This window comes from Biomphalaria glabrata, chromosome 5 (assembly GCF_947242115.1).
Source record: "Biomphalaria glabrata chromosome 5, xgBioGlab47.1, whole genome shotgun sequence".
NCBI lineage: Eukaryota > Metazoa > Mollusca > Gastropoda > Planorbidae > Biomphalaria > Biomphalaria glabrata.
The window spans coordinates 54,216,406-54,285,573 of record NC_074715.1 but is presented as its reverse complement, the minus strand read 5'-3'; the positions used below and the strand labels follow the sequence as shown (position 1 = coordinate 54,285,573).

Genomic DNA, 69,168 nt, shown 5'->3' with positions numbered 1-69,168 from the left:
GGGTCCGTGGGGATTTTCAAATACTCCCCCTCCCCCCCCCCCCCCCCCCCACATTTTTTTTTACAAAGCTTATATCAACTCTGTCTGTTTAGTCAAAAAGTTTTGTAGTTTTTTTTTTGAAAAAGTATTTTTTTATGTTTTCTTGTTCATATATTAATTTTTAAGAGATGGGAATTTCAAGTCACTGTCCACTGAAGGAAAACCTAGATCAAAGTCAGCGCTATTGTGTCTCTAGTGCAGTGTTTCCCAAACACTTAGCACGTTCTGAGTTTTTAGCGAAACTTTTCGTTTATTTGTTTTTTTACTTGGTGGCCTTAATATGGATTGTGTATGTGTGTGTTTATATTGTTACGATCTTCTCTATCAGGCCTTCTGCAAACACTGCCAACAACACAACACATCTAAAACAACTTGACTACAAGAGCTTCAATAAACAAAGTGGCGGTTTAATGACAAATTACAACAACAGCCAATAAACACAATTGGCTACACTAACTGAAATGCTTTTCTTCACAACAGAACTGCCTAACTAATCTCTACAAGTCTCTCTAGCTCGTACAGTTACATCTTCGAGGACTCTCAAGGTACTGCACAGTCTTTCTCTTGCTGTCCTGGACTCAACTGTCCTTTCTTTAAACTGACTTTACACACTGAGTCTCTCCCCCGTAAAGGCTATCTGTCACATGACCTCAGCACAGGTCATACATGCGTGCACTAGCAGTACTGTCCCCTTATTCAACAGCCCTTGACCTGTGTGATCATCAAACACACTGGAATTATTTTTTTTCAGGTTTATCATCCGTTGCTATGAATATTATGATTCATATAGGAATTTGTTGTTCTATGAAGTAGTCCTTCCAACATTAAATACTAATTAATATGCCTTATATATCATTGTAAAAGGTTTCGCAAAGAGCAGTTTCTTGAGTATTTATTGATTTTCACGAGCGGCACAAATATTGAATCTGCTGAACAAAACTCAAACCTTTGCTGCCTTGCGATCATTCTGGAAGTCGAGAGAAGTCAAAAGTATATAAGAAGTTGTAGGACACAGAGAAGGTTGACTTTACTTGCTGTTCTATCCATGAGCGAGAAACAGCAAACGTTTAGAAATAGATTCACTGGTTTCTGAATTATCTAATTAGAAGAACAAAATAAATAAATAAATAAATGTTAGATTGATCTAATATTAGTTGATAGACATGGAAATAAATCATCGCTAATTATCAATGTAAACTAGTTTTAATTAACTAGATTGCTTAGATTTTTTATTACACACAATATAGATGGCTGCTCGGTCATGTTCTATGCGCTCCACACTATCGTCTAGACCAGTGGTCTTCAACGGGGGCGCCCCTTGGGGGCGTTTTCGATATTTTGGGTGGCGCTGGGAGCCAAATGGACTACCCCCACCCCCGTCACGCGTGAGACCGTGACCTCCGTGACTCCATATCGAAGGTGCGAGGAGACATAATTCCAGTAGTGAAGTTTCAACTTGATCAGAAAATAGGTGCTGGAGTAATAACGTGTTCAGATTTTTTCCCAGACGGACAGAGTCAATTTAAGTTTTGTAAAAAGCCTCTCCACTAGTACAGTATGTCAGGAGACGGGGGTGTAAGATGTGAGTCTGTGTGGAAGTTGTTTATTATTGTGAGTGAGACATGAGAATTGTGTTGTTAACATTTTTTAATTCAGGGGAGACTATGTGTGTGTGTGTTGGGCCAGAAGTTCGAGTGCTAAGCTGGTCTTTGATAGGAGTGGGATTCTGTTTGTTTATAAAGAAGTGGTTCTCAAACTGTGGTCCGCATGCGACCGCGGGGAGGTCCGGAAAAAAAAAGAAAATAGTTTACAATTTAAAAAATTTCTTCGCTGATAGCCAGTTAATTCGATCGGGTAATTGGAATAATAATTGACTCGCCCATCTCTACTGTTTATTGTTTCTTAAAGACTGTTGGGGGCCAGAATTTTGTTTGGGCCTCACGATAAAACAAGGCGATGTGTTCTTTGGAGGAACTCCACAAGGCATGTTTCACTAGTTTCAACATCCAGAATAAGTGTTGCCTTATTATGTTGTGCCCTGTTCAAAGGTGAAAAATAATTCATTGACTGTGTCCTGATAGAATGTAACATGCATCCTTAATCCTGATGTTTGAGTGACAACTGTTATATTTTTGATTTATACTACTTTCTTTTTCTTTTCTGGATATAGTGGAATTTAAGAAAAGAAAAAGTATAGTACCCCTTTCAGACCTTGTGGTCTATAGGGCAGATGATATAAAGGTCATCTGTATCTGTGGCCTATGGTTAATGAGGGTGTCATGTGGCCAGCACAATGACCAATCACCTTCACTTTTCCCCAACTAATGTCAGGTACCCATTAGAGCTGGTTGGACTCAGAGGTGCCCAAAGATCCAGAAATTAGACCTTGCGACCTATAGGACAAATGATCAAAAGTCATCTGTTTCTGTGACTGACAGTTAATGAACGAGGATGTCATGTGGTCAGCACAACGACTGCCTTTACTTTACCCATCTACTTTAATGTTGTGTATTTATATTTCTTGTTGTGTGTTGTGAACTGATCTGTTCTAGTGTGTCAAAATGTCATGGTGTCCAGGTCAGCTTGTGTGTGTGTGTGTGTGTACTGTGTTATTGTGAACAGTTTTGTCATTCTTGTTCAATAAAACCTAGCATCAAGACATGTCTTCATGTAGTATTGTATTAGGTCACTACAATCACATAATTCAAAATAATGTTTCATTGAGATTCGAACCCGATACCCCTCGGTTCAGAAATCAAGCGCTTTACTACTTGGCCACATTAACCCTAACCCCAACTCCTTATATAAATATATCTAAATTGAAATCTACTTAGTAGGTCTATCTAAGAATAATTGTGATTAATTGAAGGTCTTATTTTAAAAAAAAGCAATAATTAAAAACCTTTATGCCCATTATGGCAATGAATTTGTCAAGGATTAATCATTTATTTAAAAAAAAACGAGAGTTAATCGCCCGCCCGGTAAGCATGCTACGAACCATCCCAAATATATGCCCATGAATGCTTATAGTTCAACGGCTACAATGGGCGATGCATATATTATCTTGTATATTACAGAAGTTAACTTTAAAAAAAAAAGAAGATAATTATATCCTACGCATCTCTTGTGTCAATCTAGTCATGCATGTTAATCAATGACTTAAACTCTGCCAAGTCGTTGGTTTTCTGGCTGATTCAGGTAACCCATTCTATTATTTAATGGCACAAGGAAAGAAGGAGCACTTGTACAAATTTGTTCTAGCGTACGGAATAAGAAATGTGCCTCTATCTTTGTGTCTTTCTGAGTATTTATATCAGGTTTTCTTTTTCTATGTGTAAGTTCCGGTTTAGTGTTTTATGTATTATAGATACTTTACGTTTTATTCTTCTGTCCTGAAGTGTCCCTAAGTTTAGTGATTTTACTAATGGTGTTACTCTAATCAAACTAGAAGGGACGCAATACCAACTCATTCTCAAGGATGACCATTCTTCGTAATCCGTTTTTGGTGGTCGGTGTTGATAGGTTGTCTGCTGTACAGGAGAAATTCAGAGGAATACTAGAGGTTGATCTCAGAAAGCTCCAGTACGATGATTCATTTAGTAACTGAAGCCAGATAAAAATGATACCCCAGAACGTGACAGCCAAACCCAATAGAGATTGGTTTGATGAGAACAAGGTGGAAATTTAAGAGCTGCTAAAGAAAGAGCACAACTGCTATCGTTCTGTTCTTGCAAACCCTAATGACAATGCAGCCATATCTCCTAATAAAGCTTCTTGTAACACAGCAGTTAAAGTTAAAGGCTAACATTATCGACAGATGACCAACTCCACTAGATGACTTCCTTCTGCATATTTTCAACACACTCGTCACTTCCCGCAAGTCCCCTAACTCTCCGATACCCAACACTTGACCGTGTGTCACGGTTGACCACACATAGTAACCGTGTCAAAACACTACTTCAGATGGTGCATTACTTTGCATTAGAAAACGTTTGAATATGAAGTAACGCCAAAAAATCACCTTTCTTAACCCTTATGCCCCCTTTGTAAGAAATCGTAACAAGACTCAATCCCCCAATCCCCCCGGTAGAGTAACAAGAAAATTTTAATTTTACAAAAGGCATATTTATTATCATTTTTCCAATCAAATTTTTCATCATTGTATGGATAGAAATGATGGAAAAAGAATCGACTTTTGGCACTTTGATGACGTATTCATTTTTTTTTACTGTACATTTACATCGGGAGTCCGACGGAAAACCCCGGAAGTATTTTTGTCATTAATGTTGTTTTGAAACAAGTGATATTGGCTTTCCACGACAGTCGAACGTATGAAAACTAGGACCGCGAAAGATAAGGGGCCTGTTATTTCATTTAAATATTTTTTTTTGTTTTGTTACATTACAAATCTTCAAACTCCTCCCTCCCTTGTAGCAAATCTTCAAACTCCTCCCTCCCTCCCTTGTAACAAATCTTCAAACTTCTCCTCCCTTCCATGTCACAATCTTCAAACTCCTCCTCCCTACCTTGTAACAAATCTTCAAACTCATCCACTCTCCCTTGTAACAAATCTTCAAACTCATCCACTCTCCCTTGTAACAAATCTTCAAACTCATCCACTCTCCCTTGTAACAAATCTTCAAACTCCTTCCTCTCTCCCTTGTAACAAATCTTCAAACTCCTCCCTCCCTCCCTTGTAATAAATCTTCAAACTCATCCACTCTCCCTTGTAACAAATCTTCAAACTCATCCTCTCTCCCTTGTAACAAATCTTCAAACTCCTCCCTCCCTCTCTCCCTCCCTTGTAACAAATCTTCAAACTCATCCACTCTCCCTTGTAACAAATCTTCAAACTTCTCCTCTCTCCCTTGTAACAAATCTTCAAACTCCTCCCTCCCTCCCTTGTAACAAATCTTCAAACACATCCACTCTCCCTTGTAACAAATCTTCAAACTTCTCTCTCCATTGTAACAAATTTTCAAACTCCTCACTCCCTCCCTCCCTTGTAACAAATCTTCAAACTCATCCACTCTCCCTTGTAACAAATCTTCAAACTCATCCACTCTCCCTTGTAACAAATCTTCAAACTCCTCCCTCCCTCTCTCCCTCCCTTGTAACAAATCTTCAAACTCCTCCCTCCCTCCCTTGTAACAAATCTTCAAACTCATCCACTCTCCCTTGTAACAAATCTTCAAACTCCTCCCTCCCTCCCTCCCTTGTAACAAATCTTCAAACTCCTTCCTCCCTCCCTTGTATAAAATCTTCAAACTCATCCACTCTCCCTTGTAACGAATCTTTAAACTCCTCCCTCTCTCCCTCCCTTGTAACAAATCTTCAAGCTTCTCCTCTCTCCCTTGTAACAAATCATCAAACTCATCCACTCTCCCTTGTAACAAATCTTCAAACTCCTCCCTCCCTCCCTTGTAACAAATCTTCAAACTCCTCCTCTCTCCCTTGTAACAAATCTTCAAACTCATCCACTCTCCCTTGTAACAAATCTTCAAACTCCTCCCTCTCTCCCTTGTAACAAATCTTCAAACTCCTCCCTCCCTCCCTTGTAACAAATCTTCAAACTTCTCCTCTCTCCCTTGTAACAAATCTTCAAACTCCTCCACTCTCCCTTGTAACAAATCTTCAAACTTCTCTCTCCATTGTAACAAATTTTCAAACTCCTCCCTCCCTCCCTCCCTTGTAACAAATCTTCAAACTCCTCCTCTCTCCCTTGTAACAAATCTTCAAACTCATCCACTCTCCCTTGTAACAAATCTTCAAACTCCTCCCTCCCTCCCTTGTAACAAATCTTCAAACTCATCCACTCTCCCTTGTAACGAATCTTCAAACTCCTCCCTCTCTCCCTCCCTTGTAACAAATCTTCAAACTCATCCACTCTCCCTTGTAACAAATCTTCAAACTTCTCTCTCCATTGTAACAAATTTTCAAACTCCTCCCTCCCTCCCTCCCTTGTAACAAATCTTCAAACTCCTCCTCTCTCCCTTGTAACAAATCTTCAAACTCATCCACTCTCCCTTGTAACAAATCTTCAAACTCCTCCCTCCCTCTCTCCCTCCCTTGTAACAAATCTTTAAACTCTTCCTCCCTCCCTTGTAACAAATCTTCAAACTCATCCACTCTCCCTTGTAACGAATCTTCAAACTCATCCACTCTCCCTTGTAACAAATCTTCAAACTCATCCACTCTCCCTTGTAACGAATCTTCAAACTCCTCCCTCCCTCCCTTGTAACAAATCTTCAAACTCCTCCTCCCTCCCTTGTAACAAATCTTCAAACTCCTCCCTCCCTCCCTTGTAACAAATCTTCAAACTCCTCCTCTCTCCCTTGTAACAAATCTTCAAACTCATCCACTCTCCATTGTAATAAATCTTCAAACTCATCCTCTCTCCCTTGTAACAAATCTTCAAACTCCTCCCTCCCTCCCTTGTAACAAATCTTCAAACTCCTCCCTCCCTCCCTTGTAACAAATCTTCAAACTCCTCCTCTCTCCCTTGTAACAAATCTTCAAACTCATCCACTCTCCATTGTAATAAATCTTCAAACTCATCCACTCTCCATTGTAATAAATCTTCAAACTCATCCCTCTCTCCCTTGTAACAAATCTTCAAACTCCTCCCTCCCTCCCTTGTAACAAATCTTCAAACTCCTCCCCCCCTTCCTTCTAACAAATCTTCAAACTCTTTATTCAGTATTTACTTTCACTTAGAATAACACACAAGACAAGCAGGCTAACGCATCCAGGTCCAGACTATATAATACTGTTGAGCAGTCAAGGTTTTTGAGAAGTTATATATAGTTCATGATCATTTACACTGTTCATTATAATATACCCGATGGAATTCATCAATTATAAAGTCATAGTCACAGATATAGGAGCATAAGCGAGTAGTCAAAACAACATCAGTTTTTGATGTTCATTAAAAAGAGCGAAGATCCAACATTTTTCTGAGTCAATGACTTGTTGGTGCGTTGACCCTAAATCAATGCGGTAAACTGGCCCACTTTTTAAGAGAGTTTGACTCTTACCGGCTGGACATCCTTGGGATCTGCGAGATGCGGTGGACATCAAGTGGACAAATAATCACTGACTACAAGGAACACACTGGTGGTGTAGGAATCATCTTGTCTACAAAAGCAGCTTCAGCGCTGATTGCTTGGAAGCCAGTCAGTGACCGCATCATTACAGCTTGACTCCAAACAAGCCAAATTAAAAACACTATCTTCCAAGTATATGCCTCTACAGAGGATGCAGAAGATACCATCAAAGATGATTTCTATAATAAACTTCAAACCACACTTGATGAAACACCCACTCATGACCTAATTCTACTGATGGGAGACTTTAACGCCAAAATCAATCCCAACTTAGAATACAGCAGTAGGCCTATTTAAAATCATTTTAATAGATGCAACGCCATGACTCTGTTTCGTAATGGTGGCAATATCCACAAAATATAAAGTAATAATTGTAAGTTCGGACCTAGGGAAGACATATGCACTCTGGATATTGCTATTTAGTGTATGATATTAATTAGTCAAATCATAATATTATTATAGTCATTTCATACTTGTGGTTGAGGGACACGTGCTGATAGATGGGAATCCCAGTTCGAATCCAATGGAGACTAGTAATTTAATAAGATTTTAAAAACTCGATCTAAGTTGTGTTGCCTTATTCTTTTTACAATAATGGTTATAATGGATATGTAGCCGAACATTAGAGTCAATAAGTGGATCAAGTTCAAATCCCGATGTAGCCCAAGTATTTAGTAAGTAAAAAGAAAGTTCTCTTTTCAGATCTTGCGGATCTGTTTAACGAGTGTATCATGTGGCCAGCACAACGACCAACCGCCTTTACTTTTCCCCAACTAATCTCAGGTACCCATTAGAGCTGGGTGGATCCCGAAATAAAAAATTGCCAGTCTACACCAAGATTCGATCCCGGACCACTGGTTCGGAAACCAAGCGCTTTACCGCTCAGCCACGCGTCTCCAGTCTATTTAAATACTTAAATAGTATTTTAAAAAACACTTATAATATGTTGTCATGATAACATTGACGTCAACAGCATTTCAGCTTCCCAGCACAAGACAAAGATTCATCTCTGTAACAGGTTCAGTTCAACTTCATATAACAACGTTCAGGGTAACACAATGATCTTTTAAGTGTGTGTTTTTCTGTCTTCTTTGTATAAGTGTACTTGAATGAAGTGCATGAAGTGCATGAAGTGTTCTTGTATAGAGTGTTCTTGTATATTCTTCGTAAGCAGTGTTCTTGTATGTTATTTGTAAGGAGTGTTCTTGTATGCTATTTGTAAGGAGTGTTGTTGTATGTTATTTGTAAGCAGTGTTCTTGTATGTTCTTTGTAAGGAGTGTTCTTGTATGTTATTTGTAAGGAGTGTTCTTGTATGTTCTTTGTAAGGAGTGTTCTTGTATGTTATTTGTAAGGAGTGTTGTTGTATGTGATTTGTAAGGAGTGTTGTTGTATGTTATTTGTAAGGAGTGTTCTTGTATGTTCTTTGTAAGGATTGTTCTTGTATGTTATTTGTAAGCAGTGTTGCTGTATGTTCTTTGTAAGGATTGTTCTTGTATGTTATTTGTAAGGAGTGTTCTTGTATATTATTTGTAAGGAGTGTTCTTGTATGTTCTTTGTAAGGAGTGTTCTTGTATGTTATTTGTAAGGAGTGTTCTTGTATGTTATTTGTAAGGAGTGTTCTTGTGCGTTCTTTGCATGAAATGTTGTTGTCTGTTCTTTGTATGGAGTATTCTTGTATGTTCTTTGTATAGAGTGCACTTGTATTTTCTTTGCATGGAATGTTCTTGTATGGTCTTTGTATAGAATGCAATAGTATGTTCTTTGTAAGGAGTGTTCTTGTATTTTCTTTGAAAGGAGAGTTCTTGTGTGTTCTTTTTATAGAGTGCACTTGTATGTTCTTTGCATGGAATGTTCTTGTATGCTCTTTGCAAGGAGAGTTCTTGTATATTCTTTGTATAGATTGTTTTTGTATGTTCTTTGTATGGAGTGTTCTAGTATGCTCTTTGTATGCAGTGTTCTTGTATGAAATTTTAAAAAAATGTTTATCATATCATTACACATTACAAAACAGAATCAATCCTAGTTTCCACCTTTATCTTAGACTTCATTTAAAAATTAATAATCTTAGATTAAATCTTAGACTTAATCATAGTTTTAAAGAGTTCGAACACGGGACTATCGAGGTGACAGTCGGGAGCGCACCACAAGGCAGCGATACTTGTAACACTGGACGTAGTCTTAGTTTTAATCATATACATATCAAAGTTTTAATCATAAGATTTAATCTTAATATTAGCCTTAAGCACAGCCTTATTCTTTATTTGCTGCTAAGAACTATAATAATTGAGCTCTGTTATGATGGGTAGATTAAATTTTCAATAATCTGAGGTATTAGTTGGATACCAAACCTCTACACGTATTTGATAGTAGAAATGGTCAATGTATAAAAACTTTGTTGTTTAGTCGATTATCTCTATAAAAACTTTTAAACAAACATTGTCCATAGCGAAATATTACTTGTATTCATTATCATCAGGTTGGCGTTTGCTGATGAGGTTGACGGAAGTATTGCTCGCGCCAGTGCTGCTTTTGGCAGACTTCAAGAACAAGTGTGGCAACGGAGTGGACTCAGCATATCCACAAAACTGACAGTCTACAGTGCTGTAGTTCTCCCCTCACTCCTATATGCATCATAGACCTGGACCCTATACTCCCGCCACACCAAAAAGCTAAACTCCTTCCACCTACGCTGTCTAAGGAGTACCCATAAGGTGCGTTTACTATAACAGGAAGCAATGCTTTTAAATTGAATTCATAACTCGGAGTTGGCAAATATACAAACCAAAAGACATAAACCTCATGAAATGTTCGTTTCGCTTTTCGAGCCAGGTTGGCTTTGTTGTATCTCTGAATCTCTGGGCCCCTGGCTCCACGATGGGTATGATGGAGACGATGAGGGCCATGACTCCACAGAAGATGAATGAATAGTTTCAGGACTGCATCTCTGATGGCTCCTGTGTGGGATAATACAAGAGAACATTATTAGGGGAGGAATAAAGGTGACATAAAATAATCAATTTATCATATTAATCATCATCATCTAACTCCATCTGAGTCAGGGCTTGAGAGGCTCAAATCCTCTCTTGCAAAAGCCCTGGACAGAAACCCTGCTGCTTTGCGTAGTGCATACATGTCACCGTAGGGGTCAAGAATTTTTGGTTTCCCAGACCTGTCGAGACGGAGATTATAACTTTGCATCTGTGCATACTAATCTTCAAGTGAGGATGTTATGCGTTGGGTTATTTTCTCATGTTAGTTAGTGATTTATTTGTTAGTAAACTTAACTTTAAAAATTTCAACATAATCATTACAAATTTGAGTGTTTATTAAATTATAATGTATTCCATATAAAATCATTCATTAACGACAGTGGCGTAGCTAGCAATGTGCGTGTGGTGCTGGCCGCATGGGGCATCAAAGTTATGAGGGGCATCAAGCTGAGCACAAACTTTGTCAGTAAAAACTACACATTTGTATAACACATTAAGAAACACAAACAAATGTTTGTATGTCTATGCTTTGTTTTTCTCCTCTTTTCTTTCTTCCATTACATGTAAGGTGTAGAACATGTTGAATCAAATTGATTACATTTGTTTAAAGCCCTGAAGGCAACGCACTTGTACACTTTCTTCTGTGGTACATGGTAAAAGGATACTACATTGTTCAATGCTCTGTATTTATATGAGGGACAAAGCTATTTTGGTACATTTTATACTAAATTGTTCAGTGCACTAGTTTTATCTAAATCTAGATTGCTTTAATATGTCTCTTGACTAAAGTTGACTGTTGTAGCTTACTTTCATTTCACTTTGATTCCGTTTAGTTTCAGTCATTTTGGAAAGAATTCACAGCTTTTTTTTTCATTGGACCATATTGTTAAAATCAACATATTGTTAAAATCAACATATTGTTAAAAAAATTATCATCAAATTTAAGCAATATCATGATGTGATATGAGTTTTTGTCGCTTTCCCAATCCTAGAATGAAAAAAAAAATTTGATAATACTATGGACAAAAAAAATTTCATGTGGATAGAAAGAGACTTCAACGGTTGTCGCAGTTTCTTCAGAAGCCTTCAACTCAAGAAACAAGGTTCCGTTCAGCTATAGAGTAAAAAAGAAAAGCATTCACTAGATGAACCTGTCTCGAATATCGCAATCTTGATTCGCATATTTCTGACAATTGTGGTACATGCTACATGCAAGAGAAATAGTTCTAAACTTTAGTTATGCAAGAATTACTTTCACTCGACTGATGACACATTTGGCAATTTTGTCAATTGAACAAAGTTGGTAAGAAAAAAATATTTTGATAATTTTCTCGATAAATTGCTAGTAAGAAAGCACTAAGATGTATCTTTTTGTAAAATTGATTTTATTCCGAATCAGCAATACTTGAACATTGACTACATATATATTTCTATTGGAGAAAAAAGGACGTTTTACTGTTTCGTTCCCTTTTTTTTTTTTGGAGGACAATATGAAGACCTGCCGCACCGGGCATCAAGTACCCTAGCTACGCCGCTGATTACTAATTGATGAACTCGTATGTCGTTTTGTTTTGATTGCTTCATGTATTGTTATCTACTATGAAGACCTGCCGCACCGGGCATCAAGTACCCTAGCTACGCCACTGATTACTAATTGATGAACTCGCATGTCGTTTTGTTTTGATTGCTTCATGTATTGTTATCTACTATGAAGACCTGCCGCACCGGGCATCAAGTACCCTAGCTACGCCACTGATTACTAATTGATGAACTCGTATGTCGTTTTGTTTTGATTGCTTCATGTATTGTTATCTACTATGAATAACTGTGCAAAAGTTAAATTTAATCCGAGAATGGGAAGTTGGAGAAATTTGTACCAGACAGACGGACGGAGGGAGTTAATATAAGCTTTGTAAAGAAAAAAAAACAGTACTAACTCTTACATTGCACTGGAAATCTGTCATGGAGTTACAACAGCGTATTGTATAATAAGGCAGTGCCGCCTCCACGTTTCAAAGATATACATTTTTACAACGAAATGAGATTATATTTACAAGTACTCAATCTCTTTATTTACAAACATAACATACTTTTAGAGATGTCTGTGACGATCACACTTGCCGGGGATTATATTATCAAACTTGACAATTCAATGAAATGAAGAAAGAAACATCTCTCTGTATTTTCTTAAAACTTCTTTAATAATACTTCTTCAACTTTCACATAAAATAACTTCTCAATTCAATAACAACTTGACTTGATACTTTATAATTAAAACTTTAAGATACATGAAACTTCACTTAGTATAACATTCAACTTCAACTAATGGACCCGCTAATATCACAAAACTTATAACCATTACTAATCGAGGACTAAGCGAGGACGCCGTCTAACTGACTTTCCCTTAATTTATACCTTTCTTAATCGTACAGAATTGCAGAATCATGGCAACTTCTCCCCCTAATTATTTTAGTAACCTTGACCTTCTAGCAGCTGACGTGTGCTATTTTTTTCCTTAACCTCTTTCTTTGATTGGATACCTAAAATTAACTTGTTTACGCTGGACACTTGCACTGGTTTGACCTCGAGCTTCTAAATACTGGTCGAAATAGGTCACAGACTCGACTTGTGACAATGTCAATACTACTAAGTTTATTTATATTGGAGCTTCAAGAGGGCAGGGGCCTCCATAATAAAGGCATATTCCTTGTTCCATATGCCAGGACAAATATGTAATAAGGCCCCTTCTTCCCTAGTGCTACTAGAGCATGCCAGCCAGGAAAAACTAATGACGATAAAATTTAAGTCATCTGTTAAGAGGCATGACTAGATGCATGACGCGTAGGACGTAATCATCTTCTTATTTGAAGTAACGTCTGTATTATATAAGATAAGATTTGAAATTAATTAATTAATTCATTACAAGAGAGAGAGAGAGAGAGAGAGAGAGAGCTTTAATCACAGCGTAGAACGGAAAGAAATTGAAGGTGTACAATCATTGTACTAGACTAAAACAACACGAGCTTCAATAAACACAATGATTTTATTCGTCCTTATTTATGCTCTCTACTCCAGCCACTTGTTCTCTATACTCTGACTTCCTTTTACACACAGTCCCTGACACACTGCTGTTCACTCAAGCATGTACACTCAAGGTCCACTGGTCATTTCATACACAGGCACACACACTGCACTACCATCCACGCAAAACACATACACTTACTATCACAATCATTACCAGATCCATATTTACGTAAAGGAAAGCTATAGCTAAGTTAGGGCCCTCAAGTAATAGTTTTCACTGGCATATACGATCTGTACTTATAAAAGGCAAAAAAAAAAAAAAAAAGGGGGGGGGGGGCTCTTAATTAAGTAAAAAAAAATAAAAAAATTAGGGCCTGTTCAAGAGTAGGCCTAAATACGGGACTAAGACTAAGACCGCTTTATTGAACCTTATGGAAATTTGTTGTGCTTACAAGGACACAGTTCTCATATAAAAACAACACAACAGAAACATACACATAAATACAACAGACAACATAAAGAGTTCATTCGGAGATTACACAACTATTATGCAGGTCACAGCACGTGACACACACACACAAACACTGGGCCGATCCTAACTATTGCAGAGCCCTATGCGAAACGGATTATGCGGGTCCCAGTCTGTGTAGGGATACGGATAATAAGTGACAATTAAGAGTTTGTATTAGAAAATAAATGTGTCATCGCATTTTATTCTTTCTTTATTACGTACAAAATCACGATCAGAGTTTTAAAAAAATATCACTTTTATTCTTTTTTTTTAATATCTGTATATGCCAGTGACTCTTATAGTAAAAAAAAAAAAAGTAAAGGAACTACCGCTTTAGGTTAAAATTAGTAGTATTTGTATTAAACGAAAGCTTACAATGCCTTTTTATATCGCGCGTAGAATTGGCGTTTTCCACAATAATGACACACCAAAACGACAATTTTGTCTTTTTCCTGAAGATTTTCATGAGTTTTCAGGAGATTTAGAGTTAGCGCTGGCTTATGAAAGTGTGGGGCCCACTGCGACCGCATAGGTGGCAGTGGCCTGAGGCTGGCCCTGTATACACACACAGGAAACAATCCCAATGTGATTGTAACTAAGGGTTACGGCATCGGCGTAGTTAGGGTCGTGGGTGGAGCTGGGAGGATTTGAATATTCCTAGCGGGCCCCCACTTGAGGGGTGCCTCCAAATGAGTGGGTTTTTTTTACATTAAAAAATTAAATATTACGCAAAATGCAGGGGCCCCCAAAGAAGTCAAGCCTACCCTGCCTTACAATTGTGCACTGGACAATAAGCAGAACAATAATGCGGTGAGTGAATACAAACTACCTATAATTAGCTATGTTATAGTTATAGAAAAAAGAAACAAATTGAGCTTTCAGAAAATTGAATAATTAGCAAGTATGTCACAATTTTGATTCCTGACCATCAGGACTATCCCTATAGACTAAAATGTTATTGTCAACCCTCTTCCCATTTCCATTTTCTCTTTCTCTACAACACATAAATATTTTCTTAACCAAACTCTTCCCCCCACACACCCCCACACACCCAGGGCCGGTGTGAGGCCATTGCAACCTATGCCTCAGCAGTGGGCCCTGCACTTTCTTAGGCCCCGCGCTAATTCTAGATCATAATCTTATATCTTATATATTACAGATGTTACTTTAAAAAGAAGATGATTACGTCCTACGCGTCATGCATTTACTCATGCATATTTAACCAATAATCATAATTTTCCCTTATTATTCTTATCCCTACACAGACTGGGCCCCGCTCAATCCGTTTCGCATAGGGCCCTGCCCCCCCCCCCCCCATTCCTTGAATACTATTCATGGTTTTATAAAATATACAGAAGAAGAAACAGAGTGGAATGACCAAGCAACTATTGTTACCTCAAATGCAAGGTCAGAGCTAGCCACCACTACAATTAACCTGGTTGAGAGCAGTTTCTTACAATGAAGTAATTTAAGTTGCTAGTACGCTGACTTTAGCTTAAAAACACTGATTAATGTTTTAAAACGAATATAACGTTTTGGGTAGAAAGTTAAGAACATTTTGAGGAAGCTTTGTAGATTCTACTTTTTAATCGGTTCTTACAAAAGAGTTGTTGTTTTTTTCACTTTGATATCATCCCCTAAATCTCATGTGGCCCTTTTTTGTCATCCGTCATGGGCTCAAGTGAAATAAACCCCGTTGAGCTAGTGTTGCTACGTCACAGGCTGTGTCCCCTGATGGTCGTGGTCTCGGGTTCATTGAACCCCTTTGTGCCACTGATACCATGCTCAAATAGCACTAGGAATGATTGAGCATTTGTATATATGTATATCTCAGCTTATGGAATAAGAAATGTACCTTTATATCTGTGTCTTTCTGAGTATTTATACAGGTTTTGTTTTCTATTTGTAGATTTATAGCTCGTATTTGGCAAATACAGACAAGGAAGAAAACCTCCCCTAATTAACGTTATCTAATTAACACCTAATTAACATTACCTAATTAACATTACCTTATAAACATCACCTAATTAACGCCACCTAAATAACATCACCTAAATTAATGTCATCTGATTTACATCAACTAAATAGGCGCTCTCGTTATAGAGTTTTAGTTAGGGGAGACGACTCCAGAACGTGAGACTGAAAGGTTGTGTAATTGTAGTGAATTAGATCATGTTAAGAAATATTCTTACTAAAGTCTACTCCATGTATTTGGTTTCATATTAACTTGATCTTGACTATATTAAAATTAAAGTTCTATCTAGTTTTGTTCACAAAATGAAGTTATTCAAGTTATTTGTAGTTTTACTTGTTTAGATACATTACGCCTATAGCGGTTTAGTTGTCTGCCAGCTGATTGGTGCGATAAGTCAACAACAGGCAACAACACACACTATCATCAAATCATGTATAATATGTACAGTACACACACGCACACACATACGCAGTACAATGATTGTTTTTTTTTAATCATACATGTCCATCTCAGATCTGTGGATGACGTCAAAGACAACCTAAAAGCAGTGGACATTGATACTGACCACTAGGAAGACTTAGTCCTAGACTGCACTTCTTGGAGAGAGATCTTGACCAAGAAAGCGATGTACAGGGAACATAAGAACATGGGCCTCAGCTCTGGAAGAAAAGCGTGCCAAACGAGAAATGGTTGGCTCCTCTACCACCAGAACGAATGTCACCTTAACCTGCGATATATGTGGACTGGAGACGAAAATATTAACACTATCCAGTGAACCACTAGTTGTGAACCAATAGTCTGTGAACCACTAGTCGTGAACCACTATCCAGTGAACCACTAGTCTGTGAACCACTAGTCTGTGAACCACTAGTCGTGAACCACTAGTCTGTGAACCACTAGTCGTGAACCACTAGTCTGCGAACCACTAGTGAACCACTAGTCTGCGAACCACTAGTCGTGAACCACTAGTCTGCGAACCACTAGTCTGTGAACCACTAGTGAACCACTAGTCTGCGAACCACTAGTTGTGAACCACTAGTCTGTGAACCACTAGTATGTGAACCACTAGTCTGTGAACCACTAGTCTGTGAACCACTAGTCTGTGAACCACTAGTCTGTGAACCACTAGTCTGTGAACCACTAGTCTGTGAACCACTAGTCGTGAACCACTAGTCTGTGAACCACTAGTCTGTGAACCACTAGTCGTGAACCACTAGTCTGTGAACCACTAGTCTGTGAACCACTAGTCTGTGAACCACTAGTCGTGAACCACTAGTCTGTGAACCAGTAGTCTGTGAACCACTAGTCTGCGAACCACTAGTCTTGAGCCACTAGTCTGCGAACCACTTGTCTGTGAACCACTAGTCTGCGAACCACTAGTCGTGAACCACTAACCTGTGAACCACTAGTCTGTGAACCACTAGTCTGCGAACCACTAGTCTGCGAACCACTAGTCTGCGAACCACTAGTCTTGAGCCACTAGTCTGCGAACCACTTGTCTGTGAACCACTAGTCTGCGAACCACTAGTCGTAAACCACTAACCTGTGAACCACTAGTCGTGAACCACTAGTATGTGAACCACTAGTCTGTGAACCACTAGTCGTGAACCACTATCCAGTGAACCACTAATCGTGAACCACTAGTCTGTGAACCACTAGTCTGTGAACCACTAGTCTGCGAACCACTAGTCTGCGAACCACTAGTCTTGAGCCACTAGTCTGCGAACCACTTGTCTGCGAACCACTAGTCTGCGAACCACTAGTCGTGAACCACTAACCTGTGAACCATTAGTCGTGAACCATTAGTCGTGAACCACTAGTATGTGAACCACTAGTCTGTGAACCACTATCCAGTGAACCACTAGTCGTGAACCACTAGTCTGTGAACCACTAGTCTGTGAACCACTAGTCTGTGAACCACTAGTCTGTGAACCACTAGTCTGCGAACCACTAGTCGTGAACCACTAGTCTGTGAACCACTAGTCTGTGAACCACTAGTCTGCGAACCACTAGTCGTGAACCACTAGTCTGTGAACCACTAGTCTGTGAACCACTAGTCTGTGAACCACTAGTCGTGAACCACTATTCGTGAACCACTAGTCTGTGAACCACTAGACGTGAACCACTAGTCTGTGAACCACTAGACGTGAAACACTAGTCTGTGAACCACTATCCAGTGAAACACTAGTCTGTGAACCACTAGTCTGTGAACCACTAATCTGTGAACCACTAGTCTGTGAACCACTAGTCTGTGAACCACTAGTCTGTGAACCACTAGTCGTGAAACACTAGTCTGTGAACCACTATCCAGTGAACCATTAGTCTGTGAACCACTAGTCTGTGAACCACTAGTCTGTGAACCACTAGTCTGTGAACCACTAGTCTGTGAAGCACTAGTCTGTGAACCACTAGTCTGTCAACCACTAGTCTGTGAACCACTAGTCTGTGAACCACTTGTCGTGAACCACTAGTCTGTGAACCACTAGTCGTGAACCACTAGTCTGTGAACCACTAGTCGTAAACCACTAGTCGTGAACCACTATTCGTGAACCACTAGTCTGTGAACCACTAGTCTGTGAACCAGTTGAAAAATAAAGAATTAATTGTTTATGGCTGAGAATGGGTGTGTGAGAAAAAAAAGTGTACAATTATCTAAGAGGACAAAACCCTACATATTGATCCATATCTATGAATACTGAAGGCTCAGCTTTCCTTGTTGGTATCAAGCAAAATAACTAATTAGGATTAATTAATTTATTAATTGTTTTTTTATTATTGATTCATGCTTTGTCTATGCCAATGAATAATTGTGCAAAGTTTTAACTTGCTCCAAGAATGGGTGTAGGAGAAATAACGTGTACAATCTTTGTACGTGATAGACAGACAGACAAGAATGAGTTGATATACGCTTGGTAACTAGAGATAATTTGACCTGAATTCGTTCCACGAAAATTGAATATAAATAATCACAGACATTAACTCTAGAAACATAAAAGAATGGACGGGCCTGCTATTGAAAGAGGTTTTATCTAAGGCAAAAAAAAAAACAAAGTGGAATGGAGAAAGACGGTCGACAAACCTTGCATGATGGCCTAACGGTCCAACAGGATTCTTTCTCGGGGGGAAGGGGGGGGGGGTAAGGGTTGTTATGGATTGTGTGTGTGTGTGTGTGTGTGTTTATTTATGGTGAAGATGGGAAGATGTTAGCGTGCGAATGATGCAACATAGGTGGCGTTGTCGTCTGTGGTCTTAATTAGGACAGACGACTCCAGAACGTGAGACTGAAAGATTGTGTCATTGTAGTGACTACGATTTTGTGTTTGCATGGAAGAGATTTGGAAAAAATAAATCTTGGAGAAAATGTAGGCCTATTTAGCTTTTTACTGCACGACTTAAGGTTCTTAATAACTCACACTTTTGCGTGCACGGAGTGGTAAAGAAATATAGATTAAAGCAAAAAAGACTTCCGAAAATCCAACTCATTTTGTCCTCTATTGTTAAGCTTTGTCCTCCTTTTGTCCTCTATTGTCAAGCTCAGTCCTCCTTTAGTCACCTATTGCCAAGCTTTGTCCTCGTTTTGTCCTCTATTATCAAGCTCTCTTCTCATTTTCTCACCTTTTGTCAAACTGTCCTCCATTGTCAAGCTTTGTCCTCTTTTCAATCATACTTTGTCAAGCGTTGTCTTCTATTGCCCTTTTTTTTTCTTTTTCATCAAGCTTCGTTCTCTTTTTGTCCTCTTTTGTAAAACTTTGTCCTCCTTTTCGTCCTCTCCTGGGTGTGCAGGTATCTGGTAATTTGTTTGTTACCGTAGTTGATTATGTTAAGAGGATAGTTCAACTCTACCAGGCCATAGGTTTTTGTCTGAATAAGAAAACTCTTTAAACAAAGAGATGAAAGAGAACAAAGAGATCTTCCGATTTTGCTGTCAAAAATTCTAGTAAAATCCCAACTTCCGCCTCACTTTATTCATCTCTTTCAAAAGTCAGACCAAAAAGCATGAAATAGATCTGACTCTTGAAAATCTCAGGGATTTTGATGGCGATCGAAACAAATAATAACCAGCAGGGCTAGATGTTGTTAGCACCTATTCAAAAATGTTTGCATGAAAACCATGGAGCTAAACTAATGGAACACCAGCTTCGAGATTTTATGATCGGAGTGCCGCACATGGCTAGCTACATGGCTAGCTACGCTTTTGGCTAAATACAATAGACCTAATATTTTAAATATGTACAAAACATGAGATAGTAAATGAATGAACAAATCAAAACATGCCCAATACAAACCACTTCCTATACCTAAAAACATAACGTTTAAACAAGAAAACTTCACACGCACACTACACCAATTAAAGCTGGGTGGACTCAGAAGCGCCGGATTCTGAAATTAAAAATCCCAGTCTTCCCCAGGATTTGAACCCGGGACCTGGTTTGAAAGCCAAGTGCTTTTTCTGCTCAACCAAATATCCTCAAAATAAAAAAAATCTCAGTCTTAACCAGGGTTTGAACTCGTGACCCTTGTTTGGAAGCCAAGTTGTGCTTTTTCTACTCAGCCACCCCATCTCCATCAGAACTATTAACTCAAGTTAAACAAAGACTTGCAAATCATGGAACACATGGAACATTCATTCTGATTTCAGAACTTGTCTAATAAGCTTCCCAGGATCACCTGCAATACAGCAGCTTTTTATTTTCAGAAATCTTCTTGGTGAATTATTTACTCTAGCTTATAAGCAACATCTATCCAGTTCACTTTGAATGTCTATACTTATTTTTTTCTGCAGTTATTCTCCAAAATTTATTAAAGTGAAAGTCCGATGGTTTTGACAATTGTTGATATAATATGATTATGATTTACAGAAAATGAATATATTATTCTTTTTTTTTTATTTGCAAGAATAACTTAGTAATTCAAAGTCCACAACTCACAAGCATATAAAAATGCAGAGCTAGAGAGGAGGATCCTAGCAATGGAATTGAGATGCTACAGAAGGATCCTAGGCATCACATTTAAAGACCGCGTTACAAACCAAGAGATCAGAGACAAGTTTACTGCAGCGATCGGAGCCCATGATGACCTGCTAACTATTGTAAAAAGACGAAAGCTTAAATATGGCCATATTACAAGATCTACGGGGCTCGCAAAGATCTTTCTTCGGGGAACAGTACCAGGAAAAGAAGAAGAGGCAGACAGAGAAAGCGATGGAAGGACAACATAAAAGAATGGACGCGCCTGCCATTGAGAGAGAGGTTCTAAACAAGGCAAAAGAAAGGGAGGAATGGAGAAAGACGGTCGACAAGTCTTGTCTGGTGCCCCAACGGTCCAACAGACCAAGAGATAGGTAAAGGTAAAGGTAAGGTGAGATAGGTAAAGGTAAAGGTAAGGTAAACTTAGTAATTGATGTTTTTCTGACATAATTTTTCTGCGCAAATGGTCAGATTTTCACGGAATTTCTGTGTGACGTCACGAGTGGGCACTCAAATCCTATAGATCTACTAATCTGAGCACCGGTACTTGTCTTCCGCGAATTTAATGTGAGCATATGCCTTTGTAAACTATTTGCTCTTCAGCCGAATAAATATTTCCCATTTTCCCTTTAAAACTTCATCTCTTGGAAACAAATGAAAAGGGACACTAATTTCTGTGTCAGCATACTTGTGTGTTTGCCACTCATTGCTGTGCTGGTCACTTATAATCTTGGTCGATTCTAGAGTGCAGTCATCACCAGTGTGAACACTAGTTTTTCTGTTTGAGAACATTTGCATTTAGGCCAGTGATGTCCTAAACTAAACCTTGTTGCCGTAATAAAAGCAATAGTTAGTTATTGTACCAAGTTGTTTGGCTGTTTGGTTTAGTCAAAGTTCCATATTTATGAGACCCTATCTTTATTGTCATAATTTTGTCATAATTATGATACTAATTAAAATTGAATGTTAAGGCCCGACTTTTGTAGCCCAAGTCTGGGACAATCTTACTTGTAAAAATGAACAACTTTTAATTAATTAATTTTTAAGTAATAATGTATGGTTGTGGGGTTGGGGGGGGGGGAAATCAGTTTAACCAATGCACAATAATTTGTTGAAAACAGCTCTTGAACATTGGCTAAGGAATTAATGAATAGTTGATCATTTCTCTCATAATTAAAAAAAAAAAAAGTAATTTTAACTTGTTTTTTCAAAGTGAAAGCTTTATGTTTGAGTAAATGAATAGTTAATATTTGAGTGAATGAAGGCTTTATGATGTTTGAGTGAATGGATGCTTTATATCTGAGTGAATCAAAGCCTATTAAACATTCAGAGATTGTGATGTTAATATTAAGTCTGTGTGTATAGTTGTGACCAATTGTATGGTATTGAAAAAACATGTAAAATGTTTGAAAAGTTAGGGTAGGTATTTGTTTATAGATTTCATTTCACTTTTTATTTTCAACCTTTTTCTATGGTCAGTATCTTCATATCTGCCTGCTCGTGCGGTTTGCACGCTGGACTGTCGTTCAGATTTATCGATGGTCCCTGGTTCAAACCGTGCCCGCTCCCATCCCCCGTCGTCCTGCGGGAGGTTTGGACTAGGAAGTAATTATCTTCAACTCTGAAGGAACATCCGAAACATGTAAAACATTTTACAAACATATCTGTATTGTTATGAGATGTATAAATCTAACTAGCTTCTGTATGAGTTACATTTATATATATGATGCTTGTCATAGAATTGGTCATTCTTTTATTGTTCATCTTGATTTGTTTCCATTATGCTGACAGTAAAGTTTTGCTGGTCAAAATATTTACAAGGAACTTCATTCTGTCTATTGGTTATGTTGTTACTAAAAAAAAACACATAGTATTCAAATACCTCCTGACCCCTATTTTGTTTAGGATATGTGTTTCCTGTGAGTTACTATTAATTTTATATTAATCTACATTGATATATTTTTGACCTAGTTGACTGCAGTATATATCAACCTAGATTTAAGTTGACTGCGGTATATATCAACCTAGATTTAAGTTGACTGCGGTATATATCAATCTAGATTCAAGTTGACTGCATCAGACCGTTTTTTTTTTGTATATTGGTGGAGTGGTTGTGTCTCTTGCCTATCTGTTGAAGTTCTAAACATCCAACCAAACGTAATGTGTCTTGTTTGTGTGTGTCTCTAGCTAGCCAACACTACGTAATGTGTCTTGTCTGTGTGTCTCTAGCTAGCCAACACAATGCAATGTGTCTTGTCTGTGTGTCTCTAGCTAGCCAACACAATGCAATGTGTCTTGTCTGTGTGTCTCTAGCTAGCCAACACTACGTAATGTGTCTTGTCTGTGTATCTCTAGCTAGCAAGCACAATGTAATGTGTCTTGTCTGTGTGTCTCTAGCTAGCCAACACAATGTAATGTGTCTTGTCTGTGTCTCTAGCTAGCAAGCTTAACGTATTGTGTCTTGTCTGTGTGTCTCTAGCTAGCAAGCTTAACGTATTGTGTCTTGTCTGTGTGTCTCTAGCTAGCCAACACTATGTAATGTGTCTTGTCTGTGTGTCTCTAGCTAGCCAACACAATGTAATGTGTCTTGTCTGTGTGTCTCTAGCTAGCCAACACTATGTAATGTGTCTTGTCTGTCAGCTAGCACAACGTATTGTGTCTTGTTTGTGTCTCTAGCTAGCCAACACAATGCAATGTATCTTGTCTGTGTGTCTCTAGCTAGCAAGCACAACATAATGTGTCTTGTCTGTGTGTCTCTAGCTAGCTAGCACAACGTATTGTGTCTTGTCTGTGTGTGTCTATAGCTAGCCAACACAATGCAATGTGTCTTGTCTGTGTGTGTCTCTAGCTAGCAAGCACAATGTAATGTGTCTTGTCTGTGTGTGTCTCTAGCTAGACAACACAATGCAATGTGTCTTGTCTGTGTGTGTCTCTAGCTAGCCAACACAATGCAATGTGTCTTGTCTGTGTGTGTCTCTAGCTAGCCAACACAATGCAATGTGTCTTGTCTGTGTGTGTCTCTAGCTAGCCAACACAATGCAATGTGTCTTGTCTGTGTGTGTCTCTAGCTAGCCAACACAATACAATGTGTCTTGTCTGTGTGTGTCTCTAGCTAGCCAACACAATGCAATGTGTCTTGTCTGTGTGTGTCTCTAGCTAGCCAACACAATGTAATGTGTCTTGTCTGTGTGTGTCTCTAGCTAGCCAAGACAATGCAATGTGTCTTGTCTGTGTGTGTCTCTAGCTAGCCAACACAATGTAATGTGTCTTGTCTGTCAGCTAGCACAACGTATTGTGTCTTGTTTGTGTCTCTAGCTAGCCAACACAATGCAATGTATCTTGTCTGTGTGTCTCTAGCTAGCAAGCACAACATAATGTGTCTTGTCTGTGTGTCTCTAGCTAGCTAGCACAACGTATTGTGTCTTGTCTGTGTGTGTCTATAGCTAGCCAACACAATGCAATGTGTCTTGTCTGTGTGTGTCTCTAGCTAGCAAGCACAATGTAATGTGTCTTGTCTGTGTGTGTCTCTAGCTAGACAACACAATGCAATGTGTCTTGTCTGTGTGTGTCTCTAGCTAGCCAACACAATGCAATGTGTCTTGTCTGTGTGTGTCTCTAGCTAACAAGCACAATGTAATGTGTCTTGTCTGTGTGTCTCTAGCTAGCCAACACAATGCAATGTGTCTTGTCTGTGTGTGTCTCTAGCTAGCCAACACAATACAATGTGTCTTGTCTGTGTGTGTCTCTAGCTAGCCAACACAATGCAATGTGTCTTGTCTGTGTGTGTCTCTAGCTAGCCAACACAATGTAATGTGTCTTGTCTGTGTGTGTCTCTAGCTAGCCAACACAATGCAATGTGTCTTGTCTGTGTGTCTCTAGCTAACCAACACATCTATGATTATTCTTAATACTCAGTCAAAAACACTAGACACATGTTTTATTATAAATAATGTATTCATATTATTGTTCGAAAATGACATTCTTCTATCTGTCATTTAGAAGTTGACATTATTGCATCGGTCATATTTATTTGTTACTGTGTAGCCTGCCTGTACTCATAATCCCATTTTTAGAAACATATGTTGTACTCCCTCCCCCCTTTTCCAAACGTTATGTAGAAATGATTGCTAGGCTGTGCCCAGTAGTTCCTCTAGAATACACTGCTGTCTAGCACTGTTACACTCATGTCTAGATAATAGCTACATGGGATGGGTTTCACTATAAGTTGGTTTGTTATTGCTAGGCTGTGCCCAGTAGTTCCTCTAGAATACACTGCTGTCTAGCACTGTTACACTCATGTCTAGATAATAGCTACATGGGATGGGTTTCACTATAAGTTGGTTTGTTATTGCTAGGCTGTGCCCAGTAGTTCCTCTAGAATACACTGCTGTCTAGCACTGTTACACTCATGTCTAGATAATAGCTACATGGGATGGGTTTCACTATAAGTTGGTTTGTTATTGCTAGGCTGTGCCCAGTAGTTCCTCTAGAATACACTGCTGTCTAGCACTGTTACACTCATGTCTAGATAATAGCTACATGGGATGGGTTTCACTATAAGTTGGTTTGTTATTGCTAGGCTGTGCCCAGTAGTTCCTCTAGAATACACTGCTGTCTAGCACTGTTACACTCATGTCTAGATAATAGCTACATGGGATGGGTTTCACTATAAGTTGGTTTGTTATTGCTAGGCTGTGCCCAGTAGTTCCTCTAGAATACACTGCTGTCTAGCACTGTTACACTCATGTCTAGATAATAGCTACATGGGATGGGTTTCACTATAAGTTGGTTTGTTACAATTTATATTTATAATATATATATATATATATATATATATATATATATATATATATATATATATATATATATATATATATATATATATATATATATATATATATATATATATGTGTGTACAGAACTATTTATGCAACTAACTGCTGTTAAAAGTTAGGATAGTGATGTGATCAAATAGTGTTGAGTGACCTTTTGGTTTTTCATGGGACAAGAAAACAGAAGACACTGCATGCACAGAATAGCTTAAGTTTTGAAATACATAGTTCAGTGCCTTCACATCAAACTAGTGATTGTGTTTAGAATGTATTGTTTTAACATCTTAATTATAGTTGTTGAACTTTGGTCTCCCACACAGTAAATTGATAGGATCCACTGAAGTCAGTTGTATATTGATCAAGGCAAGTATCCATTAGAGTATGTACATAGTTGAGTGACAATAGCCACTAGAGTATGTTGTTTCTGATGTTACTATCTTTCTATCCCATAATTCTCTTGGTGAGCACATAATGTAGTGATGCTATATTTTGTACAAACTATTAAACTATCTCCATACAATCCTCAGGTTTTTGTTCTCTGTGTTTATATAATACAGACTGGATTCAATTACAAATGGCATTTGTCATTAAGGCTTTTATTACAAGGCATGACAAAAACAAAGTCTGTTACATTTTAATCAATGTGCTGTCAAAGTTTTAGTTCAATTTAGTTTAAGAAAATGTATTTTGATAGTCTGATAGTATTCTAATAAACAATGCTTGCTAAAAGTTAAAAAAAAAAAGACATTTTCAAATAGTGTTTTTTTTTGCAAAGTTTGGATTAATGAATGTATTTCTCTTTAAGGCTTTGGCAGTAAGTTAATATTTAAAAATATCAAATATAACATGACAATCCAGGGTAAATGTTTGGCATAGACTATGCAAAGATCATACATGTAATATAGAAATTTTGTTTGATAATTAGCACTAAAAAAAGTAAATGAAAGGTTTCAAATGATGGATAAATAGAATCATCAATAAATTGTAATGTATATTTATATATATATAGACCAATATAATTCAAAAACATGTGATCTAGATAGAATAGGAAGCACTTGGAATCAACAACTCAAATAAGTCAGTGTTTAGAATAACATCATATGTTTACACAGACTGTTATGGGTCATGTGACAGTATCAAAAACAAAGTAGCCAACAACAAAAACATTACTAAAACATAAAAAAACAACTCAACCCAACATATAACAATCAACAACACAATGTAACAGTCACTCATCACATTTATGCTTTCTATGCAATGTATATTCATTTCTGGATCCTTTTGACCTATCCACCACTATTCTTTTTTTATCCATTAAGTCAAAAAATTCTTGTAATTTTGTTGCAAACCTAAGGACATCAGTATGAACTGAACTATTGCCAGCAGGTATAGCTGATCTGTTTTCTGTGAGTTGTGAAGAGTCATGGAAAGTTTCAGTGTTAGGAAGACAGTTGTTAGCTCTCCAACTCAACACTATATCCTCTGCTTCTAAGCACTTCTTTAATCTGACAACTGGATTCAAAAGGAGGCTATTTTTTTTAGACTTTTTCTGAAACAAGAAACACAACTCCATTTTAAAAACATGAAAGCATTGATTAATAAAAATATGAAAGACACTTCAACAGAATTAGAAACAATCAAAATCAATAAATTCAAATTATTTTTACATTATTAAGTTTTTATTTATTACAATATTTATTGACCTTTTCAAGCATCAGTGCTTTCTCTTCTATTTCCACTTTCTCTGACAAAAATTCTTCCTGTTGCAGAGCTTCAAACAGTACTTTACTGACCTCCTCCTCTTTCTTTGCCTGTTCGTCATTTTTTTGCTGAATCTATTGAATAATAAACGTTTTCATATAAAAGAGATTCGATTCCAGTGAAGTTCTACCTACGTCCATAAAGGAACAAGAATTTTTTTTTTGAGTTTATTGATACACTCAACAAAGCCTTGGCACAACTGATGCTATAAAGACAGAGTGCTATAGCAGTAATGTATAGCCACAGAGAAGTAGATCGGGCTCAATGCAAATAATATATTTTTTTAACCATTTAACACAACATGTTGTTTTATGGAGGAATTGGCAGAGAAATGGTATAATTAATAGTTACTTTTGCACGAGCCAGCATTGGAAGTGTCTTTTTGTGTAGGACAGTTGTTAGGGTAAAATTTTTGTTTTGGTCATTGAATTTCATTGATTTTGGTATCTGTTGTGGTTATTTTGCAGATGGAACAGAGCTACAGTTCAGTTAAAAAATAAATCTAGATCTACATATATTTAGTTATTTAAAGAGAGAAAGGGGCTGTAAAGAAAGATCTGGTCTGCTTGACAGTAACAGTTGATGCTTGATCAACATTATTAAAGTATTATAATCAATATCCAGATGTTCTTGTTAATCAAGTTTTGAAACAACTAAGTCTAAATAGGGGCAAAGGGGGTACTGGAAAGGTAGTACCTTTGATGGTCCGGTATGCTGCACTATTAGGTGGATGGCCTCACTGGTCCCCTTCCGACCCCTAAATCTCACACATGTGGCTCCAAGCGCCATGCCCAGGAAAACCGCTTCAGCTGGCGGACTAAACCATGTGAGGGGGTGGTGATAACATGGCACCACTGGGCGAAAGGCCTTCTAGACTAAGGTCACCAGCCAGGGAGGAAGAGTCCCAGGATGGACTACAACGGCCACATGTTCAGGACCAAGGCGAACCACCAAATTAGAGGTACTCAGTTGTGGTCAAGCATAGAGAGGGATGGGCGCCGCCATGCAAGTATTTAGCCCTCGTTACACCAAATGAGATAATGACAGTAAATAAATCCATACCGGCTCGGCCATAGCCCGGGTTACCAAGGGCCACGTCTACAGTCACAGACCAGGACGGAGGTGAGAAGTGTATTACTGGTCCATGCAAAAATAAAATAAATACCAGGAATAAAATCACCATAGGAACATGGAATGTGAGATCACTAATAGAGGAAGGAAAAGTTGAAGAGCCCACACATGAAGTTAACCTAATTCATTTCAACATCATAGGACTCTCTGAAATGCGCTGGAAAAACATAGGGGAAACAACAACAGAAGAGGGCCAAAAACTGGACTACAGTGGACTACAAGATGTCCACGAACAAGGAGTAGGATTTCTTGTACACAGTAACTACAGCAATTGCGTTGAGAACTGGTACCCTATATCTAGTCGACTCATTTCCATAAGTTTAAAGGCATCACCCTTGAATATCATCATCATTCAAGCATACACTCCTACATCAACATATGAGGATGAGGCAGTAGAAGAGTTTTATGAGCTATTATGGGAAGTGGTCAATAAAGTCCTGAAAAAGGACATCCTTGTTGTTCAAGGAGACCGGAATGCCAAAGTAGGAAGTGACTCTTACCAAACCTGGAAAGGCACATGTGGAAGATAAAGCAAACCTCTCAACCAATGAACGAGGTCAACGACTTTTAGAATTTGTGAAATACAACAATCTCTTACAGGCTAACAAACTAGGATGCCACAAAAAATCATGTATAACCACATGGCACAGTCCGAACGGAGAATACCACAACCAGATCGACTATATCAGCGGTTCTCAACCTTTTATGCTCGGCGACCCCTTTTTACAATCCCCCACTCTTCCGCGACCCCCGCACACACACACACATACAGCAATAGAAGAATAGACAATAACAATCCTTATTTTCGATGGTCTTAGGCGACCCCTGGCAAATCGTCAATCGACCCCCAAGGGGGTCACCACCCACAGGTTGAGAACCCCTGGACTATATCATGGTGCAATTGCTATAAAATGATTTTGATCTAGATTTTCTTTCTTTTTGTTTTTAAGTTATAATTAGCCACAACTGAATTAATGGAGACCACTTAATTATGCCAGTCACTCCCCCATTACTACTATCAACTAATAGAAATTAAGCAAGGAAGGTGATTCAAATAATCAAATATATGCCAAGTCACCCTGTCAGATGAAACAAGAGAATCACCTAACAACACCAGTATGGGAATTTTGTGGGACGCAGCTGAGAAGCACCGAAACCTCCCAGATACCCTCTCTCCCCACTGGTCCACAAAAGAGATTGGACCATAGCACATTGAGAATGCTATATATAAAACCTATGAACCAGAGAGAAACACTTATACAACATGATGAAGGAATAATATGAATAAAGATGCACTATAAAAAAAAATGTCACCGTAACTACCATGTTTACTCTAAAAGAATGACAATTAAAACTTAAAATTTGTTTCCATTTCTAGGAATTATAAAGTTTATTCATATTTCACCTGCTGGATAGCAGCTTCATATTCTTGTCTGATTTCTCCAGGACAGGAAATTTGTCGTCTTTCCTCTGAAACAAAATGGGAGCTTTTCAATAATTTTGTTCAGCTCTGAAACAAATGGGAGCTTTTCAATATTTTTTTATCATTACTCAAGGTTAAAGCCATTGTCTTTGCATGAATCTACCTTTAGTCTGGTCTGTTTCATTCTAAAGGTGGTTAGAATCACAGTAATGATATTTTTCTGATCATTGTCGAAAAAAAAAAAAAGGCTGGCTAAGACTGTACATCTATTTAAAGGGCTTGCAAAACTTTTTCTGCAGGGAACAGTTCCAGGAAAAAGAAGGAGAGGCAGATAAAAGATGCAATGGGGGACAACATTATGAACTGTACAGCCCTGTCTATGGAAAAGCTGCTTATTCTGGCAAAAGAAAGTAATGGAGAGAATTGACCAACAGTTCATGGATGCCCTAAAAAGACTGAAGGATTACTGAAGGTGATTTTATCTTTATGTTCTATATTTCTCAAACATCCTTGATGGGATTTTATTACTATTTTTGATACATAGCAAAATAACAATCCAAAAAAACATTAAATTCATGTATTTCAACTTACGTGCTTCAAAATCATCTTCTTCATCTTCACTGTTGCTTTCTTCACTGGCTTCCATCCTGCGCCTCACTTTTTCAGGGAAGGCCTCTTGGATGTCTTTCCACATTTCCATGTTTATCAATTTATTTTCCTTGGCAGCTTTTCTGGCCCAAACTGAAATGCGCTTCCTGCAGACTGGGCATGAGAGGTTGGCTTTTTCCACTGTTTCCTTGTAACATTGTAAACACAGTGAGTGATTGCAGGGGAATGTTACAGGTTGGATGATTAAGCTAATGCATACTGGGCACATGCACTCAGATTCAGACAGCATTTTTTTTCCTGTAATTATAGATAGCAAAACAAATTAAATTTGATCTGAAAAAAAAACAACTTTTTTTTTATTTGATTGCACAGAGATGCCTACCCCCAAGACCCAGAATGTGGAACACTCAGGTTGAAAATGTGGAACTTTGGGGCCCAATGTGGAACATACACTCGGTTACGTTTGTCAGCCATACTGTACGCAATAAAGAAAAGTCTTGATTTTTGTGATCCATGTCATTGCCTTATTATTTCTCAGGATCCTATGCTTGAATTAGATTTAAAAAAAAACTAAATGTAGTTTTTGTATCTATCATGCAAAAAGCTTGCTTTGTTTACCTTTAAAAGGAATTCTTGGTTCACCAGGTGTCTATGTCATTATTTTTGAAGAGTCACATTGTGTAGTAGCAATCACCGGAGCAATCTAAAGCATATTTAATTATAAATAGAACACAGCATTGGAAAAGAAAATTGGACAAGATTTGTAATAGAGCAAAAACATGTTGAGAGACTATTATGGCAGTTGTGAAATGGGGGAGGGAAGAAGAGTGAATGATGAATGTTTACATATTTTACAAAGTGAAAATGAACCTCCTGCAAAGCTAAATTTACCTTTTTCAAAGTCTCCACATATTTGACTTTCTGGCAATGGTTTTGATGACCCATGTTTTTAATGGCTTCTTTGGTCAATCTTTCCATTTGCTCACTTGTATATTTGTCTCTTTCTGATGATTAAAAAAAATAAATAAATATCACTTTTCAGTTGTTTTTCTAGTAGATATCTAAATGTATTTTTAAAGACTAATCTTAATGACACGAGTAAGTATTGTTACATGTTGCACTGAAATATGCTCATCTATTAGATTTGTATTAGATTCTTTGTTGTAACACATATTATAATTAATAACTAAGAAATTTGCTAATCGCTGAGTAATTATTAAAAAGAAAATACACAAACATAAATGCTACAAACCCAACAATAATTTTTTTTCCATTTCAAAATTATCCAACACATCTCTGAAAGGCTCTATTTTTTCAATCAGTTTCCAGCTGGTGATAAAATGTAAAACAATTTTTGTAAACATTTTTTTTTCAAGTGCAAGTCATTCATTGCATTTAGTAGACAAACTGTTATAGGTTTAGGACATGGTTAATCAGGAATTTTCTTTTAATGATGCAACTTTTAATTTACAACATCTAATATCACCACCACAACAAACAACAGAGCCCTAAGAGAAACAGGTAATTAAAAACAATACAAAATTGTCACTTTGTTGGGACGTGGATGAATGGCACTTTAGCTACCTATCATGTGGGCACAGAAATATACCAGATACCTCTCTTACAATAAGGCAAAATCTTCTCCCAGATACCCCCCCCCCCAACACACACATACCACACACTAAGTCCACAAGAGTTTGAACCAGAGAGCACTGAGCCTGCTATAGCATGAAAAATGTGCTATACAAAAGTAATTTTAAATAAAAAATTTCTTTTTAAAGATAAAATGTTAACATCTTTTAACTGAAGCGCTGTAGCTGAGCGGTACAGTGCTTGGCTTCTGAACTAGGGGTCCTGGGTTCAAATCCTGTGAAGACTTGGATTTTTAATTTTGGGATCTTTGGGCACTTTGAGTTCACCCAGCGCTAATGGGTAACTGACATTAGTTAGGGAAAAGTAAGGCGGTAGGTCGTCATGCTGACCAGTTGAAACCCTCGTGAACCGTAAGCCACAGAAACAGGTAACCTTTAATTTAATCTTTTAACTGAGAATAATTTTTAAACATAGTGTACCAGGAGAGAAATGTACATCAAACAATAATTATGGACTTACTTTTCTTCCAGCTGTGATGACAATGCCTCCTTGTCTTTTTCCAAATGGACAATCATAGTCTTGAGCTCCTGTATTGTTTGATTCAAGTTACTTCTCTCATTCTCACAGTGCTCAAGCTTCTGCGTCAGTTCTGCTACTGATGAGTTCAAAACGGAGCATTCTTTCTTGAATTGTTCCCTTTCATCAGCTAGCTGGGAAGAAAAGATATTCATATCATTTTCTAAATGAGCATATTTTTAGATTGCAGTTCTAGTACAGTTTTATTCAAGACATTGTTCTTGCCTTCATAGTTTGTTACTGTGGTCTGTAATTCTAACTCTGATAAACCTTGGACTAAATTAATTTTTTCAGTTCTCAAATCTGCTATTTCATTCTCCATTTTTAAAATGGTAAAATTCATTGCTGAGCATTCTTCTTTGATAGTGCTGACTGAACTCTTTTCTTCCAAAAGTTGGGATGAAACAGATTGAAACTTGCTCAGTATTTTCTCATTTCTTTCCCAATTCTAATGTCTCTTTCTGTAACTCCGTTATTCTACTGCTTAACTTGACTTTCTCTGCCTCTGATTCCTCTAGTAATACTGATATGGATGATTTTAACTCTTTCTGTGACTTGTCTCTCTCGGCTTCAAGCTGAGTAGCAATGATATCTTTAGTTTTCTCTAGACTGGCATTCATTGTCACTAGCTCTTGGATTGTTCTGTCCATTTTATTGTTTTCCTCATCATAGATTTTCCCCTCCCTTTGCAACTGTGTTATTGTTGACATTAAAGTGGCACATTCTTTCTTATACCTTTCTTTTTCCTCATTCAAACAAGAAGAGATGGCATCCCTATCTTTCTCCAAATTAGCTTTAGTGTTTTCCAACTTTGAAATTATTTTTGCTAATTTGATTTTCTCGGATTCTAGTTCTTTCACCTCATTCTGAAGTTTACAGACATAAGACTGAAGTGACGAGCATTCTTTCTGTAGATTCTTTACAATGTTCTTTTCCTTTTCCAGCTGAGCAGAAATAGCATGACTCTCATGTTCAGCGCTGGCTCTTTTGCTTTCCAAATCTGTATTTTCCTTCTGCAATTCTGAAATGGCTTTGTTTAATTTGTTCTTTTCACTTTCTAGCTCTTTTAGATTTTTTTCACCTGAAGACAACTTCTGTTCCAAGACTTTATAATTTTTTTCAAACATATCCTTTTGTATGTTGGCCCCAGTGAGGAGAATGTCCAAGCTTTTGATTTGGTCCTGAGCTTCTTTTAGTTTCCTATGCATTTCATTGTTGTCTGGGAGTCTGTACCCTGTTAGAAAAAAAAAGCCTTCAATAAACATCATTTCCTATCCTAGATATTAGGCATAGTGATTAACAAAAAATACTGTTCGGAATAGTTCAAGTAGGGTATATTTAAATTTTTGGTCTTATTAATTATTAGCTTCAGTTTTTTGTGTATATGACAGCTATTTGAATATTAATATATTAATTATCTATGTATATTATCTTTTGTACTAAACTAGATAATTTGTTGCAAGAGAAAACACTAGAGTGTACAAGATTATAATCATAAAGACATTCTGATTTTGTTAACCAATTGTAAATCAATAACCAAAATGTTTTTGCTAATATTTTCACTTGATTTAGTTCTCTTTTCAGACCTTGCATTCTATAAAACAGGTGATGTAAAGGTCTTTTGTTTCTTTGGCTAACAATTGTGTCATATGTCAGCACAACAAACAACTAATTTTGTTTCCCAAATAAAGTCATGTACCGAATAGAGTTGGGTGGAATAAGAGGATCCTAAAATTCAAATTCCAGTCTTCAATGAAATTCCAACCAGAGGCCCATCGGTTTTGAAGCCAAGCATTTCACCCATCAGCCACCACACCACATATATATATATATATATATATATGGAAATGACTCCCAACTAATTCAGAAAAGTTTGGAATCCAACTATTTGACTTTGCACACTAAAACTTATTTACCAATTTAAAAGTCAATAATCCTTGTAACATTTAAGAATTATAATTTTCCTTGCCTAAGTCCATAGATTATTGAAGTCTTTATTTTACCTATGTCTTTATATGTCTTTCCACTTTGATCTAATCTGTTAAGGGATCTTGTTCTGTTCAGTTCCAAGTCTGCAAAAAAAATTTAACACATTTATTTATTTATATAAAAACTACAATTGGGACTTTTCTTTTGTTATGTATTGTAAGCGCATTCTTAAAAAAAAAAGTATGTTTAATAAGCCAGCATAGATTTAAGATTTATAAATATTATACAATGGATACAATGCAATATAACATATATATATATATATATATATATATATATATATATATATATATATATATATATATATATATATATATATATATATATATATATATATACACACACAAATATAGTAATTAAAAAAAATATATATAAAAGGCAGACCTTTAATAGGACCATGATGATCACCTAACAGATAGTAACTGCCGACTCCAGGAATATTATCTAATGACAAAATAAAAACAAAGTCATACTCCTTTTTGGCATTATATTCTTTAGACAATTTATAAAATTACAATGTAAATTATATCTAGTACAGTGTAAAGTTTAAGCACTCTATATAGTCCAGTTTTTCCATCTTACTATGTAACTCAAGTAAGTGCCTAATCTAGTCTCCATCTATAGAATAGATCTAGATCTAGTAAGAAAAAATAATTAATTAAGACCATTTTATAGATATATAGTGATATAACAACAAGATATAGTTTTAGTCAATTCTAGTCTGGATAAAATGATGAGCTAAGTAGTTATGAACTAGTTCAGCAACAAATGTAAATTATATTACATTTCAATACTGGGACAATTGACTCTTGATAGTTCAATGGTTCTGGGACTGGAAAATGGGGGAAGGGTTGATTGTCCATAACATCTGATTACCAAAGGTTAGCTGAACTTAAAGGAATTTAGAAGTACATGTCAAGTATCAGTAGTTTCAAATATTTCAGTACTATTGTCTCTAATGATGGAACCAAACATGGCCAGAATTGCACCGTCCACTGCAGCACTTGTTAAGTCAAAACAATATGGAAAGACAAAGGCAAAAGCTAGCTATCAACACTTAAATCAGACTGATGCAATTCATGGTCATGGAGTCACATTCTTGTATGCTTGCAAATCTTGAATACTGACTGCAGAACTAGAGGATGCTAGCAATGAAATAGGGATACTAAAGAAAGATCCTAGGTATCACTATCACATACTAAGATTAAGAGATCAGAGACATGATTGGTTCAGCTATTAGAACTCCACAATGATCTGCAAACAACTGTCACTGTCAAGTAAACAAATAAAGCAAATTAAAAGTCTATGACTATGGCCATATCACAAGGCCTGACAAGGTCCAGGGTTCACAAAAACTAGAAAAACTAATCAGGGCCGAACATGTACACTTTACTTTATTATACTCATTTAGTAATTATAGTTATAGGCTTGCAATTTTTTTGTACTATAACTTTATTTTATAACTTGATTCAAGTTAAGTCACTTAAGACGGTAATTTTACTTAAGACTAGCTTTTATTTAATTAAATAATTAAATTTATTATGCATAATAATCATACTAAAAAAAAAAATAGACCAACTTAACTAGACTACTGCATTTGTTTCATTGAATCTATTATAAAACTAATCGCATCACAGTGGCATGATTTACACGAGCCCAGTCAGACATTGTGTTTGAAATATTTTGGATAATTGTATCCCAGCACTTGTGTAAATCTGCCTTGAGAAAATTAGAATACACTTCTGTCAAGTTTTGAATTGCTTGAAAGATGTGATCCCCGTAGTCCTCAGCCGTTCCACCACTCAGGTCATCTAAAGCAATTACTTAAGTATTCATCATCATCATCAAACTCCATTAGAGTGAGGGCTTGAGAGGCTCAAATCCTCTCTTGCAAAAGCCCTGGAGAGAAACCCTGCTGTCTTGCGTAGTGCATAAATGTCGCCATACAGGTCGAGAATTTTTGGTTTCCCAGACCTGTCGAAATGGAGATCAGCAAGTCTGGGGCAGTCAAACAGAATATGAGGCACGGTTTCCTCTTCTTCCACACAGCGGGGGCACCGTGAATCAAAATTGGCCATAGCTGCGAGAAATATGAGCCAACAGGACAGTGGCCTGTCCTGCACTGTGCTATAATAGCTTGCTCAGGCCTGGACAGCCTCCATCACAGGGAAGTGCGGTCAGGGCACCTCATGCAATCCCAGACTCCACAGGCTTTTTGGGACTTGTCCGAGCACTCAAACCACTTTTCCATTTCTGTTTTTTGTATTATAGCCAGGGCTTGATGCAAGCTTACAGCCTGTTCAGTGGGTGGAATTTGCCCTCCCTGGTTGGCCAAAGAGTCTGCAATTGTGTTGCCAGTCACACCTATGTGACTCAGTACCCACTGCATTATTACAGGGGTGCCATAGCCTTGTTTGATGTTATGTGAAGGCATGATGACAGTGCTGATATTGGGGGGCCATGGTCTGGGGCTTTGCAAAGCCTGTAGTACAGATTTTGAGTCAGTGACCACAACAATCTGTGTTGCCCTCAAATGTCCCTAGCCGAGTTGAGAGTCAATGACCTTTAAGGCTTCACAGACTACCATGGTCTCCGCATCAAAACTGCAAACACTACCACATGGTCAAAAGATTTTAATTGTGTAAGAGCCAAGAAAATTGATGTAGGCTCCATAGCCTGCTCTTCCAGAATCTATTGATGCCGACCCATCAGTGTATGCAAAAATAGCACTGGGCATGAAGGCATTAATTGTCTCCAGAGCTAGGATTTAAAGGTCGTTAGATGATGACTTAGCTTAGTGGCTTAGTGAAAAAAAACTGTGTGAGATGAGATGATGTCACTGGCTAAGCAGGGGATGTAACTGGATAAGCAGGGGGAAGGCTAGTTAAGACTGCCTCCCCAGGTCAAAAGTTTTAAGGTCAGATTGAGTTTAGTAGATGATAGATTTACTTATTAATTAAGAAATTAATAGTAGAAGTAGATCTAGTATTAGTAGATCTAGTAAATTTCTAGCTCACAAATCAAAGCTGATTTCATTATTAGTATTTATGATTCTTACTAGTTTAGAGTGTAAATATTAAAGTAAATTGAGTCTTGAGCAACAAGAAATGCAAGATGATTGTTTTGTTTTAGTTAGCAACATTGGTGTCAGAGTAATCTCCCTTTATCAACTATTGACCAATTATTAAAAAATTGTAATCAAGAGATGAAAGAATTTAAAAAAAAAAACAAAAAACTATTGGAATATATGCAGAATATTAGGCTAGACATAGACTATCACCAAAACTGTCCATGGCCATTATTTTCTTTGTTAAATGGCATTTTCCACTTTGTAAGCGCCACTAAAGACTTTATGGCCAGGCATGATATCTAATATGAAAAAAAAATTAACCTTTGTTCTCTATCCCAACGTCTGTATTGGAGTATTGGTGAAAACAAAAAAGTGATATTTTCATTATAACTAAAAAAAGACAAGCCTTATTATATATAATAATAAATTAAATAAATTCTGCCCTCTTACGTAATCTTTCATTTCGAGGATAGTGTAAATCTTTTCTGCCTTGTTTAGAGACCCACGGAAATAATTTAATCATTATTAGGAGACGGCGACGTACAAGGTTCTATAATGTTATATAAGTACGCATGTCATGTCTATTATTATATTAGCGTGCATGTTTGTGTGTATATATGTGTGTGTGTGTCAATGTCGAATCCGGCTCAGACCGTAGGCCTACTCTTCAAAGCAGATTCAATATATGTTAAAAAAAAAGTAAAGCTCCCCTTTCAGACCTTGCAATCAATAGGGCAAATGATGTAAAGGTTTTCTGGCCCCACAGTTAGCGAGGGTGTCGTGAGGCCAGCACAACGACTAACCGTCTTTACTATGGAAAGTGTTAAACCAATGACTTGGCAGATTATAAATCATTAATTAACATAGGAAGTAACGTTTGTATTTTATAAGATAATAATAATTATGCTCGTCTTCAAGATCGAATAATAATAACAATAATAATAGTAATAATTTTATTTATAAAGCGCTGTTAACAAACTAAATGTAGGCTAAATGCGCTGTAATAACATTACAAACATAAACACGAGAGTTACAATGACAAACTAATCTAAAAAAAAGTTTTAAACAGATAGATCTCAATGTTCTTCTTAAAAGTGGTGTAGCATGTTGTCTGTCTGAGATCAATGGGGAGTGAGTTCCAAACCTTTGGTCCGTGCACTGAAAAAGCCCGCAGGCCGTAGCTTTTGAGCATTGAGTCCATTGATCGCAGGCATAACAAGGAATGCTTAATGAGCCCAAAATTAAAATTACCAGTTTTCACCAGGATTCAAACCTGGGACCACTCAGTTTGAAACCCAAGCGCTATAGCACTCAACCACCGCGCCTCTATTAAATAACTTTATATTTACTAATTACAATTATTCTTTTTACGCTTGAATAACAACAAGTAAAAAAAGACATTTTTTCCCCTACCTATATAAGAACGGAAAAGTAATCCATGTATAAATTATGTCAGGATTCAATGACTGGATATTCCCTTTCATGACAACAAGAACACATTTTGTTATGGATCAGTGATGTGTTCTCACTGTCCAGAGAGCCTTCCAAATAAGTTGTTTTACTGGATGACTGAGGCCTTAAATCCACCCCCACTTTCCCCTTCCAAGTTTTAGCTCACCCTCTCCTCCTTTCATTTCTTCCCTCTTTTCCTTTCTATATTTTTAATTCACTCCGTCACTCTCAGCATTCAGGCCATCTTCCTTCACTTTCGACTTAAGTCTGTTGAACCTTTGGGGCACCACACAAGATCTGTTGACCGTACTTCTCTATTCCTCTCATTCTCTTGCCTTGAATATAATTTTTCCCAATGACAGGCCTGCCCATTCTTTTATGTTATCTTACCATCGCTTTCTCTCTCTGTATATCTATAATAAGGCCCGTCTCTTGCCTTCTTAATTTACCCCCCCCCTCCCTCTTTATAGTTAAGAGCTCCCAATCCTCTCTGCATGTAATGCCCTCCTCTTTCCCATGTTATTAAATTCATCAAATTCTACTCCCTCTCTCCTTCTTTAGTCGTCCCCTTCTTTCTCTCTATTTTATTTCTTTCTGCCATATATTAACACTTCTCTTTTCTTTCAAAAGAAGAAGAAGGAACAAAACTGGGATATTCGTTCTTAAACGAGTTTCGTCACTGTTTATGTCTGATGCAATACTCGACAAGGTAAATACCCTCATTCTGATCTATTAATACAGAATCATCCTCGTTCTGTTCTCAAGACATCAACTTTTGATGCTGTCAAGTTGTGGTAAAGAGCTCTTTGAATATTAAAAAGACACGACAACTAGTCCATTAGATCGATAGCTTAAAGCGCTTTATCATAGAAGGAGATCTAGATCTATGGCTTTTTTTGGTTTTTCTCAACAGAGGCGGATATCCCATCATTTCAAGAAAACAATCTTACATCTTTGGCTTTCTGTTTTATCTTAACAGAGGCGGATATTCCAAGAAAAAAATCTTTGATTTGTTACATGAGTGGCAGATAAAACCGAGAAGCTACCCTGGGGGATTTAAGTTCGAATCATGACATGAGAGGCGCTGTCTTTGGTGAGAGTCTAATGGTAACATGGAAACCTTCTCACAGATACCCCCCGCCACACACACAGAGGCACACACACACAAGGAGACAGAGAGATGGAGAGACAGAGAGTTAGAGAGAGAGGCCCATTATAGAGATTGTATCACAATTCACTGAGCTGGCTACAGTATGGAAGTTTCTAATTAAAAACAAAACAAAATAGAAAATATTTGTGAATTTATTTTCAGTTTACAAGAAAATTAAAAGTAGTCTGACTATGACTTATATAACTTTAACTTATTTACCATCTTACCGAGGCACTGTGGCTGAGTGGTAAAGCGCTTGGCTTCTTAACCGGAGTTCCCGGGTTTGAATCCTCGTGAAGATCGGAATTCTTAATTTCGGAACTATTGAGCGCCTCTGAGTCCCCCTCCCCCACAGCTATAATGGGTACCTGACATTTGTTGAGGAAAAATCAAAGCCCTTGGTCGTTGTGCTGGCCACAAGACACCCTCGTTAACCATAGTCAGAAACAGATGACTTTTACATCCCCTGCCCTATGAATTGCAAGGTCTGAAAGGGGAACTTCACTAAACTTTACAACGTATTTTATATCTTATCAGTCATCATCACTTATCATCATATGTTTCAACGTATTCATTCAAGATTTCATCTTATAATTTATCTCATTTATTGTAACTAATCTTTCATTATAGCTTACCTTTTATCCTGTCTTTTCATGTATCTTATCTTATCTTATATTCATCTTATTTTTATCCCTAACCTTATCTTATCTGTATCTTTATATTATCTTATTAGTTGCAGACTTCAACTCTACTAAGTCGTATGTTTTCCTGATTCTGGCAACTCGCCACAAGCTCTAACGTTAGGAGTAAGAAGGAACACTTATATAAATCTGTTTTAGTTTATGCATTAGTGCCTTTACCACTAAAACCAACGACACATAATTTTTAAAAAGAAATAATTGAAGTGCTAAGTACGGGGATCATGTTAACATGATTCTTCTATTTTTTTATGCTGCTTATGTATATAACAATTAATATTACAAAAAGATACTTTGGACATTAAAGATTTGTAAAAATTAGTTACAAATACGTAGGACAGTGTCACTATTCGTTCAACCATCACAATATATGTCTACCATTTCAAGTTATATGATAGCTACACACATTGTTATATCAAAATATAACAAACGCTATAGTAATGTTAGAGATGTGTATACCACTCTCTAAACACCAATCACTAGTTAATAGCAAACGCATTTTCCACGCTGGGCGTGGTGGTCAAGAGTTAAGGCGCTTGGCTACTGAACAGATTTGCTTATTAAGGCCGCCTCTGAGACCACCAAACTCTTAATGATAAAGTGGCTTGTCGTTGTGTTGACCACATGACACCATCGTCAACCGTCGGCCAGAGTTCCGATACTTATAAATAAAACAATATAATAGTTAGTTTCCCTGGGTCTAACTATTTACATTAATGATGGGTATCTTTTTCATTCAATTAAAAACATTAAAATGTGTCAAGCGTTGAGATTATCTCATAGGAAAAACAGGTGTGGTGGCTTAGTGGTAAAGCACTTAGCCTCCAAACTAAGGGGTCCAGGATTCCAATCTTGATGAAGACTGGCAATTCGAATATCGGTATTTCTATGATGCCCCTGAGTCTTATGCGTAACTTATGATAGATGGGGAAATTTATGGTGTGTGTTTGTTGTGCTGGCCACATGACATCTTTGGTAACCATCGGCCATAGAAACAGATAACCTTAACATCTTAACATATCGCAGTGGTAATTTGTTTTTTTCTCACATCAAAAAGTTGTCTGTTGTACATTATTTAGTTATGGCAAAGTATGTAGGTCACAGCTGGGGCTGCGTAAACACAGGAAATACTTCATTCCTCATTAATCTTCGGACTCGTAGACAAGCCTTATCATTAGTTTGCTTATGTTTCAAAGGAAAATTTTATGTATAGGTTTTTGTTCAGTGGGCTATTTAACTACATGATATACAGGTTATCCAGAAATAATTTTCCGCGTTCAGATTTAATTATTCATTTTCGCCATTTATATTTCTCTGCCCTATTACGATTAAACTTCAATTATGTTTTTGTTTTAAGTAGAAAATATTATTAATGGTATAGATTTTTTATATTACACCAAATAAAGTTAAAAAAAAACAAAAATTAAGTTAATTTTTTGGGGTCACATCAACGATGGTATCATCAATCAGGACAGAAAGAGTTAAGCAATGAATAAAATGATTCTCTGTAAAGGCTGCTATTTATTTTTATTAACAACAATTAGCATTTTAATTTTCATTAAATATTCAAGCAAATATAAATATACAAGTATACAATTTTGAATGAGAAAACAGATTTAGAAGAAGAATATAACCAGAGATAATATGAACATTTAGAAAATATTACCAACATTATGTCAAACATTTAAATATATTTAACTAACCAAAAAAAACCCAATAAGCTAACATAGGGGTTCAATGGTGCGATGCATTTCTATAATTAGAAATGTCAGGATGACATGTGTTTTCTTCCTCCTTAAAAACAATTTCCAAGACCTTGCATTAGTCTTAAACAAAATTACAGGCTTGTTTTGTTTTGTTTGACATGTTTCGGATGTTCCTTCAGAGTTGAAGATAGTTTACTTCCTAGTCCAAACCTCCCGCAGGACGACGGGGGATGATAGCGGGCAGGGTTTGGACCCTCGACCGTCGATAAATCCGAACGACAGTCCAGCGCGCAAACCGCACGACCAGGCAGCCATCCAAGTGAGTGCCTCGGGTAATTAAAAAGGGAGTCCTCGAAGAATGAGGAACATTTGGCTGATTTTTTCAGTTGTTTGTTGCTTTTCTAAAAAAAAAAGGAAAGAAAGAAAAACAACATTTAAGTAGGACAACATTCAAGGGGGACAAAATTAAAGTGTTGCAACATTCAAGTAGGACATTTAAGCAGGACAACATTCAGGAAGGACAACATTCAAGCAGGACAACAATTAAGTAGGATAAGTGAGACCAGGAAAAAAAATATCGAAATAGAAATAGAATGATTTAAAAAAAAAAACATTAAAGAAGGACAACGTTCAAGGAGGACAACATTCAAGGAGACAACATTCAAGGAGGACAATAACCAAGGAGGACAAAATTAAATTAAGACAACATAAAAGTAGGATAATAGAATGATTTAAAACAAACATTCAAGGAGGATAACATTCATGTAGGATAACATTCATGTAAGACAACATTCAAGTTAGACAACATTCAAGGAGGACAACCTTCAAGGAGGACAACATTCAGGTAGGACAACATTCAAGTAGGACCATTTTCAAGGAGGACAACATTCAAGTAGGACAACATTCAAGTAGGACAACATTCAGGTTGGACAACATTCAAGTTAGATAACATTCAAGTAGGACGATATTCAAGTAGGACAACATTAATGTAGGACAACATTCAAGTAGGACAACATTCAGGTAGGACAACATTCAAGTTAGATAACATTCAAGTAGGACGATATTAAAGTAGGACAACATTCAAGGAGGACAACATTCAAGTAAGACAACATTAAATTAGGACAACATTCAAGTAGGATAATAGAATGATTAAAAAAACATTAAAGGAGGACAACTTTCAAGTAAGACAAGATTCAAGGAGGACAACATTCAAGTAGGATAACATTTATGTAGGAAAACATTCATGTAGGACAACATTCAAGTTAGACAACATTCAAGTAGGATAACATTTATGTAGGACAACATTCATGTAGGACAACATTCAAGTTAGACAACATTCAAGTAGGATAACATTCAAGTAGGACAACATTCATGTAGGACAACATTCAAGTTAGACAACATTCAAGTAGGAAAACATTCAAGGAGGACAACATTCAAGTAGGAAAACATTCAAGGAGGACAACATTCAAGTTAGACATTAAAGTAGGACAATATTCAAGTAGGACAACATTAAAGTAGGACAACATTCAAGGAGGACAACATTCAAGTAAGACAACATTTAAGTAGGACAACATTCAAGTAGGACAACATTCAGGTAGGACAACATTCAAGTTAGATAACATTCAAGTAGGACGATATTCAAGTAGGACGACATTAAAGTAGGACAACATTCAAGGAGGACAACATTCAAGTAAGACAACATTAAATTAGGACAACATTCAAGTAGGATAATAGAATGATTAAAAAAACATTAAAGGAGGACAACTTTCAAGTAAGACAAGATTCAAGGAGGACAACATTCAAGTAGGATAACATTTATGTAGGACAACATTCATGTAGGACAACATTCAAGTTAGACAACATTCAAGTAGGATAACATTTATGTAGGACAACATTCATGTAGGACAACATTCAAGTTAGACAACATTCAAGTAGGATAACATTCAAGTAGGACAACATTCATGTAGGACAACATTCAAGTTAGACAACATTCAAGTAGGAAAACATTCAAGGAGGACAACATTCAAGTAGGAAAACATTCAAGGAGGACAACATTCAAGTTAGACATTAAAGTAGGACAATATTCAAGTAGGACAACATTCAAGTAGGACAACATTCAAGGAGGACAACATTCAAGTTAGACATTAAAGTAGGACAATATTCAAGTAGGACAACATTCAAGTAGGACAACATTCAAGGAGGACAACATTCAAGGAGGACAACATTCAAGGAGGACAAGTGAGACTAGAAAAAAAAATTCATTGAAGTAAATAAAAAACATTTTTTTTTCAGATTTTACTTGGGCTAATTTATAGAACAAAATAAGTGCTAATGAGAGACTTATTGTGAAGCTAGATACTTACTCTAATTCTTGAAGCTCCCGTTTTAGAAGCTAGAGGTAAAAAAAATGTGTTTTATAAACAAAGTCTTAAGTTTTGTTTATTTTTTACAATTTCAATCAATGTTTTGGTTAAGAAGAGAATTTGGCACTTTCTTGATCTTTCTAAAACTCTTTTTACCTCGATTGTTTAGTCCTTCTTGTTCAGAGCCATCTTTCCATTCTGAAGAGAAAACATATTTGTTAAAATTATTATGTTAAATTATGTTAAAACATATTCGTTTCAAATTTTAATTCTTATCTTATAGATTACAAAAAAAAATATATAATTACGCTTTGATAGTAAAAGATATAACTTACGTCCTTCGCTTGTTTAAGCTGCTTATTCTTTATCTCTTGAGAATGTTCCAGCTCCTGAAAAGAGGACAATTTCAAATATATAAACCGTCTTGGAAGGTAATAATAATAATAATAATAATAATCTTTATTATCCGTAAGGAAATTTGTCTTACAATTTGTGCATTACACCAAACGAAAAACATTATAACTATAAGAAACCAAAGTGTACATTCACACCAGACTCACTCATAATATGAAAAGAATCTTCCAGATTGAAAATGGTTTATATGAAAGAGTAGCTAGAATTATCTTAAAATTAAAATTTGTAGCAGCGAGACTTGTAGAAATCTGTAATTTAAAAAGTATAAAGCAAGCATATTGAAAGGGGACTTTCGAAGAGTTCTAAAACGGTTTAGGACTAGAACCATAAGTTCCCGACCGCAGAACGAAGGAGCTAATGGGCTCAAATGTGAACCTTTCAGATCTACGTGGCAAACACCTTTACTTATCCACAACAAATGCTAGGTATCCATTAAACATTTCAAGTCCGTCTTCACCGGGTCTTGAAGTCAAGACCCCTTGTTTCAGAAGTCAAGCCCTTTACCATTCAGCCATCACGCCCATATTTTTTTATCAAAGATAAGATAAGATAAGTAGATAGACTAATAATCTTACCATGAAATTAGTCAAATAACTTACAGCATACTTTATCTTTAACTTTGCCAGCTCTGCTTCAACTAACTTTAGTATTTTAGTCACGCCTTCTTCACCCTGGGCTGTAACAGAGATATCATTTTAGTAGTCTTATCTAAAGTTTATCACCTTTACTTAAAAATGTTGGCATTACTGCTTCGTGGCACCAAGGATTTATCCAGGTAAAGAGCACATCGTTATGGACAGAGGCGTAGTGAGCAAAGCGTGCACCGGCTAAAGGTACACTATTGGCGCCCCCCCGCCCCATGAACATCACAAGAAATATAGACTTGTTGATAAAATGTATTTAATAATAATAGGCCTACTGTTGTAATCCTATTGGCGACGCGATAGAGTTAACTGTGTACAATCAGCTGACACATGTGACACAGGCCAGTAATACAGTTTAAAATACTACGTCGACGGACAAAGGACAAATACTGGTCTGACGTTTGCACGCAAATATGGCCCGTGTTGCGGTCATGTGATCAGAAGCCTTGGTGGACCAGATACAGAGTGTGTAATGTAGTGTAATTTCAGTACAGGACAGCTAGGAGGCCGGGACTGTTGACCATGCAATCGGTCCTAGTGGAGTCCTTGAGTAAAACGTACCAATCCAGGAAGAGATATAGAGACAGTAGTTTAGTTTAGTACGGCAGTACGGTGATGTACAGTGTAACATTTGTAGTCAGTTTATTGTGCTGCCAATTGTGTTGTACTACTATATTTTGGAACTCTAGCTGTCAAGTTCTTGAGTTTGATGTGTGTATTGAGCAGTGTTTGGAAAAGGCCTGATTAAGAGAGAGAGAATCGTACTAAATACAATACAAATAACCTTATAATGTATTACCTAACAAAAATATCTAAAATAATTGTATTTTTTGAAGCCTTTCTGTGTGTGGCGCCCAGTGCATCGTGCCCCCTTGCCCCCCCCCCCCATCACTACGGTTCTGGCTCGCAATAAGCTCCAGTAACAGAATACACAGGTGTTCCTCAAGGAAGTCTTATGTCCACTGATGTTTCTAATATACACATAGGACCTACCAAATGGCATTAATTCAGGAACAAAAAGTCAGGTTATTTGCAGATGATTGCATAATATATAGAACAATAAAAAACTACACAAAATACTTGTCACACAATTGTAGATAGGTCAAGGTAATTCACAAAATGTAGAGAACTTTGCACTCAAATTACATCCCCCTTTATGACGCATAAAAAAGTTCCCCTCTCAGACCTTGCGATCTATAGGGCAGATGATGTGAAGGTCATCTGTTTCTGTGGCATATGGCAACAGGGGTAACAGGGGTGTCATTTGGCCAGCACAACGACCAACAGCCTTTACTTTTCCCTAACTAGTGTGAGGTACTCATTAGAGCTGGGTGGACTCAAAGGCGCCCATAGATACCGAGAATAAAAGGGCTAGTCTTCAAGAGAAAGCTTGAACCTCTGGTTTGGAAGCCAACCGCTTTACCGCTCAGCCATCGCGCTTCTGTTATGACACATTGAAAGGACAAAAGTACCACACATACCTTAATAGCAGCTGCTTATCTGAAAAAGGGGAGGGTCTTGGCAACATGAACTCTCACAGCGCCAGACCGAAGCCAAGGGATAGATGATAAACATATCATGGAATCCCAATAGGGTCTTTTAACAGAAATTTTTATACATCGAACAATCCTTAAACTAAAACTCTATTTAACTTTTGTTAGCCCAACATTAAATAAATTTGGGACAACCCCCTACCCCCACCACAAGTCGCTAAAAAGAAAGATAATAAGATACAAAATAAAGCTACGAAACTAATAAAAATGAATAATCACTTTTGATTAGAGTGCAGGAGCGGGTAAATTACGTCACCCGGGCCACGTGCGGTCCGCCGGAGTGTTTTATGCGCCGCGGAAGCCAACAGAAATCAGATGTGCCCACAGTTTATACATAAAAAAATGCAAATATATTAAAAGTAATAATTATAAATATCTATAGAAATCATTTAAATTTCTGATTCTTATCTGTTATGAAAAGAAGGTAAACAAACATTGTCTCTACATGTCATTCTTAAAAGTGTAAAGTAAACGAAGATTATTCTTATTGGCAATATTTCGAAGTATTCAATCAATTACAAACTCAGACCAATACTTATTTCATACTATGAAGAACTGTGTTGAAAGTGTTGGGTTAGCTTGAGACAAGATAGCGAGTGTAACAACAGATGAAGCCCGTGCTTTGACTGAGAAAAACACGTTTTTTTAAATTAATTAAAGAACAATTTCCCAACCATTAACTTTATTAAAGCTCCAGAGTACACATCTCACGGAGGCGAGGTGGCTGAGCGGTAAAGCGATTGGCTTCTGAACCTGGGGTCCCGGGTTCAATTCCCGGTGAAGACTGGGATTTTTATTTTGGGATTCTTGGGTGCCTCTGATGGGTACCTGACATTAGTTGGGAAGACACCCCATGACACATATATATAAAAGCTTATATTCAGCATAGTTATATCAATTAGCAGTTTGGGTCAGTCTTATTAAATGTGTAATAGATCTAGACTAAAAATAAAATGCATTTATAACAATCTATTAATGTGAGGAGGCACGACTACGTTATTTCAAATTCATGGCTCAAGCCTTCTCAACATTGTAACCACTCTGCTAGAGGAGAGCTTATGATCATGGACGCTTGTAATGCCTATTGTTTCTAAAGTCTCGACCTACTTTTAAGGTTTAAGGTTCACTAATACTTAGACTATGACCTAAAAAGTGGACTGATTCAGCTTTTTAAAAAATTAATTCTTGTGTTGTCGGGTAAAAGGAAATAATTGTGCACATTTCAGTTTGATCCGAAATTGAGTGTGGTAGATATAACGTGTACAAACTTTTACCAGACGGACACACAAACAGACAGCGTGAGTTGATATAAACGATCTAATAAAATCATGTAAAGGCAAAATATTGTTGTAACCCTGCCTTGCACTAGTGCTTGAGGTGCGCACTAGCGCACTGTTGAACGTAAACATAAAGATACTAGAATGGAGAGAAGAACAGTGCATCAGGGATTGTGAAGAGTCTGAATGTGTGGGAAACTAAGAGGCCAACTTTTGTGCTGCCTGAGGGTTGTAGTAGTGGCCTGGAGCGAAGCGGGGAAGGCTGTCGTTGGTCTACATTCGGGTTAAGTAGCAAAGGACTGGTATAATTAGTAGTTAGACTCTGAGGAAGCCTAAGGGTGTTATGTGTTTGCCCTAGTGAATAAACACACGTATTTATTTCCTGTTGAACTGTGTTGAGCTGTATGCCTATTCGTTGAGTGCCTAGCCGAGAGTTGCAACAATATTTTACCCATGCTGGGACTGAAAATTCTGCACAGTGTTGCTACTTGCTGGTCCACGGCTACTTCCTCTGCCTCCTCCTATGCTAAAAAAAAAATTAAGTTGAAATTATTGCTAACAGAAAATTCAGCTGCGGTTTCAAAGAACGAAATTGATTAATTAGTACTAATTTGTTAATTTCTCGATTTATTCGTCTATTGTCATCGACTATGAATAATTATGTTAAAAATACAACTTGACCCGAGAATGGGAATAGGGAGAAAAAACGTGCCAATTGGCAATGAAGGGATGAAATCCATAAATACAGCATTAAGTTGCATTTATTTCCCTTATTTCGATATAAAACAAAATAATAAATCACCAAAAATTAAGTACCTATTTTGATAATTTTTTAAATTGATTCATGTCTTGTCAGGTTCAATAAATAATTGTGCAAGGTTCTAACTTGATCCGAGAATGAGAAATGGGAGATAAACGTTCAAACATTTTACCAGAGAGACAGACTGACAAGAGTGGGTTCATATAAGCTTCGGGCTCAATACCCAGTTGGGAATATTCGTCTCAAGAAAGTCTTCAAAACATATGGTTGGGATGTCAAACTAAATACTTCAAAACAGTACTGAGAAAAGAGTTGATTAATAAACAAAGGTTTCCGTGCTGCAGTAAACACAACTCTGCCCGAGTTGGGTTTCGAACCTTGAGCCCCATTCATAGGTAGCCACGCCAAGCTAAATTCAGGCGCACTTAGCCTCTCGACCACGCTTCCCATCATTGGATAATCATGCTTTTAGATTTAAAAAAAAATGTTCATTATTTTCATCTTACTGCGTAACACCTATGGAGGTACGACGACTACAGTTTGTGAACTGCTGGTTTACATAACTTCCCAAACAGCTAAACTTGTGTCAAGTGTTGCGACTGTATTCAATTTAAAAACAAGAAAATAAAAGATAAAATTGAAAAGAATAATTGGGTTTCCATGTATTCATAGTGGGAGGCTCGGTGGTTGTGTGATAAATGGCTTGACTTCCGAACCGGGGGTCCCGGGTGTCTCAAATGATGTTCCACCTTAAATGGTTTCATAGCGATTTAAATTAAAACTTTGTTACATAAAAAGCTCAAATAAAACAACTTGTTTGACAGGGAAGGAAGGATGACATATTAATAATAACCAATACTGTACCTTCTATATATCTTGCTAGACTCGGCCATATATATATATTACTTTCATATATACAATTAAGCTAATTAAAATAAGTAAATAAGATGTTAAAATTTAAAAATAAAAAAAATTCTTTCAACTAACAGGTTTACAATTCAAAGATTTAGCTAAAGTACAGATCATTGATGAGAAAATAAACTTAAAGTCTTGACATGCTTAAATGAGATCCACTATCGTAGACCCCCCATTTTAAAGTCATAGTTCCCTAATTTATTTTTTTTACTTCCGTAGACCCCCTGGAAGTCCTCGTAGACCCCTGGGGGTCTATGTAGACCACTTTGGGAATCACTGACTTAATGCAAAGGCTGAGTACACACCTCCAAGTAAATTATGACCTGAAAGAGAGGTTCAAGTCAAAGCCAAAAGTTACAATTTTACACTTTGAAAACGTTGCAAAATTTTTACATTATTTTGGTCCACATACAATGCTATGGATTGTTTACAATTTTTAAATAAGCGTGTGTAAGATCAGGTCGATGGTGATTGAATGTGACAGCAGTCACAAGGATAACAACTCCGTTGAGTACAAATACTGTATATGCGGCCCCCGTCCCCTATTTTTTTTTAAATGCGGCCCTCGATAGAAAAAAAAATCTTCTTAAGAAGAAAAAAAGAGATGCATAGGCTCTATGAATGTTGAAAAGAGATGACCTACCTCCGATTACTGATCTTTTCTGTATATCTCTCTCCTGTTTTTGACCTACCAAAGGTCCTGAAAACAGTGAAGGTTTGTTCCTGAACTTATGCAATTGGATAATTCGTTTATGTAAATTAGAAGTAGTAGTGGACCTAAGACTGTTTATTGAGTTACACCTGAGTTTACTGTTATTGGTGTTGGTTTAGAGCTATTTATTATTTCAGATTACAGTTTGTTCTCTCCGTATCAGAAAATGGACCACTAATGCCAAAATTTTTTAATTTTTTAAGCAAACTATGGTGGTGAACTTTGTCAAAAGCTTTGGAAATATCTAGGAAAATATCTATTGGGTCACTGTTATCTAAACTGTTATTAATTCAACATTTAACCAAATGGAAAAGAGTAGTCTTTTAACATATGTAAGCAAACAAGTGGATCCAAAGATTCGTGAATGAGCCTTGACGTTTAGACTATAGTGGAGACTACGAGCTAGGGTTTTAAGTATGGGGCTATAGAGTTCTGACATGTTTCATCCATGTTTGGTAATTATGACACAGAGCCCCAAATTATCGGAAGCTCTATAATTCACTAAACGACTGAGTCTAAAGAAAAGGATTCTCTAAATTCATTTATAATAAATAACAAGTATATGTAACAATTCAATGGTCAATATTTCTTTGTATTTTTTGATGAGCTACACTTCAAACATCAGCAACACGCTGGTTAGTCTTTACTACTCCAGGTACTCCGGGAACGGAGCTGATGTGTAAGTAACGTCATAGGCGGAAACAGGGGATGGGGAACACATAGGCGTAGTGGCATCTCAAACATCTCGCAGTGGCATCTCAAACATCTCGCAGTGGTATCTCAAACATCTCGCAGTGGCATCTCAAACATCTCGCAGTGGCATCTCTAACATCTCGTAGTGGCATCTCAAACATCTCGCAGTGGCATCTCAAACATCTCGCAGTGGTATCTCAAACATCTCGCAGTGGCATCTCAAACATCTCATAGTGGCATCTCAAACATCTCGCAGTGGCATCTCAAACATCTCGCAGTGGCATCTCAAACATCTCGTAGTGGTATCTCAAACATCTCGCAGTGGCATCTCAAACATCTCATAGTGGCATCTCAAACATCTCGTAGTGGCATCTCAAACATCTCGTAGTGGCATCTCAAACATCTCGCAGTGGCATCACTAACATCTCGTAGTGGTATCTCAAACATCTCGTAGTGGTATCTCAAACATCTCGCAGTGGCATCTCAAACATCTCGCAGTGGCATCTCAAACATCTCATAGTGGTATCTCAAACATCTCGTAGTGGTATCTCAAACATCTCATAGTGGCATCTCAAACATCTCGCAGTGGCATCTCAAACATCTCGCAGTGGCATCTCAAACATCTCGCAGTGGCATCTCAAACATCTCGCAGTGGCATCTCAAACATCTCGCAGTGGCATCTCAAACATCTCGCAGTGGCATCTCAAACATCTCGTAGTGGCATCTCAAACATCTCGCAGTGGCATCTCAAACATCTCGCAGTGGCATCTCAAACATCTCGCAGTGGCATCTAAAAAAACATCTCGCAGTGGCATCTCAAACATCTCGCAGTGGCATCTCAAACATCTCGCAGTGGCATCTCAAACATCTCGTAGTGGCATCTCAAACATCTCGTAGTGGCATCTCAAACATCTCGCAGTGGGATCTCAAACATCTCGCAGTGGCATCTCAAACATCTCGTAGTGGCATCTCAAACATCTCGCAGTGGCATCTCAAACATCTCGCAGTGGCATCTCAAACATCTCGCAGTGGCATCTCAAACATCTCGCAGTGGCATCTCAAACATCTCGTAGTGGCATCTCAAACATCTCGTAGTGGCATCTCAAACATCTCGCAGTGGCATCTCAAACATCTCGCAGTGGCATCTCAAACATCTCGCAGTGGCATCTCAAACATCTCACAGTGGCATCTCAAACATCTCACAGTGGCATCTCAAACATCTCACAGTGGCATCTCAAACATCTCGCAGTGGCATCACTAACATCTCGCAGTGGCATCTCAGACATCTCGTAGTGGCATCTCAAACATCTCGCAGTGGTATCTCAAACATCTCGTAGTGGCATCACTAACATCTCGTAGTGGCATCTCAAACATCTCGCAGTGGCATTTCAAACATCTCGTAGTGGCATCACTAACATCTCGTAGTGGCATCACTAACATCTCGCAGTGGCATCTCAAACATCTCGCAGTGGCATCTCAAACATCTCGTAGTGGCATCTAAAACATCTCGCAGTGGCATCTCAAACATCTCGTAGTGGCATCTCAAACATCTCGTAGTGGCATCTCAAACATCTCGCAGTGGCATCTCAAACATCTCGCAGTGGCATCTCAAACATCTCGCAGTGGCATCTCAAACATCTCACAGTGGCATCTCAAACATCTCGCAGTGGCATCACTAACATCTCGCAGTGGCATCTCAGACATCTCGTAGTGGCATCTCAAACATCTCGCAGTGGCATCTCAAACATCTCATAGTGGTATCTCAAACATCTCGTAGTGGTATCTCAAACATCTCATAGTGGCATCTCAAACATCTCGTAGTGGCATCTCAAACATCTCGCAGTGGCATTTCAAACATCTCGTAGTGGCATCACTAACATCTCGTAGTGGCATCACTAACATCTCGCAGTGGCATCTCAAACATCTCGCAGTGGCATCTCAAACATCTCGCAGTGGCATCTCAAACATCTATCAGTGGCATCTCAAACATCTCGCAGTGGCATCTCAAACATCTCGCAGTGGCATCTCAAACATCTCGCAGTGGCATCTCAAACATCTCGCAGTGGCATCTCAAACATCTCGCAGTGGCATCTCAAACATCTCGCAGTGGCATCTCAAACATCTCACAGTGGCATCTCAAACATCTCGCAGTGGCATCTCAAACATCTCGTAGTGGCATCTCAAACATCTCGCAGTGGCATCTCAAACATCTTTTATGTGATGCTCAACCTTCATTTTTATATCATTTAATATCAACTCATTCTGTCTGTCTGTCTGTAAAAAAGTTTGTACAAGTTATCTCTCCCACACCCTTTCTCAGATTTAGTTAAAATTTTGCTTTTTTTACTCATTGACATAAGACACGAATCAATAAAGAAAACTAACCAATTAGTTAATTAAGTACTTATAATTGAATTAGTCATCAGTTCTGAAGGAACATTCGAAACAATGTAAAAATAAGCAACAATGATCTTTTTTAACAGTTATTCCCCTCCCCTCGCAGCAGTAATTATTGTTCAGTCTTTTAATTGATTAATTGATACTATCTGATTGATAGGTATCCATTTACCACATCGTTCCAGCCCATTGACGGCAATGAAGGCAAGTTTTAATGTCACACTGGTCAGACCCATGGACATAATTTCTTTGTCCAACATGGAGCTTTTGGACAGCAGGGAAACTTTGTAAGAACTTTGACCTTTTACATTGCACTTATAGGTTGTCAGATTAAGGGAGGCGACTCAAACGCAGGGCCGGACTTGCGCAATTAAAGTCCTAGAAGAAGTGAATAGAATCATTACGATGGCCCCAAATGAAAAAGAAATAAATTATACTGAAAAATATGCAAGAAATTAAAAACTATCCTAGTATCTATCTATACATAAATTATATTAAATTCATTATAAAGCCGTTAATGAGCAAGATGAATGTACGGATGCACAATAACCGTAGTATAAATATCCATTCGACATTTCACCAAATGAATATATGTAGTCAAACTAGTGGATTAATAGATTCGTGAATACACAAAGTAGAGACTACCAGCTAGGATGTCAGGCATGGGGGCTTTAGATTTCTGACATATTTTTACCATGTTTTGTAATTGTGTTAGATTGCCCCCACAATTACTGAGAATCTTTTTTTTTTATTCACTTTCCAAAAAATACATTGCATTTATAAAAAAAAACAACATCTAATTTTATGGTAACACAACAACAAATGTAAGAACTTTGTTCAGAATTGTTCATAGTTCTCGTTTTCCTTTGCTTGTCCTTTTACAAGCCTAGACCTACAACCCACATGGGCTTACATCACTATTAGTTACTAGATGCCGTAATAATTGAACTAGAAATGTTCTAAGGTCATTTATAATAACTAACAAGTATATGTAATAACTTAATTTGTCAATATTTCTTTGCATTTTTAGAAACTACTACTGGTGAATAAAAGTCCAAAATATATTGGAGATAGTTGTGTTCATGAAAAAATAGCAGAGACACGTTTTACGAAATAAAACACTTTTGTATTCCCAGTAGAAGTCACAACAAGAAAATATTTTTTTTTTAAATCTTATATTAAGCATAGGATCAGGCATGTCATTAAATTTGTCGTAGATCTAGATACTCAATTTAAAAAAAGCATTTATAAAATAAAAAAAAAATGAAAATGACCTCGTGGCTCAAGCCTTCTTAGGTTTATCAATCAAACATGGTAACCACTCTGCTAGCGTAGACTGACAAAGTAAGTTGTATAACGAATGTATGTATGTAAGTTGTACTTAAAGTATTTCTAAAGTACCTTGATAATTGTAGATCGTGTATTACAGGTGCGAGTCCGAAAATATCGAACTACATGACGTCACAAAGAGCGAAAAGTAACGAACAGGCTCAATGGACAGTCACTTGAGATGGCTGCCTGGTCGTGCGGTTTGCTCGCTGGACTGTCGTTCGGATTTATCGACGGTCGAGGGTTCAAACCCTGCCCGCTTCCATCCCCCGTCGTCCTGCGGGAGGTTTGGACTAGGAAGTAAACTATCTTCAACTCTGAAGGAACATCCGAATTATGTAAAACAAACAAACAAAACATCATAACAATCTTTAATTCAGAATGGGCCACAGTTGAGTCAGTCACTACGACAATGTTATCCCCCTTGAGAGCCTAGCAATAACTGGATCTAAAAATCTACAATCCTAATCTTGAATCCCAATGCCTATGTCGTCACTATGTCGGGTTCAAAGTCAAGTCGATTATACTTCGTTCCAAAACTAATAATAATAAGGTTTGTCTTGTGAGTGCGAGTCACGTGGTTGCGCAGCCCCAGATGTGACCTACATATTTTGCCACATTCAGGGCAAGCATAACAATTGTCCGCAGGTGGTAGATTTAGATTTTCTTTCGCCGTCTCTGTTTGTTCTCGGCAGCGGATTTACTTTCTAAAGTAACTAATGTTTTCTGGGCTCCTAAATGCAACACGGAAACTTTATACCAGACTCCCCCCTACCCCCAGTGATTGACAAAAGAGATAGGACCGTAACGCACTGAGCAAGCTGAAAGTAATTAGAAAGAATGACAATTAAAAAATATTTGTTTTTATTTTTCACTTTATTCAGTTGAAGTCTTAGTTAATTAAAAATAACACACAAGGCAAACATATCAACGGTTCCGCGTCTACATTGAACAAGCGTCACCAAATGTCTTAGAAGACATCAACACTGACCAGCAACGTCAATTCTCTAAGCAGTAAAAGATTACATTCAGTGGTAGAGATTGAATTTTTGGGGCCCCCGGGGGGGGGGAAGTGACCATTATAGGGACCTCTGAATTCAGCTGACTGTCCATTTGGTCAATCCTCTTGAATTCATATCATGTTTGGGTTGTCTTGAAAATGTATTTTATTTTGGTCAAAGGGATGTAAACCAATAAATTCCACCTTTCATCTTCCAGTCCTAATTGTCTCTCTTGTTGAAAAATGTAAATAGTTTTTTTTTTAGTGTTATAATTTAAAGAAAAAAACAAGATGTGCTAAATGCATACACATGAAAATTGTTAATAGTTATCACATATATAAACACACACACACACACATGCAATCAACTTATTTTCTTCATTGTTTAAACCAGTGATGCCCAACCTAATTCGACCAGCGGGGCATTTTTAATATCTAGCACTGGTCTTGCGGGCCACATGACCGAAAAGTTTTAAAAAAAAATGAAAGGATATTGTTCTGCAACTATTTTGGTAGAAACCTATAGATGTAATACTTAACCAATACGTTGTTGGACAATTATATTTGTACGCGTCAGAAAACAGCTTAATTTCTCTTCTTAAAATGTAGGTAACAGTATAGGTAGCTTTACCAACGACTCATTTTGTGGTTGTGATTATGATACCAATCCATCAGAGAAAACGAGAGGGCCCATACGTAGGTAAAGATACATTTTTAATACTTTTTTTTTCGTTTGGAGGGGGGGGGATTTCTACACTTTGTTCCGACGTTTCGTAGGGTGGATGGAACCACGTCTATTGCCGGATCTAGAGCACAGGCCATATTTTGGGCATCACTGTTGTAATGTTATTTGAACTTTGCCCTTCCACTCAATGGTTAAGATTTACAATTGGAACTCTGGGCAATCACTTTGGTAGGCTTGCTAACTTACTGCATAAAAGTGATATATCAAGAATATAAAATTAATATTAGTAACATATATATGTAAATATTTTAAAGATTTTTATAGGTAGGTTCTTGTATGCATAAATAGTGTACAGAGCAATCCTATTTCTGCATTGTAATTTCTCTTTGCCCCTTTATTTCGTATCTTCAGGTGGGTCTGTGTTGTTGGTTGGAGATTTTAGCCTGAAGGGAAACTGGGAAAGAAGCCATATAACCATTGGCTATGACTTCTGGTTCCAGCCCAGACATAACGTGATAGTCAGAACAGAGTGAGGAATTTAAGCCTGGAGGAAAGGCTTCAAGCCAGAAGAATACGCATATGGTACGTAACTCATGTTTGGTTTTAAAAAAACTGCAGTGTGATTTTATTTGAAAAAAAACAAAAAACGTTTGATATCATTTATGTCAACTGTTACAAACAATCCAATAGTATTAACACGAAGACGATTTTGATACTGAATGCAGTATGGATACTAAAGATTCTAGATTTACAAAGTTCCCCTTTTGAACCTTTCGATCTCTAGTGCAGAGATGTAAAGCTCATCTGTTTCTCAGGGTTTCGGTTTACAAGGTTGTCCTGTGGCCAGCACAACGACCAATAATCTCTACATTTCTCCTACTGATCTCAGGTATCCATTAGAGTTGGGGGCGTCTCTAATCTCAATTTTTAAAAAATTTTTAAAGACTTTTTTTTTGTTGAAGATTCTACCTGTAAGTTATACTCTGCCTTCACATGATGGTGATTACATTGAACCACAGTTGATGTATACAAACTTAACATTTTAGAAAGCTTACTTTTAAAAAATCTGAGCTAAATCTTAGGAAACCCAAAGTCTGTGATATGACTTTAGAAAGTAAATTCTTGAAAAATGTCTGTAAAATGTGATATGCATTGACTCAAGAAAGTTTAAGTTTTCAAAATATGAGTTAACTTTAGAAAGCCATTCTCTGTGTGCTGTGTCTCTGTAATTGATATTTTCCCCCCGTTTTTCTATAATGAAAAAAACAAACAATGAGTACTTGTAATAACAACAAATGTCCAATTAGGATAAACAAACACAGTCATATTCTTAGTATTAGTCTTGTGCAGTTAATTTAAAGGAGCTTACTACAAGAGAGTTAACTTAAAGGGAATTAACATAAAAGAGGTTAACTTAAGAGAGCTAACTTAAAGAGAATTAACATATAACAAGACATTTTAAACTTTAATATGTTTATTCAGTACTGAAGAGATTACATTGCCAACAACACATAGGACACTAACATAAGTTTACGGTTTACACAACAGTTCACGTTAAAATTGTTCATAAATTGTCCAAACTTCACTGGGTTGTCCATTGTCCCAGTTTACACGCGTTGTGGTGGAATATGTCCGCCGATCGGTCAGTTTGCACTTTCCGACGGGGATGAATGGCCTGTGACTCCTAGGGGTAAAGTCTTATGGCCACAACGCGGTAAATATTATCCTTAATAGGAGCGCTCCCTTAGACTAAGATACATGCTAGAGTCATTCTACTAAATCTAATAATAGACCCACGCGGTGTGTTAGAGTCGTGCCGTTTCCGAATTATGCTCTGGCTATAATACAAAAAAACAGAAATGGAAAAGTGGTTTGAGTGCTGGGACAAATCCCAAAAAGCCCGTGAAGTCTGGGAGCGCATGATGCGCCCTGGCCGCACTTTCCCGTGGTGGAGGCTGTCCAGGCCTGAGCAAGCTATTATAGCACAGTGCAGGACGGGCCATTGTCCTGTTGGGTCATATTTCTCACGGCTATGCCAAATTTCGATTCACGGTGCCCCCGTGCCTCATATTCTGTTTGACTGCCCCAGACTTGCTGATCTCCGTCTCGACAGGTCTGGGAAACCAAAAATTCTCGACCTGTATGGTGACATGTATGCACTACGCAAGACAGCAGGGTTTCTGTCCAGGGCTTTTGCAAGAGAGGATTTGAGCCTCTCAAGCCCTCACTCAAATGGAGTTTGATGATGATGATGATGATGACGGTCGCTCGTGACCAGTGGACCGCAACGAGAAGGAGGGGGGTAGAATGGGGAAAACAGCCAATGCAGGCCGAAAATACTTACACAAGTTCCCAAGCAAAGTCCTCGACTTGAGAGTCTTCTGACTTTTCAGAGAGTCTGATAGAATGTGGCATTAAACTGCGACTTTCGTCTCCAGCCTTTATAGGTACCCGAGACCCACGCGGTGGGTTAGAGTGGTGCCGGTCCAATGATCATCAAGTATTCCGAATTAGGATGGTTTACTTGGACCAATGGTTTCCTTAAAACTTGCCCACCTGATCTCCATTATACCACGACCTGAGGGGGAGGGGGTGGCAAGGAAGGAGGAGAGCGGAACCATGTAACGATTTTCAGGCTTGACCATCGTCCGATGCCATGGTGGACAGGAACGATTAGAATAGCAGTGGGCGTTAGGAGTGTCAACCCAAAGTGATGTTTGTGGACACCAAATGTTAATGTCCCTGGACTTAATGGCGGTGTGCGTTTGTTTTGGCGTTTGGGGCGTAACTTGGGATGTGTGTTTATGGCTTATAATTCGGTGGTCGGGTCTTAAATCGGAGTAATAGGGTATTTGTACACGACACGAATAATTATGCGAAATGTCACCTTGACCCGAGAATGGGACATGGGAGAGAAAATGTGTAGATAGAGTTTAATTCTAGATAGAGTTTAATGGGGTAGTTCCGGATCTCTTCTCGGTCACGTGGGTGTGTTGTTTACATTAATGACCTCATTGATTTCATTGTAATTTAAACATGAAAATAGTCTTGAACTAGACATCTTTAAATAATAAAAAGTATGTTACAATAATTCACGAATTCTTATGATTATCTAGTAGTTCTTCTAGGTCTAGGCTAGCACTAAATCTAGATCTACATCTTATCATAGGAAGATATTGCCATTATTGCCATGTATAAAACCACAGTCACGTGACTTTTTATAAATTAGGTCAGAGATTCGTAACTAGAGTTTAATTCTAGATTGAGTTTAATTCTAGATAGACTTTAATTCTACAAAGAGTTAAATTCTAGATTGAGTTTAATTCTAGATAGACTTTAATTCTAGAAAGAGTTAAATTCCAGATAGTGTTTAATTCTAGATAGAGCTTAATTCTAGATAGAGTTTAATTCTAGATAGAGTTTAATTCTAGATAGAGTTTAAATCTAGATAGAGTTAAATAATAGTTAGAGTTTAATTCTAGATAGAGTTTAATTCTAGATAGAGTTTAATTCTAGATAGAGTTAAATAATAGTTAGAGCTTAATTCTAGATAGAGTTTAATTCTAGATAGAGTTTAATTCTAGATAGAGTTAAATAATAGAGTTTAATTCTAGATAGAGTTTAATTCTAGATAGAGTTAAATAATAGATATAGTTTAATTCTAAATAGAGTTTAATTCTAGATATAGTTAAATAATAGTTAAAGCTTAATTCTAGATAGAGTTAAATAATAGATAAAGTTAAATAATAGATAAGTTTAATTCTAGATAGAGTTTAATTCTAGATAGAGTTTAACTCTAGATAGAGTTAAATAAAAGTTAGAGCTTAATTCTAGATAGAGTTTAATTCTAGATAGAGTTTAATTCTAGATAGACTTTAATTCTAGAAAGAGTTAAATTCCAGATAGTGTTTAATTCTAGATAGAGCTTAATTCTAGATAGAGTTTAATTCTAGATAGAGTTTAATTCTAGATAGAGTTTAATTTTAGATAGAGTTAAATAATAGTTAGAGTTTAATTCTAGATAGAGTTTAATTCTAGATAGAGTTAAATAATAGTTAGAGCTTAATTCTAGATAGAGTTTAATTCTAGATAGAGTTTAATTCTAGATAGAGTTTAATTCTATATAGAGTTAAATAATAGAGTTTAATTCTAGATAGAGTTTAATTCTAGATAGAGTTAAATAATAGATATAGTTTAATTCTAGATAGAGTTTAATTCTAGATAGAGTTAAATAATAGTAAGAGCTTAATTCTAGATAGAGTTAAATAATAGATAGAGTTAAATAATAGATAGAGTTTAATTCTAGATAGAGTTTAATTCTAGAGTTTAATTCTAGATAGAGTTAAATAATAGTTAGAGCTTAATTCTAGATAGAGTTTAATTCTAGATAGAGTTTTATTCTAGATGGAGTTTAATTCTAGATAGAGTTAAATAATAGTTAGAGTTTAATTCTAGATATAGTTAAATAATAGTTAGAGTTTAATTCTAGATAGAGTTAAATAATAGATAGAGTTTAATTCTAGATAGAGTTTAATTCTAGATAGAGTTAAATAATAGATAGAGTTAAATAATAGATAGAGTTTAATTTTAGATAGAGTTTAATTCTAGATAGAGTTAAATAATAGTTAGAGCTTAATTCTAGATAGAGCTTATTTCTAGATAGAGTTTAATTCTAGATAGAGTTTAATTCTAGATAGAGTTAAATAATAGAGTTTAATTCTAGATAGAGTTTAATTCTAGATAGAGTTAAATAATAGAGTTTAATTCTAGATAGATTTAAATAATAGAGTTTAATTCTAGATAGAGTCCAAATACTAGATAAATATTTAAAGCTAACAAGAAAAAACGTAGAAAAGAAAAGCAAAAAAAAAAAGTTCACTCAGGGCTCAAGCCTTCTCATGGGGACTAATTTCACTTCTAAAAACCTCATCATTCAAGTACGATTAATTTCCCTTGTTCGATACCAAACAAAATAATATATTACTAATAGTTGATTAACTAATTGGTTATCCTTTTTTTTTTTTAAATTGATTCTTGCTTTGTCAGGGACAAGAAATACTTGTGCAAAATTTCGGCTTGCTCCGAGATTGGGTGTGGGAGAAATAACATGTACACATTTTTACCAGAGTGAGTTGATATGAGCTTTGTAAAAATAAAATAATTTACAAGACAAGATAGGATAACTGTTCCTGGAAATCGCACGATTAAATAGAAAGTTGTTTCCCCTTTTATTATTCAAAGAGGTTTATTGTTTACGTTTAGCATATAGATCTATATACGGGGTGGCCGCCAGAAGAGCGAAAATTGGTCAATTAGCTATTTATTTTTACAAAGAAAATATTATTTTAAAAGGTATAATACAATTTAATAGGTTGGGTGGCTGAGCGGTTTTGGGTTCGAATCCTCGTGAAGACTGGGATTTTTTATTTCGAGATCTTTTTGGCGCCTCGAGGCCACCTAAGTTTAATGGGTGCCATGTGACCAGCACAACGACAAGACGCCTTTGCTTTCTCCGCATTAGAGCTGGGTGGACTCACGAGTGCCCTAAAGATCCCAAAAATAAATATCCCAGTCTTCACCAGGATTCGAACCATGGACCACCTGTTTTGTGATCAGGCGATTTACCATTTAGCCACTTATCAATTAGTCTGACAAATTGGAGATAAGGAGTTTCCACATAGCAATGCCCATGTTCACTGGAGCACGAAGGTTACATTACAATGTAATTTTTTATTTTTTTTTGTAATTTTTTTTTTTTCTTAATTTTTTTTTTTTTTTTAATTTTTTTTTTGTAATTTTTTTTTTTTTGTAATTTTTTTTTTGTAATTTTTTTTTTCTTAATTTTTTTTTTATAATTTTTTTTTTCTTAATTTTTTTTTTATAATTTTTTTTTTTAATATTTTTTTTTTTTTTGTAATTTTTTTTTTTTTGTAATTTTTTTTTTTTTTAATTTTTTTTTTTTATTTTGTTTTTTCTTAATTATTTTTTTTTTAATTTTTTTTTTTAATTATTTTTTTTTTTTGTAATTTTTTTTTTGTAATTTTTTGTTTGTAATTTTTTTTTTTTGTAATTTTTTTTTTTGTAATTTTTTTTTGTAATTTTTTTTTTTTTTTTGTAATTTTTTTTTTTTTTTAATTTTTAATTTTTTTTTTCTTAATTTTTTTTTTTTTTGTAATTTTTTTTTTTGTAATTTTTTTTTTTTGTAATTTTTTTTTTTTGTTTGTAATTTTTTTTTTTTTTTTTTTTTCTTAATTTTTTTTTTTTTAAATTTTTTTTTTGTAATTTTTTTTTTTTTTTTTTTTCTTGTAATTTTTTTTTTTTTTTTGTAAATTTTTTTTTTTTTGTAATTTTTTTTTTTTTTTAATTTTTTTTTTTTTTTTGTAATTTTTTTTTTTTTGTAATTTTTTTATTTTTTTTATTTTATTATTATTTTTTTTTTATTCATGTCTTGTCTGTGCCATTGAATTACTGATATCTTAGGCACCCCAAGAGAATTTGTTTGTTTTTAGCTACTTCCTATCCACGTCGATTCCTTTTACGATCATGTTCACCAGGGCGCTACGCTGAAACAGGGAGGTGGGTAACCATACAAGGCTTACGAGCCCTGGCCTCATGCTCAAGGCTTTTTTTAAAAAGTTTATTTGGTAGATCATTGTTAGGAATATAGGTAACATAAATGTGACTTACAAATCTTTGATAGAGTTGCCTTTCTTTTTAAAATTATGTTTGTAGACCTGGAGCCTTTGTATCGTAAATATTTCTTAGGAATCAAAAGATATAGTTAAAAGTAATGAAATTATCTATCTATCTATCTATCTATCTATCTATCTATCTATCTATCTATCTATCTATCTATCTATCTAATCTAATCTAATCTAATCTATCTAATCTACTCATTTATCTATCTATCTATCTATCTATCTATCTATCTATCTATCTATCTATCTATCTATCTGTCTGTCTGTCTGTCTGTCTATTTCAGTCATTTTCGCATTGTTAAACTATTTTTTGTGATATCTATGATACCATTTTCGGTATCATCTTTGGTATTCTCGGAGTACTGTAGGTATGTGGTAATATTTATGGCACTGAGGTATTATTTGTGCTACTGTTAGTCATATCTCTCAGTGTTACTGTCGCTAATCCTATCTGCGGAATTTTTTTGCATTATCCACGGCAGTGCTTCCCAAACATTTTCCTCAACGGAACACTTCGCATAATCTGAGTATTTAGCGGAACACTTTGCTTATTTTTTTAAAGAGACTAATTCAATTCGTGGCCTGCTAGTTAATTATTCCTGTAGTTCGTGGAACACTTATACAGGCCACGCAGAACACTAGGGTTCCGTGGAACACAGTTTAGGGAAACACGGATTTATGGTATTTTCTAAGGTCTTATCACACGAGAAGTGTTACCTTTAAGCCATCATAAGCTGCTTTTAGTCAAACTTTTGTAAAAAGTAAAGTAAAATTCCCCTTTCGGACCTTGTGGTCTATTGGGCAGATGATGTAAAGGTCATCTGATTCTGTGGCTACGATTAACGAGGGTGAAATGTGGCCAGAACAACGACCAACCGCCTTTACCTTTCCCCAACTAATGCCAGGTACCCATTAGAGCTGGGTGGACTCAGAGGCGCCCGAAGATCCCGAAATAAAAAATCCCAGTCTTTGAGGATTTGAACCCTGGACCCCGGTTCGGAAGCCAAGCGCTTTACCGCTCATCCACCGCGCCTCCTCAAACTTTTGTGCGGAGTAAATATGTTGTTTTGCTGTTGTTGTTGTTGTTGGTTTTCTATTGATTCATGTTCCGCTTCTAGTTCCATCAGAGATTGGGAAGCAGAGTAAATAGCATGTTGGAAACGTGTACAAGACAGACAGAGATGAAATAAGCTTTGTAAAAGTAAGCTTCTGTGTAGTGAATCTGTAGTGAAAGACAAAGAGATAATGCAATTCCTACATTACAATTTACAGAAAGATTTATGAGAGAAAGAGAGAGAGAGAGGGTGGATACCTTGAGAGAGATAGAAAGATGGTGTGAGAAAGCGTAGAGAGAGGGTGAGAATGGGATAGATAGAAAGAAAGAGAGAGAGAGAGAAAGAGAGAGAGAGAAAGAGAGAGAGAGAGAAGAAGAGAGAGAGAGAGAAAGAGAGAGAGTGGATACCTTGAGAGAGATAGAAAGATAGTGTGAGAAAGCGTAGAGAGAGTGTGAGAATGGGATAGATAGAAAGAAAGAGAGAGAGAGAGAGAGAAAAAAAGAGAGAAAGAGAGAGAGAGAGAGAAAGAGAGAGAGAGAGAGTGGATACCTTGAGAGAGATAGAAAGAAAGAGAGAGAGAGAGAAAGAGAGAGAGAGAGAAAGAGAGAGAGAGAAAAAGAGAGAGAGAGAAAGAGTGAGAGAGAAAGAGAGAGAGAGAGAGAGAAAGAGAGAGAGAGAAAGAGAGAGGGTGGATACCTTGCGAGAGATAGAAAGATGGTGTGAGAAAGCGTAGAGAGAGGGTGAGAATGGGATAGATAGAAAGAAAGAGAGAGAGAGAGAGAGAGAGAGAAAGCAGTGGAGTTACAAGGTAACCGAGAGCAATGGCATGGCAGGATACCCTTGGCTTGATTTCAAGAATACCGACGTTGGGGCGCTTTCCGTTGAGTGTGACTGTACCCAGATTGAGCTCTACTTTATTTAATGTATAAAAGAACAAAAACGAAATGATATTGTTCTGAAATTATTTTAGTAGAAACCTGTGGATTTCATACTTAATTAATAGGTTCTTTTACTCGTCAGAAAATGGCTTCATCTCTCTACTTGAAATATGAGCAACAGTGTAGGTAGCAATACCATCGAATCATTTTGTGGTCTCATTTTGGTAAATATTCCAATGGATCTTCCAATCACTGGGCATAGTTTAATCTTTTATTTGCGACTCAAAACCAAGAATGCCGTCATATTTTTTATGTTGTTGTTTTATTAAACAGCCACATTTTCTTTATAAAATAAATATTATTATTATTATGTTATTAAGTAAAGATATGTTCACTTTCCCTGGTAGATTCTACAGTCAGAGTTGCAATTCATAAACACACCAATGTTAAAAATCATGATATCAAACCAGCAGAGAAAAAGTCATGATATCAAACCATCAGAGAAAAAGTCATGAAATCAAACCATCAGAGAAAAGGTGAGTGCTCAAGCGTAGGTAAAGTTACATTTTTTTGTGTGTTTTGAAGGGAGATTTCTGCACTTAGTACCGAAGTCTCGGGCCGGATTAGACCCGCATCTTGAGCATCACTGGGTTGAATGATGTGTTATCAGCACAATCATATCAGTAGTATGGAACAGTTCATAGCAATACTGTGCGCAGTGAATGATTATGGCTTATTGTTTACTCATACTATTTATTTTATTTGTCTAAAATAGTGTATACGTACCGTAATGAAAGAAAATATAAGACCAAAGTAAAAACAACCATATTTGTATAATAACAACTATAAGACCACTTTTACATTGCTTACAAATAATATAAATAATAAAAATAATAATAATAATGAAAATAGTATTAAAACATGTAAAATTTAAATAAAACATTGCATTGACAAAGTTAAAAGTTTATCTTCCCTTAATAGATTTCATAATACATTAATAGATTTAACTTCGATTAGCTACTTTGCTTGTTCACTACAGGTGTAATTTAATACGAATATAACTAGACGGATATGACCTGCGGCCTGCGAACCTTAGTTTTGGTATTACTGATTTACTGGTTTGAATTTAGATCTATGTTAAACATATAATATCTTATCTTATTTAATGCAGACGATACTTCAAAAAAGAAGATGATTATGTCCTACGCGTCATGCATTTAGTCATGCATATTAGCCACTGGCCTGTATTCTGCCAAGTCACTGGTTTTCCTGGCTAGCTTAGGCAACCCATTTCATGCTCTAATAGCACTAGGGAAGAAGGAGTATTTGTACACATTTGGGACGAGGAATGTGCCTTTATCTTTGTGTCTTTCAGAGTATTTTATTAGATTTTGTTTTTGTATTTGAAGATTATGGTTCAGTGTTTTATGTATAATTGCTACTTTACTTTAGGTCCGTTGACTCATTCCCAGACTATATACTGTTGTTTTTTTTTCCGAATTTATAACAAACACGGGAAGGCCCACATGTATAAGCTCACCCACTCCGCTCTTTTATGCATTGCTTTGGCGCGAGAATTCTACTTACTATTTAGTTGGATTGGAACAGTACGTACACTTAAATTACAGCTTCTCTCCCCCCCCCCCCTCGCCCGCTTTATGACCCGATATAGGTTTTTTTTTTATAAACTTTGTCAACTAGATGATAATTCAATCTTAACATGGGTAACGGTCCCTAACGTCCCTTAGGCTTAATCGCCACTGTGATGGATGTTTAACTCTTTCTCTCCGTACTTATTTTTACACGATTCATTTTGCTCATTACTATTTCACTGCCCTGTTATGATTAAACTTCAATAACTTTGTTGTTTGTAATCAGAAAATGTTTTATTTGGTATAGAATTAAAGGGAAATGCATGCTCTTTTTATGTAACACAAAATAAAGTTTATAAAATTAAGTATTAATCTAATATAATGAGGTCAAATCAACGATGGTATCGTCAATTAGGAGAGAAAGAGTTAATCTGTATTGCTGTCAACTATATGACAAATTACTCAGCAAGTGTTTGAGATTCTTGTTCGGGTGTATTCCAGTGCAGTAGACTAACAACACAAATTAACACCACCGATTTTAACTAGAGAAAAGATGTGGTCAATACTGATGAACAGTGAATATAATGTTTAATCCAAGAAAAAGGCCACAGTCAAGGTCTCTGTCAAATAAAACACGTCTTTAGAATAGAGAATCATATCGCTAACTGATTTTCCAATCTCTAACCCAAAATATCCCAAGCGTCACTAGTCCCGTTCATTATACGTCTTCTATGGTGCGTCTCTAACTAACTAATAATATAAACTAAGTGCCTAACAGATTCCTCCTTAAGCAGATGCCGGAGGCCGAGCCCACGAGGCGAAAAGCTTAAAAATGACTATACTTTATCATCAACGCCCGTACGGTCTTAGGTGGGAAACCCGACTAGAGCAGAAATATGTTCACTGAGCGCTTTTAGGCAGCATTGCGTCACGGAAACTTCTCCCAGATACTCCCTCCTCCACTGGTCCTCAAAATATATTGGACAAACTATTTTTTGAAACCCCAGCACTCCATTGTTTTATATGGCACTTTCAATAACACCGCCGGCATTACAATGCTCCCTCTTTTGGTCAGTAAAATCTTGTGCTACGTTGACTCGGTGCGGCTCGCAAAGACAAAAGACTTCGAGCCTGTGAATTTTAGAATCATTTCTCTCTCTCTCTCTCTCTCTCTCTCTCCTCCTTTCAAGAACACACAGAATCTTCACACGCATTCCTTCCTACGCTGAAGGCATTCAATAATAGTCCATTACGAACTACTAGAAAGCGGCATCGGGACAGTTATGGTCAGGGCCGGATCTTAGTATGTGGAGGCTCCAGGTAAAAAAAAAAATTTGTGGAAACCCCCGACACTTTCGAAACCTTTAATACAAATCCACTTATTGATAATAATACTGTTATGGCACGCTTAGGAATCTGGCGGGAAAAGTTATTTGTTTCATAAATAGGGTAAGTTTTGACTTAGAGACAATGGCGCGAAAAGTAAAAAAACGAGACGAGTTTTTAAGGAAGAAAAGCGAAAAGTGGAATGCCAGCAGACGACTTTTGACGGCTTTAGAGAGAGGCAGGTTTTAGGAAGCGTAGAGATTTAGCTTGACCG

At 36.8% G+C, this 69,168-nt stretch overlaps 1 protein-coding gene and 2 long non-coding RNA genes across 4 annotated transcripts; 1 reads left to right on the top strand and 2 right to left on the bottom strand.

The window, feature by feature from the left end:
- Nucleotides 1–25,506: 25,506 nt before the first annotated feature.
- LOC106079498 (E3 ubiquitin-protein ligase rnf168-like) lies at nucleotides 25,507–31,311 on the bottom strand. The gene is made up of 6 exons (XM_056030052.1): nucleotides 31,261–31,311; nucleotides 30,988–31,072; nucleotides 30,352–30,666; nucleotides 29,743–29,807; nucleotides 27,149–27,280; nucleotides 25,507–26,994 (listed from the first exon to the last, which is right to left on the bottom strand). Exons 3-6 carry the CDS (start codon nucleotides 30,656–30,658, stop codon nucleotides 26,674–26,676), a joined length of 825 nt encoding a protein of 274 aa, XP_055886027.1. The 5' UTR covers nucleotides 30,659–30,666; nucleotides 30,988–31,072; nucleotides 31,261–31,311; the 3' UTR covers nucleotides 25,507–26,673.
- LOC129926401 (uncharacterized) lies at nucleotides 29,427–31,540 on the top strand. Its single transcript, XR_008778059.1, has 2 exons — nucleotides 29,427–30,232; nucleotides 30,742–31,540. It is a non-coding gene; the product is annotated as an uncharacterized LOC129926401 (long non-coding RNA).
- A 13,761-nt stretch (nucleotides 31,541–45,301) lies between these two features.
- Nucleotides 45,302–56,249, bottom strand: LOC106063622 (uncharacterized). 2 transcript variants are annotated; one of them, XR_008778056.1, is made up of 3 exons: nucleotides 55,733–56,249; nucleotides 45,956–46,056; nucleotides 45,302–45,355 (listed from the first exon to the last, which is right to left on the bottom strand). It is a non-coding gene; the product is annotated as an uncharacterized LOC106063622 (long non-coding RNA). The 2 variants fall into 2 exon arrangements; XR_008778057.1 differs by lacking the exon at nucleotides 55,733–56,249 and adding an exon at nucleotides 46,300–46,382.
- Nucleotides 56,250–69,168: the final 12,919 nt, after the last annotated feature.

Coding starts and splice junctions, on each gene's coding strand:
- LOC106079498 (XM_056030052.1), bottom strand. CDS start 30,658: ATGCTGTCTGAATCTGAGTGCATGTGCCCAGTATGCATTAGCTTAATC. Junction 29,808..30,351: donor AGAAGATGATTTTGAAGCAC/GTAAGTTGAAAT, acceptor ATTTTGTTTCAG/AGGAAAGACGACAAATTTCC. Junction 26,995..27,148: donor AAGCACTGATGCTTGAAAAG/GTCAATAAATAT, acceptor TTCTTGTTTCAG/AAAAAGTCTAAAAAAAATAG.